Here is a 72,089-nt window from a genome sequence, read left to right as displayed (position 1 = left end):
CTACTGTTCCCTTGGCCTGAGATGCCCTCCTCCTGCCCTCTCTACCTACTGAAATCTTATTTGAATGTCACCCCTTCAAGGAAGTCTTTCCAGATTATCTCAGTAGGAATTTTCTTTTAATTCTTCAGTTTAATAAGCAATATCATGGTTGCCTAGTAAACGCCAGGTACTACTAAGGTTCTATGGATAGAGATAAGTAAGATAGAGTTGCTGTCCTGACAGAACTCAGTTTACTTTTGGATTCTAAAAAACAGACTCAGATGATTGCTTAATGGTTGCAGACTTTCTGTTTGGGGTGATGAAAACGTTTTGGAGACAGATTGTGGGGATGGTTGCACAACAGTGTGAGTGTACAGCTGACCCTTGAACGACATGGGTTTGAATTGTGTGGATCCATTTACATGGGGATTTTTTACAACCAAACACAGACCGAAAATACAGTATTTGTGGGATGTGAAACCCGAGTATAAGGAGGGCCAACTTTTCATAGATGCAGGTTCTGCAGGGCTGAATGCAAAGGACTTGAGTATTTGCACAGTTTGGTTTACACGAAGGGGTGGGGGGTCCTGGAACCAATCCTTCCACTGAATTGTACATTTCAAAGTGGTTAAACTGGCAGATTCTGTGTTACATATATTTTATTACACACCGGCAAATCAGACTCAGAAACCCAAACCACTCACACGGTATCAAATACAAAGACAGAAGGAGGCCAGGGTGCTGGGGTGCACAGAAGGGTCATCCAGATGTCCCAGGCGTTGGATCCTGGCTCTGCTGCTAGTTGAGTGTACTGTGAAGCAGACACTCAGAGGCAGTGAGGACCAAAAGGAGTAGATTTGGAGAGCAAGGGCAGAGGAAGCTGTTGGACCGCAAAGCAGATAAAATAGACGACGTCTCTGTCAGACTAAAGGGGAGCTCTGAAGGAAAGCACCCATTCAAGGAATCCTACTTTGGATGGAGATGCCTAGGGCTTGCTCAGTCCTTGGCTGGGACATACCAGGAAGAACAGAAAGAAGAGGCCAGAAAGAAGAAGAACTGGAAGCTGTCAACTCACTACCTCCTCACACCTGGGCAAGCCATCCTTTCTTGCAGGCTCATAAATATGGCTCACCTCTGTCTGCCACAGCTGCTATTATCTATGTGATCTTGTGGCATTTGAGCTTTCTGGGCTCCAGTTTTTTCATTTGCAAACTAAGTATTATAATAATAATAGCAACTTCCTCTGGTTATTGAGACAATGAATGAACAGTGCTTAGAATAGCGTCTGGTTAATAGTAGGTGCTCATTGACTGTTGGCTACTAAATCAATATTGATGCACTCATATAGAATGTACATTATGAAATAAACACAAAAACGAATGACAAATGATCCAATACAATCAGTATAAACAGAAGTTCTGATATCTTCTGGACCTCAATTGATTGTCTTTGGTATTCCATTTTTGGACATCTGGTTTGGGCAAGAAATGACAGTGACTGCAGCTAAGGTAGTGGCTGAGATCTAGGAAGATGTGAACAGATTCAAAAGGCATTTTAAAAATGTAGGACTTGCAATGGAGCAGTCATGGGGTGTGTGACTCCTAGGTTTCCGGCTTGATCGGCTGTGTGGAGGGTGCTGTCAGTGCCATGGGAAAGACCAGATGAGAAAGGGCAGAACGGGGCCAGTCAAGGCTTTCATCTGAACCCACAAAGCCTGAGATATCCATGAGGCAGGCTGCGGAGAAGCCAAGGAGGCAGCTGGTCGTGAGAACTCAGAGATGCGATCTGGGTGGAAAACACAAGTTTGGGGGTTACTATTAAATAAGGATGGTGTTTAAATCCATGAGGATGGACAAGAACACTGGAGAGAGAAGAGAACCAGTTTCCTCCTTCCCTCTCACCTTCCAAATCCAAGCAAGGCCTGGCTCTACCTCCCTGTCTTTTGACCACCCCGCTCTCACCCAGACGATGACACCAGCCCCCCTGGTCGACTGTCCTGCTCCCTCTCTCCTGCCCTCTCTTCTTCTAATCCATCCTCCAAAATGCCCACAAATCATTTTTCCAAAACCCTAATGTGATCGTGTCAATTCAATGCCTACCTCTTTAAAATCCTTCAATGGCTCAGGATAAATCACAACTTTCTCGGTGAGAGCTTTTTCTTGGCTAGGCCTTTCGTGTTCAGCCTCCAGCTTGCCTTTCTACTGATTCCTACACGATCTCTAGTGCGCACTTCCCAGGAAAGTCATATCAAAGTGTTTGCAAGTCCTCAGTGCTCCCTGCTCTCTCATCTTTTCCCACCTCAGTGTCTTTGAGGAAACCTCAGGACTCCTTCATGGCCTGTAAGGCCCTGTCTGGACTGGCCCCTGATACTACTCCATCCTCTTTGCCTACCTCTCTTCCCCTCCTGCCCTGCTCAAACCAAGGACCTCCTGGATGCCCTTTTCTTTTAAGATTTTAAGAGCAGTTTTTGGTTCACAGCAAATTTGAGAGGAAAGTACAGAGCTTGCCACCACATGTGTACAATCTTCTCCATTATCAACATCCCCCACTAGAGTGGTACATTTCTTACAATTGATAAACCTGCATTGACACATCATTCTCACCCCAAATCTGTAGTTTACATTAGAGTTCATTCTTGTTGTTCATTTTATAGCCTTGCACAAATGCATAGTGACAAGTATGATGTATCCACCGGTATAGTATCATATGGAATATTTTCAATGCCCTAAGAATCCTCTGTGCTCCAGCATCCTGGCTGTTTCTTGAACTTGCCGAAGAAATTCCAGACTCAAGGCTTTTTCACTTGTTGTTTCCTCTGCCTTGCATGCTGTTCCTTTCAATGGTCACACGTCTCGGGCTCTCATTTCGAATGGATTGCCACTTAAATCTCACCACGTCAGAGTCCTCCCCTCTCCAGTCTGTGCAACATAGCCTCTCGCCCCTTTCTCACCTTCTGCCCCTACAGCCTCTCTCTAGCTCCTTACTCAATGTTATATTTTCTTTATTGTGCTTATCCCTATCTGATATTATAGTACATATAGTACATATTTATTCTGTTGTTTGCTTACTATCTCTCTCCTCCTACTAGAATATAAATGCACAAAGGCAGAGATCTCTGTTTTGTTCACTGCTATATCCCCACTGCTTAAATCAGTTTCTGTACTTGTTAGGTGCCCAATAAATATTAGTTAAATGAATGAATGCATGAATGAACACAGGAATGCATGCCGTCATTGCTGACTGTCCTTTTCCACCTGGTTGACTCCTACTCATTCTAAAGACTCGGGTCAGGCACCAACTCCTCCAGCAAGTCCTCCCCGACTCTCCACCCAGGCTGGGCTGAGGACCCTTTGCTCTTCATCTGGGCTCTCTCAGCCACATGGGCTTGCCTCTGTTGCAGCACTTCTTACCTTGCACTGAGATTCCACTCCAACCTCTAAGCTTCTTTTTTGAGACAGAGTCTTGCTCTGTCACCCAGGCTAGAGTGCAGTGGAATCATCATAGTTCACTGCAACCTCAAACTCCCAACCTCAAGTGATCCTCCTGCCTCAGCCTCCTGAGTAGCTGGGATTACAGGCATGTACTACCACGCGTGGCTAATTTTTTCCATTTTTGGTAGAGATGGGGTCTTGCTCTTGCTCAGGCTGGTCTTGAATGCCTGAGCTCAAGCTATCCTCCCATCTTGGTCTCTCAGAGTGCTAGGATTACAGGCATGAGCCACCACTCCTAGCCCCAATCTCGAAGCTTCTTGAGGGCAGAAAAATCTTCTTTATCTCTCTCTCCAGCCCCTGGCAGAAAGTAAGGGCTCAGTAAATGCTTGTGAGATGAGTGAAAGAATGAATAAATGAAAGAATTATAGGAGAATTTAAAATTTGCAAACTCTGATGTGCAAAATGACACAATTTTTCTTGGGCAATAACTGACCGATTTTGTTGTTGTATCCTCATTCTCACTGTTGGGGAAAATATCCTTAAACTTGCCAATTAATGGCAACTCAGTTCGTTTTGGATTCATGGAGTCACTTTCTACCTAACTCAGTCATGCTGGGGTTGATCATTGATTTAAACTCAAGCCCTTTATCTATACTGTTTCTCATGCAAAGGACTCCTTTCCTTCCTTTCCAAGATGGCGTCTGGGTGCAGGTATCAGTTTCTGCATCTCCATGGTCATGCAGGTGGCAGGGAAGAGACTAGAGAATGGGGAGGGACCCCTGGTCCAAGAGTTCCCTTAGTTCTCTGTGAGTTCCAGGGGCCTGGCAGGTTTAGCTTGCTCCCTGGGCACTCTGAGTGGATGTCTACTGAGAAGTTCATAACTCCCGTGGTCTTCTGTGTATCGTCCATCCATCCATGGCCCCTGATGCCAAAGGAGTCATACCTCCCTGCTTTACCCTCCAGTAGCAAGGTCGCTGCTTTCTCTGGCTTCAAGCTCCTGTCCTCAACCCCATAGCTTCCAGGAATGTTCTGTTTCTCCACCCAAAGCTAGTGTGCAGCCTCAGTGCCATGACTCCTAAGCATCTCCTTACTTTGTCCATGCTGGTTGGACATGGTGCCATGCTGAACCTGAGACTTGGAGTTTTTCAGAGCTAGATGCTGAGAAGCAAGGATAGACTGTTCGGCACCGTGATCCCCAAACCTTGCTCACAACGCAGCTCCTGCTTCAGAGAGTTCAGCCCCCAGGTTGGGGTTCCTTCTTCCTCTGCCTCCACTGCCCTAAACTCTAGTGCCGGAACTGTGTTCTGTTCCTCATCTCTGTATGGACAGATGTCCCTTTGTTTCTTATCTTTCTTCTTGGGTACTTTCTAGACTTGTATGTCCTAGGTGGTTGCCTCTCTTATGCTTGGGCAATAAGTAGCGTGTGGTGCAGGAACGCTGAAGATTCGAGAGGAAAGAAACTACACTGGAGGTAGTCTATTTGGATGACCGAAGGGCATATGGATGAATGGATGGGTATTAGATGACTTGTCCCGTATCATTAGGTCCTCATGCAGAGCTTCCAGGACTCCAAGCCAGATCTTCTAGCCACTCTTTCCATTGGGTCTTTTGGATAGAAAATCCAGTTCCCCAACTTTCCCAAATGCCATTCACTTTGGAAAGCTTTCTCAGAGGGTAATTATATGCCTTGAGAACTCTGAGCTGCTCAGATGTGAGGACACACTTTCCAAGGTGTGTAGAGCAGTAATTTTCCTCATGGGTTTCCCAATGCCCAGTGTTCTGTAGAGCCAGATAATTAAAGGCCATATCACAATTATGGAAAATGACAAGGCAGTCGTTTGATCAGATTTTCAATGTGGAATTCTAGTTTGTTCTCTACATTTGTGCCCAAAAGTTCTGGGAGAAGAATTCAGTCTCATGGCCTTTAAAGTGGAGTTTGTGGCTGGGCATGGTGCCTCATGCCTATAATCCCAGCCCTTTGGGAGGCTGAGGCAGGAGAATCACTTGAGGCCAGGAGTCCAAGACTAGCCTGGACAACATAGTGAGACCTCATAACTACTGGAAAGAGAAATTAGCTGAGCATGGTGGTGTGTGCCTGTAGTCCCAGCTACTTGGGAGGCTGAGGCAGGAGGATCACTTGAACCCAGGAGTTCAAGGTCACAGTGAGCTATGATTGTACCACTGCAATCCAGCCAGGGCAACAGAGCATGACCTTGTCACTTAAAAAATAAGTGGCATTTGTTTTTATATTTAAGTCAATTCCCTCTCCCCTGAAATCCTAATGGCTAAAGCTAAACCCCCAAGCAACACTTGGATGTCTACTCAGCATTTCAAACTTAACATGTCCAAAATGAAGCCCGGATTTCCACCTCATCCCTCTTCCTTCCCTCATCTTCTCTATCTGGCAATACATCCTTCCAAATTTTGGAATTGACTCTCCTCTTTTTCTCATACCTCACATTCACGCCATCGGCAAGTCCCATGACTTGTATCTCTGTAATATCTTCAGAACATGACTTTCTCATCACCTCCACAGCTACCACCTTTTTCCACACCACCATCATCTTTGCCTGGACTATTTCCAAAGCCTCTAACTGGTTCCTCTGCTCCCACCCTTGTTTACTGAATTAGTTAGTGTGTGTTTAGTTTAGTTACTCTAACAGAGACCCAAATAAACAGTGGCTTACACAGACAGGAATTTATTTCTCACTCATGTAGCAACCTGGGTGGAAGCAGTCCAGGGCCGGTGTGTCGGGCTCCCTGTTCCACTCCCCGGGGTGTTTCCCTTGCTCACGTGACCCGTATTGCTCACCACTGAGCAGACATTCTGACCAGCAGGAAGGAAGATAGGGGAAAAAGAGGGCATACTCCTTTCCTTTAACTGCCTGGCCCACCATTTCCATTTCTCTGCCATTGATCAGAATTTAGGCCAATAGCCACACCCAGCTACCTGGGAGGCTGGGAAATGTAGGCTGCTTCTGGGCAGGCAGGAGTCCAGCTAAAAATCATGGCTCTGTTGCCACAGAAAAAGAGTTGAAAGGATACTGGGGTTTCTGACATACACACCCCCCTATGTTTTCCCTAAAGCAAAGTGAATGTCATAGAGCAGAGATCAGGAAATGCCACTTAGCAAATGACACAATGGCACTCTGGATAAATATTTGTTTAGTGCCCCATTTAACAAATTCCAAGTCACAAGAGTCAGGCCCGGAATTATAGTCTGTACTCGCTGGAAGAGACCTTAGAAAATATTTAGCACATGGTTTTCAAAGTCATTTCAGGCCAAAAAAAAAAAAAAATTCTTGTACATATATTTAGACAAAGTCTCATGGGGAAACCTACTATGTAAAATGGATAGAAATTCGGCTGCTCTTTTTGAAATCAGGGGCAACATAGGGATCCATTTGCTTTCTCTTTTCCTACCTTAACCTAAACCCAGAGCAGATTTGGAGTGATGTTCCCAGAGCTTTTTGGATCACAGTTTGAAAACAACTGATTGCAGCACGACATCTTCGTTTTCCTCATGGGGAAACTGAGGCCCAGGGAACAACAAGAATTGCTGTTTACGGAGCTCAGTGCCTCACACACTTGAACTCACTTTCCCAAAGAGGGGATCCCAGCCAGCGGAGGAAAGCCTGTCCCCACCGCTGGCCACCGTCCCAGGGGCACCAGGCTATGCACACACCAGAGGGGGATCCCAGCAGATGCATTCTTGCAATAACTTCATGCCCACTTTAAAAACAATATGCACTATACCCACGTTTCAGCACCTCCAAACTGGCAGTGAGGTTTCCTCTTGGGGGGGGGAGGCGAAGGGAGGGGAGAATTGGGAGCAGCCCTTCACTTGAACTAAACCAGCGCTGAAAACTTGGGCAAGTCTCTCATTCACTTTGCTAATGATAACGGTGTCTGCCTTGAGGTTTGCTGTAAAGATCCGAAGGAGACGGGTCTGCAGAAACAATAGAGAGATGTAAAGGATTGTTTCTGCCCAGTGGACTGCAGAGTTTGCCGCACTCTCGCACTCTCGTTCCCTCGAGGGGCTCGCCAGCCGCCAGCCAGGGGTGGAGACCGTGCAAGAAGAGAGCCAGGAATCCCAGGGGCCTGGCTGAGAACGGAGGGGTTAGTGCAAACGGTGCGGCAGTCCCAGTGCTAAGGCGGTGAGGACAGGGACACACCCTCCCGGGGTGGGAAGAGCCACCTGGGCGTTCCAGGGAACTTCCAGAAAATGTAGACATCGGGTAGGACAGGGCTCTAGCCATGGGATCTTGCTAAAACGCAGATTCTGGCCCAGAGGCCTGGGGAGGAGGCTGAGACTCCTCATTTTTTTAAACAACCTTCCTGGCGCTGCTGAAGCTGCTGCTCCTGGTAACCCTGCAGGTAAGGAGAGAGTAGAGAAAGAGACCCCCTCGGAGCGGGGCAGACCCGTCTGAATTCCAGCCTCTCCTCCACCTGCCAGCCGTGCGCCTCAGGCAGCGGCAGGCCCGACTGGGCATAATGCTGTCTGTCAACTCTGCACCCACACTGCCGACACCCAGAACCCGCCTGTCCCCCGCGTGAGACAGGAGCGGCGCGGCTGGCGTGCAAGAGCCACCTGCAGAGTGCGGGGGAGCGATGACTCTCCTGCTTTTTATCCCTCCGCGATCCCCCTCCGTTCCGCCCACGGCCTGCCTGGTTTTGTTCGTTTCGCCGGCTCCGCTTCCCCTCTCTGAACAACAGAGGTAAGAGTCGCCTTTCAGGTTTGGGGAGAGGATTAGCGCCGCGCTCGGGAGTGCTCGGAAGCGACCAGACCCCGCCCCTCCCCCAGCCTGGGCCTGCCCGTCGCTGCCTGTCCCGGGCCCCCAGGGTCACCCCTAGGACCCTCGGCACCGCGTGCAGGCTCAGACACGGGCGAGGCTCGGGAGAGCAGCCTCCCTGGCCAAAACCAATCCCCGGCTAGGAGCCAGCCCCCGAAGGAACGAGACGGTCTGTCTGGCTTCCTGCCTGGGACCTGAGCGGTCCCCTCACCCAATCCTCTAACCTGGACAAACGCTCTGCTGCGGGGAAGCTCAGTCGCCTGTTCCCCGGCCCCTCGGCAGGTGAGAACCGGGAGGTCCCCCCCACCACCCCCGGTCTCAGACTCCCACAGCTGACCGGCGACAGGATCCCAACCGGACTTTGGAGATGCTATCTCTGTTCTAGAAATGCCAGTACAAGTATGTCCTGCGGTTTGGGGCAGTTTGCTAGTTTGCTTACAGGTTTTACCTGAGTCAGGACTGGTAAGACAGAATGATAAGGCAGGCAAAGGGGAAATGGTTGAAAACCAAGGCTTTAAAGGACAGACCCTGGGTTGAATCGCGGGCCTGAGCTGTGTCACGCTGGCCAAATCACCCCATCTCCAAAATGGAATGAAAACCATCACCTCCCTTATAGGGTTGTGGCGAGGACTAAAACGTGTTAATGTACTTATTCCCGTGCCTAGCACGCAAAAAGCACTTAAATAAATCTAACACATAATAAGCACTTAAATAAATCTTAGCTATAATTATTATTTCTTCCCTTAATCCCTGATTTGGTATTAATCATAATTATTAACAATACAACTGAATCTCGGCTCTACCACGTCCTTAATTTGTAAAATCCAGCCTCTAGAGAAGGAGGGCCTTGCACCCGACACAACACTGAAGTTGAAAATGAGTAAGATGTTTCTGGTTTTGTGCATGTTTGAAAATTTCCATTAAAATATTTTAGAAAGGAAAAGTATGCCTTTTGGAAAAAAGTTTTTTAAATAAATAAAATTGAATTTTTAAAAACAATGAGACTGTACTATTAACTAAAAGTTGTTGAACATTAAGTACTCTGGCCAAGATGCCATTATGGGAGCCCCTCCCCAGTGGGAGAAGGGTATCAAAATAGCATAGTTTAGAAGCAACTCTTAGAAAAAATAAAGTCATTTCATGTTTATCCCCAATTATTTGAGACTCCCCATGAACCAGTAACAGACTGAGTTTCTATTCTATGAGAAATAAAGAAGCAAAGAAAAAACATGAATATAAATCTAAAATAAGATGTCAGAAAGAGGTACAAAACCTCAGTATCCACAAGAAATGCAACTGATTTAAATCCCCTATTAAAAGAAGTAACCCTTGGCACAGTGACCATTCCCACTTTCTTAAAATGCTTTCTTTTCTTGGCTCCAGCTGCCCAACCTCTCCTGGTTTTCTCCCACCTCACTAGCCACTCCTTCTCATTCCTTCTGGATGCTTCTCTTCTTCCGGTTCTCTGATTATTTCAGTCCCCCATGGCTCAATCCTCTCATATCTTCCCACATCCCATTCATACTGCTCTCCAACAGCATGGCTTTAAATAACATCTGAAAACTCCAAATTCACATCTCCAGACTGCAGCTATTCTTTGAGCTTCAGACTTATTTATTCAACATCTGACTTGATATCTTCACTTGGTTATCTAATAAGCCTATAAAAATCGATGGAAATAGAACTCATGAAAGTTTGCACCCTGCTCCCATTTTTCCCAAGTCTTCCCCACCGAGTAGATGGCACCACGTTTTCTCAATTGCTCAGGCCAAAAGCCCTGTGATCATCCTTAATATCTCTTTTTCTCACACGATCTTGGCTCAATCCTACCCTTGAAACTCCTCTCCTATGATTCCTCCCCTTGCTTAGCCCATTCAGGGTGCATTGGTCTCCGTTTGCTATTCCTGGAACACACCAAGGTTGTGTATACCTCAGGGCCTTTGCACTTATTTTCCCCCTCCTCTGCTTAGAATGGTGTTCTGCCTGATCTCCACATAGCTCTCCCCCTCACCTCTTCAGATTCCTACTAGAATAGTCCTCCTCAGAGGGCTCTTGCCTGACTCCCCTAAATAAAATAGAGCCCTGCCCCATGCCACTCTCTATTCCTTTACCCAACTTTATTTCTCTTAATAGCACTTTCCACTACCTCAAATTATATTTCATATGTATTTGTTAGCCAGTTTTCCAGTCATCCCCCCGACTACAACATAAGTTTCATTAAGGCAGGGACATTGTCTTGTTCACTACCACATCCCCAGTCACTAGAAAGATGCCTGGCACACAAAGGATACTTTATTAAGTGATTTTCAGATGAATGAATGAATGAATGGATGACTATATTCATGAATGAAAGGAGGCAGACCTGTTAATTGCCAGAGAAATAGTCCAGGCGAGAAATAATGAGGGATGGAACTAGATGTGATGGTTAATTTTATGTGACAACTTGGCTGGGGCCACAGTGCCTGGAAATTTGGTTAAACATTATTCTGGTTGGTTCTGTGAGGGGTTTTTGAATGGGATTTACAATTACATTGGAAGACTTTGAGTAAAGCAGATTGGCCTCCATAATTTGGGAGAGCCTCATTCAACAGTTGAAGTCCTAAATAGAATGAAAGACTGACCTCCCCAAAGCAAGAGAAAATTCTGCCAGCAGATAGCCTTTGGACACGATCTGAAATATTGACGTTTCTTTGAGTCTTCAGTGTGCTGGTTCACCATGCAGGTTTTGGACTTTCCAGCCACCATAATCATGTAAGTCAATTCCTTCACTAACTCTCTCACTATGTATACACACATCCTATTGGTTTTGTTTCTCCAGAGAACCCTGGCTAATACATTAGGTCAGTGTCGTGGGGATGGGGAAGTGAGGGAAAATATGAGAAATTAAGAAGACCTGGGAGGAATCCTCAAATCAAGGTATCTGGCTTGGGAGACTGGGTGCTTGTTGGTGCCCTGCACCAAGACAAAAACTGGGTTTCCCCAGCAGCTGCCTTGCAGGCAGTTGGGTTCATTCATTTGCTGTTTATATTAATATATTCATGTGGTCTGATCACCTGTTCCATATATAAAGTTCCTGAGACTCAGGGAGATGTCAGGATTTTCACAGATTGCACAGCAAGTTGCTTCCATTTGAGAGTTCATTTATTTATTTTTTTCATTACATCTCTGCTGGGGAATCCAGTTTTCTTGATTTTGCTATTGCCCATAATGACTGAGAAGGTTTTTAAATGCTTCAGCATGTGATGGTCAGAGGTGAGAAACTGCCCAGAGGTCCTCTATTGCTGGTTGTGACCCTTCTTTGTTACTGTCCAAAGACTGAACTCTGGCCATCCCGGTGGAAACGAGGCCACTCTTTCTCACTCAGGCTTTGCTCGTGCTGCCTGGGCTGTTTCTTCCCCAGCAGCCAATGGGCTAGTGAGGCTATGGGTGTGTTATGATGTGGATCTAAGTAACGATGGCCCAGAACTTGGGAAAAGCAAAAGGTGATTAAATCATTATTATTAGTCCTTCTTCAGAAGCACAAGGAAAGTGATCCTATCTCATTGGGAAGTGTGGGCTGCACCAGGTAGATTGTCAAAAGTGATGAGGCAAGCCCTACGCAGAACAGATCTTTAACAAGTGAAAATTCAAACATTTCTTTAATATGCAGTTTATGAAGTGTTTTAAAATATACCTTGCATTGGAGCCTTGGAGCTACACTTTGAGGCAGATATTTTTATTACTTCAAATTTACCAAAAAAGAAGCTGAGGATCAGAGTTATTAAGTGATTTTCCCAAATACCATACTTAGTAATTTATGGAGCAGAATTCAAACCCATGTCTTCTGGTTTCCAATCTTGGGCACTTTCCTCTAGGCCAGTCTGTTCCAAAGAGCAGAGCTGAGCTAGCTAAATAGGAATGAATCACTTGAGTTTGTTAAAAATACAGATTTCTGGGCTCCATTTCCAAAAGGTTCTGATTCAATAGGCTTTGAAGCCCCCAAATCTATATGATTATAAAACACACTACGAAATCTCCTGTGCAGCCAGGATATTAATTAAGGCCCTGCTGTGCTGGATGTGAAATAGGCTGGTTATAAGAGCTATAGCAAGGGACAAAATTGTAGGGATCAAAATTGACAGTTTCTACCCTTATGGAACTTAGGCGAGATAAACATATATAATAATCATAAAAATAGATATTTCAAAATTGAAAAACATAGGGAAGGAGTAAAAGGGAATGATTAGAAATTTAAAATATCTGATTTAGACAGCAGCAACAGGGAAATTCCTTTAAAAAATGACATTTAAGCAGAGACCTGAAAAGATGAGACCAGCTAGCTAGACCAGGGGGGAGGCTGGGACTGTTCAAGGCAGAGAGAAGAGTGTGTGCCATGGCCCAGGGTGGAGAGAATGTAGCGTGTTTCAGAAATTGGAAGAAGTCGTATGTTGCTGAATGCTGATGACCAGAGAGGATGAGACAAAGCAATTACGGTAGGTGGAGACCAGGAGACCCAGAACCTATGGACCGTGGTAAGAGATTTAGATTTTTAAGTACAACAGGAAGCCAACTGAGGATTTTATGTAGGAAAATGTCAGTGAGATTTGCATTTTATAAAGATCTGCATGAAGAACCAGGAAGGGAAGAGGAGGAATAAAGAATTCACGGAGGATAGTTAGGTGGTTATAGCAGAAATCCTGGTGGGAGACGGTGGTTTAGGCGAGTGTGGTTAAAGCAGAGGTAAAAGGAAGTAGATGGGCTTAAGTATTTTGCTGTGAGAATGGACATGGTTTGGGCAATAAGTGAGGAGCTGTTATCAAAAAGGGTCCTGGGTTTCTGTCTTGAGTAATTGGAGTACTTGAGTGAGTTGAGTCACTTGTTGAGCTGGGTCAATGTGGAGAAGGAGCTTATGTGGGGACATAAAAAGAATAAGAGTGTAGTTTCCGACATACCAAGTTTGAGATGTCTATTTGACATTCAAGTGGATGTGTCAGATCTTGGCTGGAGATGAAATTTTTGGAATTTTCAGCATAGAGGGGGCATTCATGGCCATAGAAGTGGATGAGATCACTTGGGAAGAGAGTGCATTTTGACAACAGGAGAGCCATGACAGAGCTCTGAGGAATGGGACTGACACAGGAGGCCAACAGGGAGCCTCCCCCCACCCCCCGCCCCAACTGGGGTGCCATTGCTTCTTGATCTACAAGAGGCCATTGTAAAGAAAACTGTGATAGCATTTGTCACCCTATGGTTAAGTGTCTGTGTATTTGTCTTAATTTCTCAATAGACCATAAGTTCTTCAAGGGTGAAGGATGGGATCATAGCTCATTTATCCTAGAAACCATAACACCTGGCACACTGGGCACCTAAAATGAACCATACTCTCTATTAAGAGCTTTACAGTCATCATATAATGATCCAAAATTATATTATCCTTATTTTACAGAAGAGGTAACTTAAACTCAGAGACATTAAATTATTTGACTTAGTTCACATAGCTAATAAATGGCAAGGTCACATCAAAGTCTATCAGATTGAGAAACATGATCTTCAAAGTCCAGTGGATGAAAAAAATTGACAATATTCTGTGATAATTGTTGCTATGGTTTAATGTGTTCCCCAAAAGTTCATGTGTTGGAAACTTAATCCCCTGTGCAATAGTGTTGGGAGGGGGGCCTAAAAGAGGTGATTTATTGGGTCACGAGAGCAGAGCCCCCATGAATAGATTAATGATTAATGTTGCTATTGTGGGAGTGGGTTAGTAATTGCAAGACTGGATTTTCATAAAGGAAGTCCAGCACCTGGTGCCTTTCTCTCTGTTTTGCGCCTCACTTTCACCTTCTGCCCTTCCACCATGGGATGACCCTTGCCAGATGCTGGTGCCATGCTCTTGGGCTTCTCAGCCTCCAGAACTGTGAGCTAAATAAATTTCTGTTCATCATAAATTACTCAGTCTCAGATATCTTGTTATAGCAACAGAAAATAGACTAAGACAGGAAATTGGTACCAAGAAGTGGTTGTTGCTACATAAATACCTGAAAATGTAGAAGCAGCTTTGGTAATGGGTAGAGGATGGAAGAATTTGGAAGGGCAGCCTGTATTGCTGCAAATGGAGCATTAAGAATGATTCTGGTGAGGGTTCAGAAGAAGAGAAGACTACAGAAAGTCTGAATCTTCTTGGAGATTACTTAAGTGGTTATGACCAAAATGTTGATAGAAATACAAACAGTAAAGGCCATTCTGATGAGGTCTCAGATGGAGCTGGTATTGGAACAAGGTATGGAAACTGGAGCAAAGGCCATCTTTGTTATAAAGTAGCAAAGAACTTAGCTGAAATCTGTCCATGCCCAAAGGCTTTCTGGAAGGTGGAATTTTAAGAGTGAAAAACTAGGTTATCTGGCAGAAGAAATATCTAAGCAGTAAAGCATTCAGGCTACTGCCTGGCTACTTTTAACCACTTATAGGAAGATGCTAGAGGAAAGGAAAGACTTAAAGACAATTTATAATTAAAAGGAAAGAACGGAAGAATTTGGAAAATTTGCAGCTTGGCCATATAAAGAATAAAAAAGCATGTGAAGGGCCTGGCATGGTGGCTCACGCCTGTAATCCTAGCACTCTGGGAGGCCAAGGCAGGAGGATTGCTCAAGGTCAGGAGTTTGAGACCAGCCTGAGCAAGAGCGAGACCCCATCTCTACTAAAAATAGAAAGAAATGATTTGGACAGCTAAAAATATATATAGAAAAAAAATTAGCTGGGCATGGTGTCACATGCCTGTAGTCCCAGCTACTCGGGAGGCTGAGGCAGGAGGATTGCTTTAGCCCAGGAGTTTGAGGTTGCTGTGAGCTAGGCTGATGCTATGGCACTCTAGCCTAGGTGACAGAGTGAGACACTGACTCAAAAAAAATTAAAAAAAAAAGCATGTAAGGGTGTGGACAAACAACCATTTGCTAAAGAAATTAGCATGAATAGAAAGAAGCCAGGTGCTATTCATCAAGACAATGGGAAAAAGACCCAGAAGGCATGTTAGAGATCTTCAAGGCTTCCTCTCTCATTGCAGGCCCAGAGCTCTAGGAAGGCAGAATGGTTTTGGAGGACCAGCCCAGGGTACCCTTCATGGGCTTGCTGCCAGGACCACCTTGGGTCTTTGCTTCCTGCATCCTGGCACAGCACTCCTTGGCCATTCCAACCATGGCTCAAGCAACTAACTTCAGGGGCAGCTTGACCTGCAGCTCTGAAAGGTGCAAGTGGCAAATCTTGTCAGTGTCCACATGGTGTTAGGTCTGCCGGCATGCAGAATGCAAGAGTTATGGGAGCATGGCTACCTCCACCTAGATTTCAAAGGATGTCACAAGTTTTGAAATTTGGCCAGGCATGGTGGTAGTTCACACCTGTAATCCCAGCACTTGGGGAGGCCAAGGTGGGAGGATCACTTGAGGCCAGGAGTTGAGATCAACCTGGGCAACATAGCAAGACCCTGTTTCTACAAAAAATAATTTAAAAAACTTAGCTGGGAGTGGTGATCCATGCCTGTAGTCCTAGGTACTTGGGAGGCCAAGGCAAGAAAATCGCTTGAGCCTGGAAGTGGACATCTTCCTGCCACTTTTAGGGTGATTTTGCAAGCCAGTGGGACCGTGGAGGTATGAGTTTTCTGTATAACTGCCTTCTAAGGTCCATTCATTTATTGTTGACAAGGGCTGAATGCTTGACTTGCTGATCCCTGGGTGGTCACAGCCACAGGTTCCCAGTGTCCAGAAGCAGCAGAAGCAGCAGTGGTCACTACAGCCGTGGTATTAATAAATTTTTAATTCCAGCAGGCTCTAGTGGTGGACTCAGAAGTTCTAGTTCCCTCAGACTGTAAGAATCACCTGGTGGTCCTTCCTGGTGACCTTAATTGAAACCCAGACCTGTACCTTTTCCCAGTGTTTTTGTAAGCATCCAATTTTTTGTAATCAAATCCCCTCCTGCATGAAATACCTATAGTAGTTTCTGTTTCCCACATTGAAACTCTACTGAGATGATATCTAAGTAAGAATACTAACGATATCACTAACCATGATAATAACCATGATAAAAGCAACAAAAAGGGTAGCTAACGCCTAAAAAATGCCTGTTCTAAATTAGCCGGGCATGGTGGCACATGCCTGTAGTCCCAGCTACTTGGGAGGCTGAGGCAGTAGGATCGCTTGAGCCCAGGAGTTTGAGGTTGCTGTGAGCTGGGCTGACGCCCCGGCACTCACTCTAGCCTGGGCAACAGAGCGAGGCTCTGTCTCAAAAAAAAAAAAAAAAAAAAAAAAAAATGCCTGTTCTATTCCAGACATTGTTCTAACTGTTTTGAATGTATTATCTCATTTAATCCTTGCAACAACCTTACAAGTTAGGTACTATTAGTAACCCCATTTACATATTAAGAAACTGAGGCCCAGGAAGATTTCTTAAGGTCACACACCCAGCAGTAGCAGAGGCAGATTAAGCCTGGGCGGTCCTGATACTGACACCAGAGAATAACAGTGGCCAGGAAGCGTGTTTCTTACAAGTCTTCTCTGTTTCTTTCACCAGGCCCAGGACTCCCTGCCCCTCACCATCTTTGGTGAATGCCATCTTTGGCATTCTAAAAGTGCTTTATTACTCACTAGTAGAGAACCGATCAGATCTGATGATAGAAAATACAATCCCATTTTTAGGGCTTAGATCCAGTCTCTTCTCAGAATCTATATTGCAAAACCGCTCTGCAAGCTCTAGACAGGGTCCTCCCCAAATCAGGTCTATATGGGGCAACAGGAAAATGTGTCTATTGACATTAGGAAGAAATCATCAGGCTTTTAAGTGCTCCAGAAAGCTCCGGAAAGGCCAGATCTGGGCTTAACCTTGGGAGTCAGATCCCTTTGAGGGTAAATCCGGATGGCTCAATTGTCTCAGGTGAAACGTGTTTCTTTCTCCTACTCCTGAATCATTACCCCAAGTCTTCAGGGGTGAAGATGACCTTGGCTGTTTTAACCACCTTTATTGATCACAAATGTAGCTGGATAAAGCAGGACTTTGGTTCTGCATGGATGGGTGTCTCAAGAAACTTGAGAGGGCATATCAGAAAGGATTGGCGGCAGGCCACAGGGAAAGGTTTGGGTTGGGGCAGCGAATAGCACATGGACTTGCAGAGGGTCTGGTAGGTAGGTGCTAGAATTGGGATTTAAGGTGTGATCTTCAGCTACTCGGGAGGCTGAGGCAGAAGGATTGCTTGAGCCCAGGAGTTTGAGGTTGCTGTGAGCTAGGCTGATGCCACGGCACTCTAGCCCGGGCAACAGAGCGAGACTCTGTTTCAAAAAAAATAAAAAATAAAAAAATTAAGGTGGGGTCTTATCCACGGGATGGTTATTAGGATTGAGGTGTCAGTCAGAGAGGAATCTGGCTGGGCTGGCTGGATGCTAAATGTCCAGAGCCTAAGATGTCCTATGTCTCACTCCTTCCCCACTAAAGTCAAAACTAATCCCAGAATTTAGGGAATGGCTGAGTCTGAGGAGGTGGGGAGAAGGTGTCAAGGGGCTCCAGGTTTCAAGGTCAGCGGGCACCTGGGACATTGGATCAGGCCTTGATTACACTGCATACCCACTTGGTCCCTCTGGAAAATCACTCTGAAAATCCTATGGGCAAATCTTGAAGATGAATCCCTTCCCATAAGAATGGAGCCACTTCACCATCTGGCTGGTCACCATTTGCCTGTTTCTGGTGTCTGACTCAGTATTTCTGCCAGTGACACCTGTCCTACCATCTCTTGGAGTCACGCCAGACCCCAGCCTGGCCCTCGAACCTGCCTGCAGGCAATCTCCAGGGTCTTTCTAATTGACCGCCAAGATCTCTGCCTGTCGCCTCATTGTTTTTTTCTGATTATAAAAATAACGTATGCTAATCAAAGGGAATTTAGAAAATACAGAAAAGGATGATGGAGTTGGGTTAGAGATGAAGGACTGGACATGCACAGTGAATCCCCATGCCCCTCAAAGCATCACTCATGCACAGCAAGGTGGGGCGGGCTCTGCTTTGAGAGATGTGACAATGACAGGTCAACATGTGAGGTGAGGTCTGACTCAGCAGGCCCTCTCCGTGGGGACATCAAGAAGTAACTGCGACTTCCCCCATGGAAACCCCCAAGGCTCAGGAATCTGTAGCACCAGGGACATCTGGAGTTGGGGATGAGGATGGGGCCGGAAGACGAGGACTGGCACAGAGTGAGTTAAGAGCAGCCTCCCCCTCCCTGCCTTCCTCCTGCCCCCGCAACAGCAGTGGCTGCCTGGTTAGTCTCTGGAGGGGGAAGCAGAACCTTTCTGGACTGCGGGAAAATGGGAGAATTAAGTGAAAGTTTACATGCTCAATTTTGAGATCTCTCTGCATTTTCTCTTACTCCACTTCCCAGGGGTCTGGAAGCCAAACTTAAAACCTCTGAATCAGCCCCGAGGGCCACTGGGCCTCAGTACATCACCTCCCTACACCCAGCCGGGCTCTGCACTCTCTCTCTCTCCCCCTCTCTCCAGACATAATCAAATACCATTAAATTCACCATTTTGAAGTGTTTTTTATGTATGTTCAGTGATTTTTAGTAGATTCACAAGGTTGGACCACCGTCACATCAGCACTATCTACTTCCAGAACAGCTTCATCACCCTAAAAGGAAACCCTATGTCCCTTAGCAGACACCTTCCCTTCCCTCCTGCCTGTCCTAGACCCCAGCAATGCCTGATCTGCTTTCTCTTTCTATGGATTTGCCTGTTCTGGACATTGGCTATAAATGGAATCATGCAATATGTTGCCTTTTGTGTCTGCTTCCTCGCCGAGCATAATGTTTTCCAGGTTCACCCACGGTCTAGCGTGTGTCAGCGCTTCTTTCCTTTCTGTGGCTGAATAATATCCTGTTGTGTGGACAGACCACATTTTGTTTATCCACTCGTCCGTTGTTAGCCAACTGGGTTGTTTTTACTTTTTGGCTATTACCTGTTTTATATGCTTGGTTTTTTGCAAGATTTCCTTTAAACAGAGATTTCTAGCTAAATAAAAGCCTGAACGCTACCAGTTTAGGGGAACCCTTTCATTTTAGGATTTAAAGAAGTCAGTTTTTGGCCAGGCACAGTGGCTCACGCCTGTAATCCTAGCACTCTGGGAGGCCGAGGCGGGTGGATCGCTTGAGGTCAGGAGTTTGAGACCAGTCTGAGCACGAGCGAGACCCCATCTCTACTAAAAATAGAAAGAAATTATCTGGCCAACTAAAAATATATATAGAAAAAATTAGCTGGGCATGGTGGCACATGCCTGTAGTCCCAGCTACTTGGGAGGCTGAGGCAGGAGGATTGCTTGAGCCCAGGAGTTTGAGGTTGCTCTGAGCTAGGATGACGCCACGCCACTCACTAGCCGGGGCGACAAAGCGAGACTCTGTCTCAAAAAAAAAAAAAAAAGAAGTCAGTTTTTGATTGCCTGAATATCTTTTCAAGAGGAAGGAACACAAATACACCCCTTTCCAAAAAGGCATCTGACACCCTCGGAAACCTGGCCCCACTACGGCACCCTGCTCCATGCCTTGGCTCCTAGCAGCACACGGTGCAGACCAGCCTCGTGGGACTCTTCCCTTCTCTGCCCGGCGCTGCCGCTCCCTAGTGCCTTCCACCTCCAGTGCCTGTTCTCCCTTCCCTGCTGTCCAAATCCTGCTCTCCGTTTTACCAAGAAAGCTTTTGACCAGAAATCCAGGGCTCCTACTGCATGGTCCTGCCTGTCTGCAAGACCAAAAGTAACTGCATGCTACATGGAGCCCTGCACAACCCACAGCTAGGTCTCGTGTCACAGACCAGGATGAGGGGCTGTCACACACCTAAGCCATGCATGGAGCATGGTGGAATTTTTTTCTTTTCCTTCTGCAGCAATGAAAAAAGCCCCAGCCCTTCCGAGGCCTGTTTTCTTGTGTTGTTATTTTGGTTTTGCTGGTGGTTCTCCTTCCTAAGAGGGTGACTCTATTCTGGGGCCAGAAAGTCAGGTCTGCCCAGAATGTGGCTTACTGTCCTCCACTGGCCCCGGGCAGGGCAGCGGGGCTGCGTAGACCCTGTGGGTGCAAAGGAAGTGACGTTCTCGGGGATCTTTCCAAGTGGAGAAAGGGCCTGGGTATCCACAGGAGGTGATGCACTGAGGGTGATGCACCTTGTCCCCGTCCCCATGTGCCTGGCGGAGAAGCAGCACTTACCGGAGAATGCAAAGTTCTTCCCACAGCCTGCCCTCAAATCACCAAGGCATCTTTTTCATCTTAAAACGGATGCTACCTCATTGCCTGGTTTTTCGTGTTGGGTTGCTTTCTCTATGTATAAACCCTGCAGAGAAGAACACAAGGTGCCGCGTGAAAACATTCGAGCAGCCTCCACCCCCTCCAACCCAGCTCGCAGTGATAAAAATAGGATGTAAAGCCTCATAATTATCCAAGTTTTGTTGCACTTTTGATAGGAAAATGCAATTACGTTTATAGTGTTATAATCTCACCTGCCTTTGTGTTTTTGAGGAAATTGCATGAGAATACATCTTGTGGAGCGAGCAGCCCTTGCTAATCAGTTGATTCATGTCTCCTGAAGCGTTCATTGCACTTAAGCTAATGAGCCGATGCTGCTTCTCCGGGGCTCTCAGCTCCCACCCTGACTCTGGGGCTCGTTTTTCAGAACAAACAGTCCTGCCTCGGTTCTTTTCTACTCCTCGTAGAAGGAAACAGGAAAATCTAGCGTCTGAGTGTAATAGAATTGATTTGTCCCCCCAAAGGTCTGTCTCCCGTTCTTTCTTTTTGTTTCTGTTCACTCATTCAATTATTTATTCATTCATCAAACTGGTTTTAAGTGCCTTCTTGTTCTATGCTAAGTATTATATTAGGCACTGGGGATACAAAGTTTGAAAAGGCAGTATCTGCGCCCTTCAGAAGCTCACAGTCTAGCGGGGGCAGCAGCAAAATAAAGAGACAAGTAGAAGCCAGTGTGGGGCCACGAGAGAGGTGAGAACAGCATGTTAGAGGGGCCCCTTTGGAAGGATCAAACCCCGTCTTGAGTGAGGAATGGAGATTCAAGGTAGGCTTCTAGGTGGAAGCGATGTTTGAGCTGAATTTTGATGAAGGTTGTATAGAAAGAAGAAAATGATGGGACCAGGGTGGTGTGTGGCCCAAGCATGGGGAGAGGCATGTGCAAGCCTGCAAGGCTGGAGCTGCCTATGTTTGGACTCGTTAAATAGTTCAGAATGACTGGGACAGCGAACACAGGCATGCACGTGTCCGTGAGTATCAGAAGGTGGAGAGGGTGGCAAGAAGTGAGACTAGACAGGTGGAGAAGGCCACATCCTAAGAGTCTTCTCTGCTTCCCTGTTGGAAGTGGTGTGGAAAGCTCTGTAAGCCGTCAAAACGTTTTAAGCAGAGAAGCGACATGCTCAGATTCGTATTTCGTGAAAAACAAAGGAAAACAAAACAGAAAAACCCTCTGGCTGCATGTAGAGGATGGAGGAGGACCAACTAGAGGCAGGGAGTGTAATTATTTTTGAAAATACAAGAGGTTCTTATGAATTAATTGCCCTCAGACTTGGCTGTAATGGGGGAAAACAGAGAACCATGTCTGAGCAAAACTTCTATGTGTAAGGTCCGTTGCTTCTCTCGTCTGGGTAACAGACAACCTCTGGGCCTCGTTTGCCATGTCTGGGTAAAGTGTGGCACGGGGTCCGTGTGTGCAGGATGTCTCTGGTTGCTCGGGGAAGGCAGGGTTGCCAGGAGGAGCGATCCAGGAGCACTGCCCAGGGAATGGGGACACCTGGACTTCCCAATCTGGCCTTGACTGGGTCTGTGACTTGGACAAGTCACTTCCTATCTGTGGGTGTCAGTTCTCCCATCTAAAAGTGAGGAGATTGAACTAATTGTCCTTTAGGTTTCTTTTAGCTCTGAAATCAAGAACAATACTTAGCGAGCTGGCTTTAGAGTCCTATGAATCTGTTTGACTTCTGTATCTGCCACTTCTGGCTGCATGACCTTGGGTAAGTTCCTTAAACACTCGCATGCTAAGTTTAAAACAAGGGTAATAAAACTCTTCTTACAAGGTTGTTGTGGCAATTTAATGCGATACTGTATGTAAAACGTTTAACACTGTATCTATGTATAAATGGATGGATGCTACTATTATAAAATGCCTTCAACAATGAAGATGGCTAAGCTGGAGAGACCATGAAATAAAGAAACTCGCCCCTAGATCACACAGTGTCAAGGAACTAGACAAGTGATTATATTATGCTGTTTACGAATTCAGCCTCATGTACAATCTTTTCTGACTCTTAGGCCAACCGCCGTCACAGGGCTGAGGTGGTGATGCTGATACACTGTGACAGATCGCCCTCTAGTGGTCTTGACATTAACATTTTCATTAAGATCATTGAACCAACGTGGCTGTGTGGATGTATAAGCAAACATTGAGGATTTGGGGGCTCGTTAATCTTAGATAAAGCTAATAAAGCTCATCTTAGATAAAATTGGTAAAGTTCCATTAATTATATCAGTTCTAATAGTAATTCCTTAGTCAACTTTTCCATAAAAGTCATGTTCTGGACATTTATAAGAAAAATCTTACAGTTCTAAGAGAAAATTACATTTTAAATTAAAGCATAAATTATGTTGAACATTTGAATTACACATAAAATATTCAGAGTAGTTCTTTATGCTATGAAATCAAAAATGATTTGGAATAACTCAAAAGGATGGTGCAGTAGCACTTGGGTTGGGTTGTAGAACTGGGGTCTTTCCGGAGGTGACCTTGCTACAAACTCAGCTGTGTGACTTTGGGCAAGTGTCATTTCTGTGGACTTGTTTCTTATTAAAATATAGAACTGTTAGCCTGAACATCTCTAAGGTCATTTCCAACTCTAACAGTCTTTGAATTAAGGGGTATAAGTTAGCCATTTTCTTTCAATATTAGTGCTCTGGCTTCAAAGAAATTTGATGTCAACTTTCCTTCGTGAACTTGTGGTCTCAAGCACAGTAGTTTAAAGGCCATTTAAAGGTGAGTTCATAATATTTTATAAAATCAGCCCATCTGTAGCAGAGGCAGCTAGTCACTAGCAAACACTCAGGCTCCCCTCCATAGTGTAGAATTTTGTGGAAAAGTCCAATCAGGACTCCACTTAGCAGCCCCCTTTCCATCTGATTGGGACAACATGACTAGGGCTTACCAAAGGAATAGAAGCAAAAATGCTATTATTTCCAAGCTGAAGTATTTCTAAAGTAGTTAAGTATCAGGTTTGTGATCCTCCATCTTCCTCTTTCTCTTTGTTCTCTAATGGATGAGACTTACGAGAAAGGAACCGGAGTACCTGAATCGCCTATTGAAGATAAGCCCTCCAATCAGTAATACCTGCATTGGCTTTAGTGTGAGTGAAAGTTCTGAAAACGATGGAGTGGTTTGTTAGCTAATCGGAGGCATTGCATAAAACCAAACTGATCTCTCAATGAGGGGGTGAGGAGGGAGGGAGGGAGGGAGGTGGCGGGAGCAGGGGTAGAAAGAGAGAGAAAAACAGAGAAACCAAAGTAGAGGAAAAATTAGTCCAGTCATTGTTTATGTTTTGTGATTAGGAAAACAGTTTTGTTCTGGAAAAGGTCTTGTCAAAAGATTTTGTTATGTTCGGTTACACAGAAGGAGTCTGATGTATACAATCTCCTAGTTAGTTATCAGTGGGTATAGAGGGCACGATTACTGCCAAGTTATATCAGGTGTATTGGAACAAAAACAGAAAGCTCAATAATCACTGATCGATAACAGAAGAGTTAATGTGCTTTCTGAAACTTTCCAATCCTTCTGCATTCTAGGGTGACCTTGTTAAGGGGGTGGATGGGAGGGGAATCATTGATTATATCCAGGGACAGGTATTAGACTTATGAATTGATCTTATTTTTAATAGGAGGAAAAAGATGAAAGACAAACCAAGTGTTCTATTACTATTTAGCCATCTCAAATTGCTGACACTATTTTAAGCTAGCATTATATGGGAAGATAATTGAGAATCGGTGATATAGAAAAACATCTGCAAGAATAAGAAAAACGATTACAGTACAAATAGGATTACAGGGCAATGCTGGCCTTGAAGCTATAGGCTGAATACAATGCTGGCCACAATCAGAACTTAAGCAAATCGGCAAGAATCCATAACAACTCTGTAGGGGAATGTATTTCCAATGAAGTAAATGCCTCACGGATTTCATTGTACTTTCCCACCTAAATTATCATTTAGGTGCCCGAATTCAAACTGGTTCCATATACAAGATGAACATACCTGTACTAAGAAAAATCAACTTATAGGAATTAAAAACTTCTCTGGAGATCCTAATAAAACTTAAAGGGTATATAGGTCTTGATCTAGCAATTAAACTTCTAGTAATCTATTCTGAGAAGTATGAACGGTGTGCAAAAAAATTATTTTTAATAGAAAAATGGAAACAACCTAAAGTTCAACTGAAAACTGATCAAATCAATTAAGGCAAACCTGCATTGCAGAATGCTATTTACTCTTGAAAAAAATGAATAGATCTTTATGCACTAACATGGAAAGATGTCCTCAATGACAGAATTATAGAAGTTGAAGATAAATAGTATAGTTCTGTTGTTTTTTTAACTTATAAATTTTGTATATGCTAGAAAAAAGATTGGAAAGGTAAAGATTACTGACAATACTGATTTTAAGGTGAGATTTTTTACTTTATATCTTCTGTAAGAGTCTTAGTTGACTGAATGTGTTGCTTTTATAATTAACATCTTCATATACTCAATCCTCTGACCAAAACTCCTACCATTCTCTAAATATTTCTCATTCCTTACCTCCAGACCCATGCTAAGGTCACTTCTCTGTGGAACATCTTCCCCAAATGCCATTTAACCAAATCCTGCCAGGTGGCCTCTTCCAAGAAATTGATGTCACTGCTTACATTCCAGATAATTTTCTCATTTGTCTAACCATCCACTACCCTCAAAGCTTACCTAGGCATTTATAATCAATTCCAGACTGTATCTTAGTGTCTTAGCTATTCGTGTTGGATTTTATGTTTCCCCATTTATTTTACAATTTTCTTCTTGTGGGAAGAAACCAAGATTTACTCTTTTTGTTCCCTACAGCTGTGGTCCCCAGACCCCGGGCCTGGGACCAGTACCACTCCGTGGCGTTAGCAATCAGGCTGCACAGCAGGAGGTGGACGGGCGAGCCAGCAAAGCAAAGCTTCATCAGTATTGACAGCCACTCCCCATCGCTGGCATCACGACCTGAGCTCAGCTTCCTGTCAGATTAGCGGGGGCATTAGATTCTCATAGTAGCACAAGCCCTACTGGTAAATTGCACACTCCAGGGAACTAGGTTTGCTTGAATCATCCCCATCCTGAAACCATTCCCACCACCGCCCCCCAGAAAAATTGTCTTCCGTGAAACTGGTCCCTTGTGCCAAAAAGGTTGGGGACCACTGCCCTACAGTGCTCAACATAACAGATGCTCAACAAATGTTTGCTGAATTAATGCGGCAGTTTTATTTTTTGCAATTCAATGTGTATATTAGTAACAACTTAGAAAGAATCCCAATGATCATTTTATTTTCAAATTTTTATTTATATGGAAACTTCAGCATGTTTTACCTTAATTTTTACAAGATAAAAATCCCAAAGCTTAAAATCAGATATTTTATAATATGTCACAATTAACTATGGGGGAGAGTTCAATTATTTTTGAGGAAAATCTTTCATAATTCTAAAAACAGATATTTACAATATTCTTTAATATAGTTATATACAACATAGCATATTTAAATGTTACAAAAATGTTGAAATCGTTGTATTTTATTACAGAACATTCCAAAATTCAAACTAATGAAGAAAGTCTACAAACACTGATAACATTTGGGAAAAAGCAGCAAGTTTATCGATAACCATGCAATATGTCTAGTAAACTTACACATAACACATAATTTACATGTCAAATCCACAAAGATATATGACTGCTCTATTTAAATCATGCTAGAATCTAAATACTATTTTATAATTCATGGGTTTAGACAAGTATTTTGTGGTAATCTATGAAACAGGAATACAAACTATGAAAACATTTAACAGACTTAATTCTTAAGAGACTATACTTACTAGCAAACGTCAAAGATAGCAAATCAGGCATTTTTTCCCTGAAATTAAAGTTCTTACGAATACATTCATAAACACCAAAGGGAGAAAATAAAAACAACCCATGTATTATAAATTAATTTTACCTTCTCAAACTTAGTTCAATATAGAGCCCTTGGCATGATCACAGCTTCTCTGGGATATTTTTATTTTCTCCTGATTTAGTGAGGAAAACATATTTATTCCTTCTCCTGTTCCAGAAAGGATTTAAGGTGGATTAAAAGATAAAATTCAGAAAATACCGGAAAGCACAATTACACGTTAAATTAAAAGAAAAAAAAAAATAAAGAAAACAGAGGTTGGGGGAACAGCAAACATAAAAACCATTTAAGAAAAGGTCAGGAAATAATATCCTGAAGTATATTACATTTTTCTCCCACAGTGATTTTCTGGAAATACTGAAAAATATATTAATCTGTAAGAAAACTATTAAAGTACTGGTAAACTGTAGATGCACATCAAATTTGTTAAATTTTTTATTAACCCTGATGAAGTAGATGATTATAAAAATGAGTGTGCTTTACTTTGTGCTTGGGTAAAAAGTTTTCTTAAATACTACGATGTGTGGCTCTAGATTTAGTCTCTAGCTATTTATTGGTAGAGGAGAGTATAGGTGAAAAAAAATAAAATTTGGGAACTCCAAATTAATTTCTACTGAGAATTCTATTAATATCAACTGGTGCCTCTTGCTGACTTTCAGCTTAGTGGCTTCAATTCAGGTGGTCAGGTGTGATATGGCTCTTCTGCTGGCATAGGACAGAGCATCAATCCTAGGCCATCCTGACTGTGTCAGTTCCTCCAGGTCCTCTGGCTCAACCTGTCAGACTCAGCAGGAGAAATAGGAAGAAGGTAAACTAAAGAGCACAAGGCCTGCTCAGGCTAGCATGTGGAGACCAGAGTCTCCTCCGCTGCCCAGAGAGCTGCACAGGCTGACTACGCATACCGTCTGCATGTCACGGACCTCACCCCACTCCTGGGGACGGGGCAGGGGAAGTTATGGAGAGGCTGAAGGCAGCATTTACCAGTTTCAGGGTAATATGTATGAATGGATGTCTTCATCTCTATTCTATAGGCCCAGCTTTCAATAAATGATAGGATGAATGATCCTGTACCTATATCCTGAGAGGTAAGAAGTAGAGGGATTGAGGATAAAGGAAGAGGTTTGAGGGAAATGTGGAGCAAAGAAAGGCAGTAGGATGTTCCCCTTTGAAGTGTGGCATAAGTATTAAAACTATTAATTAAGGACCAGGACAAAACTATCCATGTGAAGATGAAAATTAACCACTGCCTCCTATCTTTCTGGGGGGAGGAATGGTCCCAAGCAATTCTCCTGAGTTTTGGTCAGGTCAGGAAGGAATGAAGTTCATGTCTATAGATCTGTGACAGTGGGAACTGCAGTGCTCTTGGAAGGAATGGCAAAGGATACCCTAGGGTTTATGGTAGTGGGGGCAGGAAAGAGAAGTGACTGCTGTTTTTCCTGTGGTACCCTTTGGAATACAGGCAGGGCCAACTTATCCATTAGGCACAGTGCCTGAGGCCCACAGTATATTTTAGAGACCCACACAAATGTTTTAATTTCTTTTATCCTCATAAGAAAAAGGTGAACTTTCAGACTGAACAAAAACATTTTAATCTAAAATATTAATAAATTCATTTTATACAAACGCAATTGTAAAATGTAGTTTTAAATTTTGTATGGAATTAGGGGTTCCAAGAAGGCAAAAAGTACCTAGGGCCCATGAAAATCCTAATGCAGCTCTAAATACAGAGTCAAATCAATTATAGGAAAGGAAAGTGAGGGTCATTTCAAAAGGAATTGAAGGAGAATCATTCAAAGCTAAAATAATGGAAGGGGAAAGAGTGTGATCTTACAGATCTTGTTTCACTGATTTTTTTTCTGTTTTTTTTTTTTTTTCTTTTTTTTTTTGAGACAGAGTCTTGCTTTGTTGCCCTGGGTAGAGTATGGTGGCATCATCATAACTCACTGCAACTTCAAACTCCTGGGCTCAAGCAATCCTCCTGCCTCAGCCTCCCAAGTAGCTACAACCACAGGTATGCACCGCGATGCCCTGGCTAATTTTTCTATTTTTAGTAGAGACAGGGTATCACTCTTGCTCAGGCTGGTCTGAAACTCCTGGCCTCAAGCCATCCTCCCACCTCCCAGAGTGCTAGGATTACAGGCATGAGCCACCATGCCCGGCCCTGATTTTTCTGTTTTTGAGTGTTACTTTGGAATTAGATTTTTAAAGAAAGCTAAGTCTAATATTATGGAAGTACTAGTGTCAATTTCCACTAGACAACCCAGAAAGAAAAAATTTAAGCTCATTATTTTATAGCTATTGTGCAAAAAATACGAACAGAATCAGGATGAAAAGACTTGGATGTTTTCAAGTCCTTTCTCCATTTTCTGTAAACATTATTACAGGTAGGTTTTCCTTTGAGACTCTGCCTCCTGAACTTCCTGTATTATACCCCCACTCAGTTCAAAATTTCCTCTGTGCTTCTCCAAGGCCCTGGCTCCAATGCCCTCAGTAGCCTAAGATTGGCAGTGCCAGGAATGTGGGTACTACAGGTGCAAAAATATTTTAAGAATATGACAAAAGAAAAGGAAAGCAAGAAGAATGAATGGGGCAGGAGGGGAAAAAATAAATTTTAATGTATTAAAATTATACTGTAAAAATAAATGGGAAAGGATTTATAGTAATACATTAACCGTAGTTTTATAGATAGTAAGATTGAGATATTTGTACTTTATACTTCTCTATATTTTTAAATATATCTTATAAGATAAATGTACTCTACAGTCAGAAAAAAATAGTAAACATTTTAAAAATTGTGCTCTCAAGGCTCTACACTGAGAATTATCATTTTTGACTTTCTCACAGTATGGCTTAGGTTAGCAAATATGGTTAGCCATTGACATGCAGGAAGACCCAGAATTGAGAACAGAACTTTTAACAATTTCATGACTTTCCATCACCCAAATTCATCAATATTATAGGGAAATGTCAATCAAGAAAGCTAATAAACACTACTTTCTAGCATCTGTTTCCCAATTCACAATGAAGAAATAGGTCAAAAGGAAGAAGAGTACAAAGGAATGAATTACTGCTTTTCACAGAATCACAGACCTGAGCTTGGAAAGTAATACTAAGTCATAAAATTTACACCCTTGAATTACTACTTTAAAAAAATTAAATCTCTGATTTATTCAAGCTTTATTGTAATTTGCCTCTTTCTCCTAATAGTAAGTAGTGGGAAAAAAAAAATACAGTTCAAGGATTATGATTACCCATGTTCCAGTTAAACGAGGTTTTATCACAGAACACTGATGTAAATGGACATATAGTTGAAGCTAATTATTTTATGTATGTGAAATCCATAAAAAACATTTCAGATATCTGAGAAAATGGCCTATCTTGTAGTATTGTGGCTATAAAATAAAATGGAAACAAATTATCTATGACTAAAAACTGGTAATTTGATTCTCTCCTTTAGGTCTCTCCTCTGTTTTTAAGATTTTCTCCTCATGCCTCCTGGCCCCCTATAGCATATTGTTAGATTTACTAATGAGTAGTTCTCAGCCATATTGATTTTATCTCGTGATCACCCATCCATATCTCATTTGCAACCATAAACAAATCTCATCAGAACATACGGAGAGAGTGGAAGTGCTTGTTTTTTTCCATTACATTTTTATTTAAAAAAAATTTTTTTTTAGAGACAGAGTCTCGTTCTGTTGCCCAGGCTGGAGTGCAGTAACACAATCATAGCTCACTATAACCTTGAACTACTGGGCTTAAGCGATTCTCCTGCCTCAGCCTCCTGAGTAGTTGGGACTACAGGCATGTACCACCATGCCTGGCTAATTTTTAAAAAAATTTTTTGTAGAGATGGGGTCTCTCTATGTTGTGTAGGCTGTTCTCCAACTCCTGGCCTCAACCTCCCAAAGTGTTGGGGATTACAGGCATGAGCCACTGCACCTGGCCAGAAGTGCTTCTAAATGAGATATGAATACTAAAGTGGAACATAAATGGCTAGTTCAGAGAAGAAATAAGACTTAGAGACATATTCTACTTGTCAAGCTGAATACAAAAGTAAAGCAGACCACCCTCCCAAGATTCACAGCATTGCTTAATAAAGGACTGGAACACTGCGGTGGACCCTGGTTTACAGAACACTCTGATAATATGAAAACAAGACCACATGTCTTCCTTTTCACAAGATTTACACGTGGCAAAGCCTGGATTTTGTAAACTAGAGAAAAAAATACCAAAGCTGTGCCACTGTTCACTAAATTACAATAATTTCAAGGTTCTAACTTTGAAAGCAGGATCTATTATGTCAAGATTAAAATGTCTCACTTTAAAATAATCACATTAACAATTCCTTTGTACAGTTTTCTTCAGGCACTCCATTCACTTGCTTGCTTTTATAATTAGAAAGGAATAAATTTTCTATTTGAGTCAGGAATTCTTCAGCAATGAAGCAATTGGTCACTTTGCTCAGAGTTTTCCTCAGACACTCCAAAAGCTAGTTGAAAAGAAAAGTTCTATATTTAAGTACATAAAAAGCATAATAAGGTTTGCATTACCATCACTACTTCATCCCTTTCCAAACCTCACATTTCCTAATACTCAAGCAAAACACACTCTCCCTAAACATGGTTGAAGATTAACTTGTTCAATAATCATACAACTGGAATGTAGGAAACCACTGTTGAGGAACACAGTTTAGTTCTTTTATCATTTTACATAAGACAAAACTGAGATTATATATATGATGCTTTCTACTTTGGGCAAATTTGTGACTTTATGCCTTTTTTAAGTAGTTACATTTACAGAGCAAAATAATACTATATATACAAAAAAATCTACATACATACAAATACAGGACTCTACCATTTCAAAATTAGCATGCCAAGAGTCTTTTCTTAGAAATGTGCATATAATCTTTTCAACAGCACACATAAAAAAGTGGATGTGACAGAAAGGAGTAAAAAATATTAAAAAGAAACCTAATATGTTTAAACTTTCTATTCCTAAATTGCTACAAGACAAATGTTGCCAGTCTACTAGTCTTAACTCATTACAGAAGCAAAAATAAAAGTGAAATAAAAGAATTCAAAACTCTTATTTTCTACTAGAAAGTTAAATAAAATGACCATTTAAATTTAATTGTTAGATTTATACTATCATTCTTAAAAATGATTAATTGTTAAGGTTGAGATGGAAACATGGTACTTTTGAATAAAATGAGAAAAATGTTCTCTATTGTGTATAATAATAATCTGCTAAGAAATTTATCTGCCAACACTGACAAATTTATTCTAAAATAGTATTTTTTCTATGTGCAAGCGTGGGCAACAAACACATTACTAATTATCTCCTAGAAATTAATTTTAGAAAGGAAAAAGCAATAAAAGAAATATACAGAAAATTATTCACAAAGCATTAGGCACCATGGGAAAACACATCAAGATGAATAGCTTTAGCATCTGTGAACAATGGATCCAATTAAAATGAAGGCAGCTTACTTTCTGCAAACAAGTCAGGTCAGAATCCCGGCGAAAGATTTTATCCATGGGGACCCTGCTGTAGGAAGAAATATGAAAACAAACTGATGAAACAAACTAATCAGTTTTGTAATAAACTATCACTGATGCCATACATCACAATTTTATATTTAATTTGGGTTTTCTCAGAAACATAATTTAATGAGAAACACTGCAGATGTGCAACCATCTCAAACTCAGCACATACCTATGGGACAGCCTGTATTTTTCTATTATCCATCTTGTCTTTTCAAACACTAATTCCCACCGAGGTTCTTCTAACATCTGCTGTACTTCAAATTTGTAAGGTAAGCCTAGAAAACCATAAAAAAAGCACATTTTCATCAACTATTTCTTAAATCTCCAATCTCCTTTTAATCATACTTAAAATTCCCTTCAGCGTTTTTACAACTACAACTTGGCAGACCAGCTGAAGAGCACTTTAAACGTAGTGGGTATTCATTAAATATTTATTGCCTGACTGTATTTGGTCTACCAAGCGTATTAATGCCAAGCTATTAATAATAATAAAGAAAAGTAAAAGTGCCATTTGTATGAGAATTCTAAGCAAGGCACTGAGAGGTAGGATGATCATATATTTGCCACCCAAACCAAGAGACTTGTTCAGAGAAAGGAAGCAATATTAATAATTATGCCAGAACCACAGGCTTAAATTGAGACTGTCATAGGCAAACCAAGACATATTATAATACCATCCTCCTAGTGATAAGGTTTTTTTGGGGGGGGTTTTGCTTTTTTTAATAAAACACAGGTTATTAAGCTTACAACAATGCCATAAGGTAGGCATAATTATTCCTATTTTACAGATGAGAAAACTGAAGCTGAGACAGGTTAAATAATGTGCTCAGGTTGGCAAAGTGGCAGAGTTTGGATGTTAAATACTGGCAGGTCTGCCTGACTTCTGAGCCCATACTCATTCCACCTTCCTAGAGGGGCTAATCTAAGACTCGACAGGGAATAAGACTAACTGGGAAGGTGGCAACTGCACTTGAGTCAAAGCTATCACGCTAAACTCTGAAGGAAAGGAGCCCAAGGAGTAGGCATCATACATATAGCTGGAAAGGAAAAAAAAAAAACCAAACAATCAGCCACTTTAACAATTTCTCACATAACCTTCAAGATCTCCAGGTAAATGTATCTACAGTGTATTAAAAGAAAAGCTCAGCTGATTCATTACCAAAGGCCAATCATAATAACATAATGTGTGCCAGGCTTTAGGTGCTTTACATATGTGAAATCACTTATTAATAAATGAAGTAGCTACCACTATTGTCCTCATTTTTTTTGTATTATGGCCCCGAGTCACAGAATGGTTAGCCTGTTAGTGATCATAATAGAAGAGGTAGAGGCAGGATTTGAACCTAGGCAGTCTGGTTTGAGAGTTTGTCCTCTTAACTTTTTACAATCAGGTTTTTGCCATACTAAGCGTTTTCAAGTAAAAAAATGCCAGCAAATCAGAAGGCAAAGGGGAAAAAAAAAGGGGGGGGGGAGGGAACCATAAGTATCTTTCCTCACAATGAAACAAAGCATAGGTTAGTTATCAAGCTCTAAAAAGGCATTTTTTTTTTCATGTTTTCAGGTGTTTGGGAGGGAAGGAGACAGCAATCCTGATGATGACTGATCTTTTTCATTTCATTTCTCAATTCTCCTCTCCTCCAAAAACTTACGAAGAGTGACACATTATGTAGTACAAGGGACACTAAGCAAACTCCTTTTGGTGATAAAAATCACTTACTTGACATGTTTTGATTACCTATGAAGCACAGATACTGGCTCTAATCGTAACTACGTATTGAAACCTATTATTTGCTAAACACTTTACACACATTACTGACAGTCCCTGTAACTACCACCCTGTAAGCAAGGTATTTAGTAATTTTTTCTCATTTTACAGATGTAGCAAAGGAGAATGAAAGAGTAATCTGCCCAAGGTAATAACCAATAAATGTTACAACTAGGATCTGAATCCAATTGAGTGACTCCTACTCTTAATGAAAGTTGAAAATAGAAACAAAGCAAAGAAAATAATGCATTTGCAGTCTGTGCTGATGAAAAACACAGAAAAACACACACAAACTACATACAGTTCTCTTTGGTATGATTAAGAATACTTCTCTAAGTTAAAAAAAGGCAATAAAGTCAGTAAAAGTTTCCTTTTATACAGAATATTTTTATCCACTAAAATATCAGAAGAAAATTAATCATTAAGTGTACTTCCTGCCTGTACAGAAAACACTTAACTATTAGAGATATTTTAAATATAGGACCTGAATTAAAAATACTGTAGTACAAGGTACACCATGGCTTCTAATAAACCTTAATTCTTGTACCAGAGGATTTCTATGAGGAGCAAAGGACTAAAGGATTGAGATCTGATACACAGTGTTAACAGCAGACAGTCATTTATAAGGCAGCTCTGTTCAACAGAGTTTTCTGCAATGACGGTAACACAGAATACCTTGTGCTGCTGTCCAATGGTAGCTCACATGAGCATCGTGTACGGTTCCCTCCAATCCTTTCAAGTGGTTCTTTCCCCTGCCTGAGCTAGTTTCTTCACATGCATGTGCTGGTATATATTTTGCTAAATACTCGAGGGGTAACTTCTACTTATCTCCAGAGTTCGCTCTCTATTACTCAGCTTTCTGTTCTCTGGGGCTCTGTTCTGTAAATTTAGCTGCCTCCGTCTTCTTAGTCTCTTCACCTCCATCACCTCAGAAAGTCTGCCAAGCTTTGGGTGACTTCATCCTCCTGTGTCTTACCTGGAAACTCCCTTCAGTCAGTAAGCTAGGGAAATTTTGGCTCACGTCCTTCATTTCCCATCTCTTGGCGATCACATCCCTTTGCTGCCTGATGCTGTGTCCTAAATACCATTATTTTATATATATTTCATCCAGTGTTTTGGTTGTTTCAGACAGGTCCTTATTACTTCATTTTGGCCAGAAGTAGAATTCCAAAAACTACATTTCAAATTTCATGTAATTCTAGTGAATTTAAACTTAAAGTCAAATCAGAGTAGAGGCTCACTACCAAAATCTAGCAGACTGTGAGATTAAGAAATGATTTAAAGTAAGAACAAGTTAATTGTGATTCTTCATTTTACAAAATTATACAATGTCAAAGAATAATGTATATTATGTGCTATAGTCAAAATGTACATTCTGGACTAAAGCTAATGCCAGTTTTATCCATTCAATAAAAACCCACAGAGTGTTAGCCACTTCCTAGATGCAAGGCAATTGATTAGGTGATACTGAGGACACAAAGACAACTAAGACCAAAACATAGTTCCTGCTCTTCAGGTGCTCAGTTTAACACAACTTGCTAAGTAGACAAATTACATTAAATGACAAAAGCAACTATGAAAGCAGAAAAACAACATTGCAAATGCACAAAGAATTGAGCAACTAATAACAAATACCATCCGGGTAGTGCTGGAAGTCTTTACCAAATAGAAGGCATCCAAGTGAGATCATTAAGAATGAAGAAAAATCATTTATTAAACAAACATTCATTTAGTACCTACTTTATACCAGACCTTGTGCTAGAAATAGGATAGAAAAACAAATATAATATAGTATCTACCTACAAAGAGCTCATGCATCTAATGGGCAAGAGTACAATGTGGTAACTGCAGTAACAGTGTCCAGAAGAGTACCTGAACTATAACAGTGGTAGTAAGGATAGAGAGGAGAGAATAAATATCCTGGAGATGCTTACTGTTTCTTCCAATCATTTCCTTTCTATCCACCTCCCTTCCTTTTCCTAGATGGATATACTAATTCCCTATCCAGCCAGAAATGATTGGACCACAAGTGGACATAAACCTCAGAACAACCAAGTCAGATGATGGGCTACGCCAACCTAATTCTTTCTTGAAGTAGAATGGGAACTAAGAGATACAAAAATAGAGTTAATTAATAATGATCTTAAACTGGGAGGTGATGGAGAGCTGGTGGTCTTTTTTTTTTCATTTGTATCCCATCACAGAGAAAGCCAGTTTGCATTTATAAAAAATTTTCATGAGAAAAGAGACTGTTCTGTTTATTGCAGTGCCTAGCATACACACTGCTTGGCCCTAACTTTTCTCCATGTTTTAATTCTTTTGCCCAGTGGCCATGATAACACAGTGGAGACCTGAATATAGCAGGATATTATGAAAGGGAAGAGGGTGGCTGTACTAGGTGACACCCAAACAGAAATTCCTTAGTTGAGGGTATAAACTTTTCCATTAAATACTTGTGAATAGTTGTAAATTCTCTGATTTGTAAAACTCAAAGAAATGAGGGCAGAAATAGGATGAAGTTATTTTTGTTGAAAACTTACGATAGGAGCCATCTGGGCTAATTTCCTCACTTATAACCAGGCAGGTAATCTGAGAATACGGTAAGGGATTGTTTCGATTATAGGGACTAACAATCATTCCAATGAACTTTGCACCTCCTCTGGAGAAGTAACTCTACAATTACAAGAAAAGTATAATTAGTTTCAACTATATAAATTTAAAAGTCAGTATTTATCCATACTAACATTTTAGACATCTAATGGGGGAAAGTGAAACAAAAAGGTACATTAAAAACTTCACATCCTAACAACAACTAAAGGAAATGCCTTCTATACTCATTTCACACTGTAAATTTTTCAGGCCAATATGTGTTCAACCCAATGACCTGTAAAAAAACAATCACGTGGCCTGCAAAACCTACATTTGCCGTGAATATATTTACTAATCATATTCACTGTCCTATAGCTGTAATACTTATCAAACGGTAATAATGTACAAATAGCTGCCTATAGCAAAAACATTCACGTATCAAACATAAAATCAGAGAATAAAAGAAAACTTTTTTTCAGAGATGAAAAATATATTCTGTTTCTAATTATTTCAGTTATCCCTAGTCCTTTTCCTGGTCTTTCCCATCAATTTTTAAAGGCTCTGAGAGTATTTAAAAATAGAGTTAGTTAATAATGACCTTAAACGAGGCCATTACTCTTGCAATCAGAAAAAAAGGCAAGTTCTTTCAAAACCCCACATATAAAGAATATTAGAAATTCAATACTAAAAATGTTAAAAGTTTATTTAATAGAAAGCAATGGGGGTGTGGTAGATGTGCAATCACTTACAGAATATACACACATAATACCTATAAACATACCTGATATTTGGCTTGTGTATCAATATCTCGTAAGGAAGGATTAGGGTCAAACGCAGGATGAGAATGATACCATCCAATAACACTGTAGCCTCTAACAGCCAAGGTTTCTGAGGCCTGTGTTTGTGATACAGGATCCATTTCGCACTGTAGCCCTGTACTCAGACTGTTACATGGTTCTGCTGCACAGACCTAAGATGGATTGATTCTCATATGATTATACCAAAATCTTGTTAATTCTATTATTTTAATGTTTCAATTCTTTCATACATAGAAACAGAAATTTTTTAAGGCCAAGACTTTTATTTGACTACATCGTAGGCAGCCTGTAACTTGCAAATGACTTATATTCCAAAAGTATGATTGTATGCTAGGAACTCAGCATGCCTTTTTCTACCCAAACACAGTCATAATAATTGTTAGTTTTCCAGGTCAGCTCACATACCTGTTTTTTCAATGACTTCTATTACTTATGACAATAACTGCAACAGAATGATGTATACTAACTTTCAACTACAAGTGTTAGTACATAGTTCTGGCCTCTTAGGAGGTATTGCTTTTTGTTGGTAAAGGTAATGAGGAGCCAAGGCCTGGCAGTGTTCTCTCTTGGTGGTAAAAAGAAACAGGTGCTCAGTATATGGAATTTTAAGTCACTTCTGGGAATTTATAGCTTGCTACATTTGCATATTCTCACACGTATCATAAGGAAAGTCTATATTTTAATTATACTCATTGAATTTTATAAAAATATTTGGTATGAAAGCAGGACTAAATAATAATTAAAACATTTTTTTTAAAAGAGAGAACTTAACTTACTTCAACTATTTTATCAACTTCTGAGTATCTTCCTCCTAACAGACCAATCACTTCTGCCATAGAAACATGAGCATGCTAAAAGAAATACAAGACACACTTAGCCCAAATGCACAAACTCACCTGACAAAAAACCAAAATAAAACTCACTTATTATACGAGAGTCATTTACAAGTATGGTAATTATGCTTTTCTAAAATTAAGTAGCACACGAGAAAAATTACATGCTAAGATTTCAGGTCTATCTTCACTGCTGGCTGAGAAGCTTTCAACCGAACACTACAACACTCCCAGACTCTACCTTTTCACTCACAAACTGAAAACACCATTTGCTCTCCCTGTTCAAGAGAGGTATAAGGATAAAAAGTAAAAATCACTGAGTCCCTCTACAGGAAAACATCACAAAGGAACACAAAACTGTTGGAGGTATGGGAAATTGAGTGCAAACAAGGAATCTCCTAATTACAGGACTTGGGCTTTGTTTCGGTGATCTAAAAGGCAGCAGACACAAGATATTAGGAAATGAAAATAAGGTTAATGATGATAAACAGTCTGCAAAAACTCACATTAATTTATTTTCTCTAAAATATGGAAACATGCAATTGTTTGGCTTTTCTCCAAAAGAAAAGATTTATTTTTAGATTCCTTGTAAAAGAGGATAGTTAAGATCCAAAATACCCGTCTTCCATACTCTGTCTTATGCCTGCAATAAAAATACACAAAAATAAAAATCAGAATAACTAAGTAAACACAATAGATTATCCTTACCAAATCCATTATTAAAAGTGCTTCTGAAGCCACTTTCACCTGAAATGGCTCCTGAAATATAAAAAAAAAAAAGTGGGGGAGCATAAAAATAGAGATTTTATTCTCCCCAAATGAAATGTCCACCCTTTTCTCCTTTAACTACCCCACCAAACTGTTAGCACTAATCAAGGCTCAGAGCAAACTGGACTTTTAAAAATTACCATTCAAAACCCCAGTAGGGAGAAAGTCTCTCATTTTCCATCTGTATCACTCATCTGACCCTTAATATTCCTGGCCTCATCCAACCTTTTCACATATATATATCTTGCACATATAGAGATAAATGTTTCCTGTCTGACAGCAATGGGCACTTTTTATGGTCATTCATTAATACATAAATAGTACCTGCTTTTCTTCACTGAAAAAATTACAAGGTATCAGCTGGAAGGGATCAAATGAGCTAAAAAAGAAAAAAAAATCATTTTTAATATAATCTCAGTAAGATTAAGAAAATAACATTTATTCACAAATTTGAAAACATGTATCAATAACCTAAACCCAAATTCTGTTTGAATGAGAAAAACATTAAACTAAGATAACTTCTTAGGACATTCCATCAACCCTTTCAAATGAAGCACTGTTTTTACAAAACAAAACAAACTAGGAACTGAGAGAAAGTTATTCTGTTGTCTTAATTTCCTTTAACATCCAAAGAGAAACCACCAAATACATGTTCCACACCTGAGGTCCCCAACCCCCAGCCCACAGACCAGGTACGACTTTGTGGCCAGTCAGGAACCAGGTCAAACAGCACAAGGTGAGCAGTGGTGAGTCAGTGAAGTTTCATCTATATTTACAGCTGTTCCCCATCACTTGCATCACATCACTGCCTGAGCTCCGCCTCTGCCCTGCCCCCACCTTCCGTGGAAAAATTGTCTTTCATGAAACTGGTCCCTGCTGCCAAAAAAATTGGGGACCACTGATCTACACTAAAAGCGGGTTCCAAAAAGTTCAATGAAAATGTAACTAATTCCCTGACATAAGACCTGAAAGAAAGTTCAAGAAAGATGGAAGTTTTTCAAAAACACTTCTATAAGTACAATAATGTGCCCACTAGAGTAGGGACTCAATAAATATTTTTTTGAATGAATGAATGACAAACAGTTCTGCTAAAGAAATTAATGTATTAGAAAGTCCTGTGATAAACTCTTACTTTAAAATGAAAAAGTAAAAAGAGATGAAAAGGAGAAAACCTAAGCAAGGCTAGATAAAAAAGCATGTGTAAATCTGAGAGAAGGCCGGGAGCGGTGGCTCATGCCTGTAATCCTAGCACTCTGGGAGGCCGAGGCAGGTGGATTGTTTGAGCTCAGGAGTTCGAGACCAGCCTGAGCAAGAGCAAGACCTCATCTCTACTAAAAATAGAAAGAAATTATATGGACAGCTAAAAATATACATAGAAAAATTAGCCGGGCATGGTGGCGCACGCCTGTAGTCCCAGCTACTCGGGAGGCTGAGGCAGGAGGATTGCTTGAGCCCAGGAGTTTGAGGTTGCTGTGAGCGAGGCTGATGCCATGGCACTCTAGCCTGGGCAACAGAATGAGACTCTGTCTCAAAAAAAAAAAAAAAAAAAATCTGAGAGAAAAGTTCAAAAGTCTTTGACCAGTAAAGAATCAAAGCTTGAGAAATATATTAAGAACAATAAAAAGGTTTTGTTAGGCTATGTTCAGGGAAAGAAAAGCACATAGGAATATGTTCATGTTAACACAACTGGAAAAGAGCAGGATAATTCAGTTCCCATTCAACCAAAGAGACTGTTAGCTCTGAGAGAACAGATATTTTGTTTTGCTTAACACTGTATCCCAAGAATATTGCCTGACATATATTAAATATAGATGTTCAAAAATATTTGTTAAATAAAGAAGACCTATAAAGTAGAAAGTACTTAATCAACACAACTAAAAAGAAACTAAAGGCCCAGATAGATGAGAAAATAAATAGCAGAACATCCCAGAGGATTTAAGAACCATGAACTGCTGTCAATGTTTACTGAGGAGCTACAGAGAATGGGAAATTAAAGGACTAGAAATAGGCAATTATTGGGCTTACTAACAATTAGTACCAATCAAACAGAGAATCAAGTTATTTCATGAGATTACCTGTCCATGTCTAAAGTTGAATGACCACCAAATGACCAACATGTTGTAAATATGTTGTATCCTATGTTCACTGAATCTGAACAAATTTAAAACGTTTATTCAAGGATTACAAATTGATAATCAGTGAAATAAAAAATTTCAAAAAATTTAGTAGTATTTTTTTAACTTAATATGAACAATATAACGTAGCTATGGGGTGTTTTTTCCATACACTTTCTGGCCATGTGATAAGTTGGAAAAAAATCATACTTATAAACATAACACTATACCTTTTTGTTGGTCTTGACACTTTTAAAGATTTAACAGGTCTGCATTTTTCCTCTTCTCTTCTTTTTGCCAACTCCTCAGCAGAGAGATGCTAAAACAAAATACCAAAGAACCTATCAACTATTGAGAGGCAGAATTAATAAAAATAGTGCTTTAAACCAAATTTAGGGGCAAGTGAGAACAAGACAAACTAAACTGATACAGATGTGTTTTCTTTTTGCTACTAATAGAAATGCTGAATATTTTTAAAAAATTGTTTCAAAAGATAGACTTATCCATTTCAATCAATGGTACCAGCCATCCAGACTTGAAAACCTCAGAATCACCAGTCTTTTCTCTTTATTTCCCATTTCTACTCACCAAAGTCTACTGTGTTAAGTTTTCTTTTACAACTGAGAGACATTACAAAGTAATGATTACGAATACAGATTCTGGAGATGGAAGGCCTAGTTTTGCTATTTACTAGCTGGGTGACCCTAGGCAAGTTCTAAAGCTTTCATGTTTTAGTTGCCTCATCTTTAGAAATAATAATAAAAACAGTAATAACAATGCCATGTTGTTATTGTGAAGATTAAATGGGTTAGTGTTTACAAAATACTAACAATAGTGTCTGACATATAGTAAGCCCTTATAAGTGTTTATAAAACAAAGTAAATCTCTATTCATTCCATTTCTACTAACAACCCTACATTCTAGCTCAAATGAACTATGCATCTCTTTCAGAATATACCTAGCATTTTCCCATGTTTGCACCTTTGCTTATGCCACTTCCTCAGCCTGGAATGCTTTCATCTACTTTTCGAGATTCTTCTACTGATCCTTCAGATCAAACACCACATCTTCCAGGCCAGGCGTGGTGGATCATGCCTCTAATCTTAGCACTTTGGGAGGCAGAGGCAGGAGGATCACTTGACCTCAGGAGTTCAAGACCAGCCTGAGCAAGAGCAAGACCCTGTCTCTACTAAAAGTAGAAAAAAATTAATCCCAGCTACTCAGGAGGCTGAGGGAGGAGGAGCGCTTGAGCCCAGGAGTTTCAAGTAGCAGTGAGCTACAGGGTGCAGGGCTCTGTCTCAAAAAACAAACAAACAAACAAACAAAAAACAAAAAACAAAAATCCACACAAAAAAACCAATCATCACATGTTCTATGAAACCTTCCCTGATCAAACCCTTTGGGAGGGGCCTTATTAATTCCTGGGACCAACCTTATGGAATTTACCATAGGTTTTTTTTTTTTTTTTTTTGAGACAGAGTCTCACTTTGTTGCCCGGGCTAGAGTGAGTGCTGTGGCGTCAGCCTAGCTCACAGCAACCTCAAACTCCTGGGCTCAAGCGATCCTTCTGCCTCAGCCTCCCGAGTAGCTGGGACTACAGGCATGTGCCACCATGCCCGGCTAATTTTTTCTATACATATTTTTAGTTGTCCAGATAATTTTTATTTCTATTTTTAGTAGAGACAAGGTCTCGCTCAGGCCAATCTCGAACTCCTGACCTCAAGCGATCCACCCGCCTCGGCCTCCCAGAGTGCTAGGATTACAGGCGTGAGCCACCGCGCCTGGCCTAGGTTTTGTTTTTCCTACTAGAAATATAAGTCCTTTATGGGAAGGAACCATGAATTAGTATTAATAATTATTATGCTTAGAATAGTGCTCAAGTGTGAGGTTGGGGGCAGGAAATGGGAAGGATGAGAGATCGACAACTAACATTTATTGAGCATGCAAGGCTTATTGAGTACTTAGGACCTTTATATAATTTATCTCATTTACTTCTTACAATAATCCTTTAAGGCAGGTATTATTATCCACATTTCATAAATTAAAAAACATGAAATTCAGTAAGATTAAGTAATCGCTCCAGATAACAAAGCCAGTATGTGCACATTCCCACATTCCTCCTTTCTAGTACACTGGTTGTTCACAAACAAATTTGTATATTTAGAACACGGATGTGCATGTGTGTGTATACACACACACACACAAACATATTCACTGTCTATGTTTCCTCTTAGGCCCATAGTTTTTAATAGTAGAAATAACATTTCAATATTTGTAATTCAATTTATGTCTAGTGCTTAGAATAATTATTTTGTCTATCAGAACATCATTCAATAAATGTTTAAGAAAATGAATTGAATATATCAATTTCTTGGCACCCTGGCAGATATTCTTGAGCTAGAGACAAGAATGTGGAGACGGAATCAAAGTTTGGAAACGAGTTAAACTCCTAGTTAACTATACCACCAATGCCTTCCGTTAACGTATGAAACAAGTGTAATATATATGACATTAAGATGTACAAAAATATATTTACAAAACAGTTTTCATGGACGAGCCATTTGAAAAGTCAAAGTTACCTCAAACGTTTGTCCTTCCAAGTCCCTTGCATCACACCAGTTTCCCCAGGGGTCTCGGACCCTACGTCTCCTTGTGCGCTGTTATAAGATTAAAGTAAAGCAAAAGATAACAAGATTAACATGAAGAAATCACAGCACATTAACACATAAACAAAAATGATGGCCAGGCGCCTGTAATCCTAGCACTCTGAGAGGCCAAGGGAAGAGGACCACTTGAGGTTAGGAGTTTGAGACCAGCCTGAACAAGAGCAAGGCCCTGCCTCTATAAAAAAAAGAAAAATTAGCTGGGTGTGGTGGCAGATACTTGTAGTCCCAGCTATTTGGGAGGCTGAGGCAGGATCGCTTGAGCCCAGGAGTTTGAGGCTATAGTGAATAATGATGATGCCACTGCACTCTCGCTGGGGAGACAGGGCAAGACTGTCTTCAAAAAAAAAAAAAAAAGATAAAAAAGACAATTATTTAAGAATCAGTGTATCTATTTAAACAGTATAATCTCTGATCAGCAATGTCTAACTAAATTTTATTAATTTATGTTCAATAGTTTAGCACTCCACTTAGAAATAAATCAGTGATGTTGACCTAAGGGCAGGGGCACTGGCAGCAGGTGGACAGGGTGCTAGGTGGTGGCAGCGGAAGGCCATTCAAAAAATAAAAATCAGTGATCATTTTATGTATTTTACTAGCATTTCTTCTTAAATTTACATTTCCTTTTATCATTTAGGAGCTAAAACACTAGGACAAAAATATTTTTAAGACCAAAAAGAATTACCAAGAAAATGGCTTCCCTTTCAACCACCTATAGAAAATTTATAAGAATACACAGGAAGAGATAGATATAATATTGAAAACTAGAAGCAAAATAATCACATCTCAGCTTCAGAAAGGAGATAGCCTAGTTAATATAAACTATGAAAAATTACAAAGTTAGTTGACTATATTACTAATATCCAGTTTTGTAAACCTCAATACTAAGGCCTTTAAAATGGACTAGTTGCCAAAGGACAGTGTTTGACTAGCAGCATCTCCAGCAACTCTACTTGAAAACATCCTTTCTTAAAGGTAGTAAATCTAGGTAGAAACAATTTACAGTCTAAACACTCTGAGAAAATTAGCTACTCGATCATCTAGACCTTCTTTTCATTTATCTTACCTATTACTAATTTATTAGCAAAATGAACAAGATCATATTACAAAACTCTGCCTTATAGGAGAACTGTTGGATCGTTTATTTTTTAAATAACTTTTATGAATTTTAAAATATTATAAAACTCATTAACTCCAAGAATTAAAAAAATAAGAGCTAAGAGCTAGTTATTCTAAAAAGCTGATTCTTAAGGTAAGAATTTTAAAAGAATAAACAAAAATAACTAAAAGAAAAGAGAACCGAACTGTATAGTATTAAAAGACACATTAAATTTATAAATCAAAACCAAGCAGCCCAAGACCACTTCAGCAAAATATTATGCTTCCGTAAGTTTGCCAGTGAATTCCAAGGGTTTTTTAGTTTGTGTTCCTGACAAATCAACATGAAATTGAATGGAAGCCAGAAAAGTGAATGGCTACAGTGAAATCCAAGAGAAAACATGTTTTCCACTAAATGGGCCATTTGTTAAACAGCTAAAGAGAAGTAGGTATGCTTCACTAAACAGGGTAAGAAGTAATATGGACAGATCATTGAGTGAGAGAGATGAGAGCTTACCATAGACTGCAGACGCTGGGCAAGTTGGTATGCTTCCACTGCATCTTTTCTGTCTCTGATTCGTACTTTATCAACTGGTTGTGGCCTATTATATACAGCCTGTTCTATTGGAATTCAGGAAACACGGGGGAAAACAAAACAAAACAAAACAAAAACCCACCACATCTATTATTTTGAGAACCTCCTTTGTTAAATAGGCAGACACATCTACACTGACCATAGCTGAGCTTCTATGACTCTTATCTTATTCCACAATCATATATTTGATATGCTACTCAGCAGTTCTCAAATAAAATATAATTATTACAAGAAAATTATCAATAAAATGGAATATTTAGGAAATGGGTAATTTGTTTAATTTCCGATTAAATGACTACTAGGTCTACTTTGCTAATTTTGGCAGTCTAATATAGAAAACATGACTTCATTTTTCTTTTAGTGGTAGAGGAAGCTAAAATGCCTTAGTTTTCCTGAAAAACTAGTCTCAATGTACATGGCCTTGGGGCAAACGAAGGCACTGAAATGAAAGACAGACCCCCCCCACCCCCCCGCAGATTGTAAATTTTATCTATTTCTACATAAAACAAAATCATATCTGATTAAAATTTTCTGGCTAGCTGTCTCACTTTCATAATAGACAAAGAATACAAAATATACTCTTTTAAACCATGGGTTTACAAGGTTCTAATTATCTTATTTTGTAACTATGAACGGCTATTAGCTTTCTTTAAAAAGTCTGTGTCATGTTAATTCAATAAAAGGGTAGAATACATTTTAAAATATGCATATTCATCAACTTTAAATCTGAAAAAAGAAACTGGGGTAAAAGAAATTTTCTTCCATGAAAAATATTTTGGCGTTTTTATTACATTTAACTGTAGAGGCTCATAAATTATTTCTTTTATTTAAACACTGCTAGACAGCATTTCTTGCATGAATACAGTATTTGCAAAGTAAATGGGCTATTATTAGAGTTTTCACAAAATAATTTTACCTGTCAAAGAATTATATTCTTAAACTATTTCTATTACCTAAAATTACACCCTGAATTTTCATTGTAGGTCAAAGGGAAACACAGTTTAATCAACAGAAATCTGTTTGACAGCAAAATCTTAATTAACACATTTATTCCATAATATTATAGCATGTTTCTGAATTCTATATACCTAAATCTACTTGAATTCTAACCATCATAGAAATGAACAGGTGCTATAAGGATAGAAAAGGTCAAGTAAAAGATGTTGTTGAGTTTTTATTTTTACCACATCCAAAGTTGATTGCTCCTATCAATTCAAGGTATGTATGAATCCGTCCGATACAATTAACATCCCCACAGTTCTTCAGGCCAGGGCGTACTGAGGTCTTATTTAAGTATTTCGGTTTGCATATCTCCCTAATTAAGAGATGGATGTACAATTATTTTGGATAAATAAAAACACGAAAAAAGATTTCTGGGGATAACTTTTAGTATTTGAAATATCTTAAAATTTTACTCCCTTTCAATGTGTAAATGTGGCGTAAACACAATACTAATACATAATACCCAAGTGTACTTTTTTCTGTAATATTTAAAAATAATATAAGCATAGTGTAATTTTTACTAGTATTATTTCTTCCCCAGTGTTAAATTCAATAGATTCCAGTTATTCCAGAACCTTGAAGTTAGAAGTTTATTTACATATAAGTCCAAATTGAATCGTTAAATAAAAAGGGTACTTTGATAATACATTGAAAGGATTTAGTATGAGACTTTTCCAATTTTAAATATATTACTTAGGTTTATCTACTCTTAATTGAACAGGTATCTTTTAATTATTAGCTATCTTGTAAATGCTTAAAAGTTTTATATTTGTTTTTAATCATATGCCAATAAATATTAAGTGCTTACTCTCAGTGGAAAACAGAAAGACATTATAGGGGATTCCAAAGGAATCAAGAAACTTCCCAAAACTATGAAAGAAATAAAAGGCTTATATAATAAAACACATATTTACTGAATATACTTAATGTACCATGCTAGATAGCACCATATAAAATTTAAGACTAATAGAGAACTTAGTAGAAACAAATTACTGAGTGCTTACGCCAAATGCTGTACTGTGAGTTGCACATTCTCAATCGTCACAATTCTAGAAGGTAGATTTTATTATTCCCATTTTAGAAATGAGGAAACAAGAGGGTCAGAGTGATTAAAGCACTTCTTTGTGCTTACAGAATGAGGATTCAAGAATAGATATTATAAACTATGTATTCAGCTATATCATATAACCTGGGTATTTCTTATTCAATCATTATTTTATTCCACAAATATTTGTGTCCTATGCACCAAGCATTATTCTAGGCACTAGGGATATAGAGATGAATAATGTAAAGTTCCTGACAATGAACAATACATATTACGTTGTTGGGTAACAACAGTGCTAGGAAGACAAAGTCAAAAAAATAAGGGCATAAAGTGAGACAAACAGCCACAGACCATTTTAGATAGATAGGCTGCTTGAAACAGAAGGTAAAAAAAAAAGTAATTTGTGATGTGAGAGGGTATCATAACTTCCACAGAAAACTTGAGATTTCAGTATGCCTTGAAAGAAAAGGAAACAAATTGCAAAAATGAAGGTAAGAAAGAAGGAAAGAGAATGGCTATCAAAAACTACAGGGAGTCTGAAAAACTGAATTGACTTAACTGAAGATTAACTGAGTAACTGAAGATTACTCAAATCAAAACAGAACTCAATAATCTAGCACAGTGCTGAACAAACGGTAAGAACTCTAAAAAATGTCTGTTCATGAAACAGTGATGATTCATATGTTCAATCTTTTTCCTCTAACAAAAAGAGTGCCTATATTCCAAGTATTGTTCTAAGCACTAGAGATTTAACAACAAACAAGACAAAAGGCTGTATCAAATGTCGCCCTCCCAGAGAGGCCTCCCTGGACCACCTGACCAAAGAGGCACCAGCACCCCCACCCCACGCACTGAGGACAGTTCTGCGACCATTCTGTCGACCAGCTTATTTATGTTTGCTGTATGTTCCTTCCCAGTGCCTGGAGCTGTGCCCCACACTCAAGACAAATGAGAATGAATGAATAAAGGAGGCTGAGGCTGAGACGTGGGTTGTAAAGCCTTGTCAGCCCTGTTAAGGGAAGGGGACAGTGAGGTGGGAAAACTGCCTTGGCCAGAGTGCCTGGACTGGTCTGCAGAAACTCTCTCCACCTCCCTGGGCCTCAGTGCCCTCCTCTGTAAAGTTGGAGTGGGGGCTGCCCTCATGTTGCCTGCATTATCATGGGGGTTGAAGGGAGAGAAGACAATACACAGATACAAATGTAATATATATATTTTTTCCAGCCCAGGGTCTGACCCCCCAAAATGTAAACTTTTCTATGAATAAAATACAATACAGGGTAAGAGAAGACAGAATCAGAGGGAGGATATATGTGAGGTATTTTAGATACGATGGTCAGAGAAGCCTCTAATTGGTCAGAGAAACCTCTAATTTCCTTAGTAGATGTGAATGAGACAAGGAAGCAAGACTTGCCAAAATATTGGGGTAGGGAGGGGGAGGGAAGAGCATTCAAGGAAGAGTGAAAAGTCAGGGACAAGGCCCTGAATTGGAAGTGTGAAAATAACAAGACTGGAGACTCTGAAATCATCTTCACCCAGTATGGACTGAAACAAGTTTCTTGCCCTCTGTGAAGCTCATTTTTCTCATCTATAAAATGAAGACAAACCCCGTCCCCCCAAAAAACCCCCCCAAAATAGGACAAGGTTGTCTAGATGATTGGAAATGATTTAAATACAGCACATGGTATGTGGTAGGCATTCAATAATGGTACTACTTACTTTTAATAAAAATATTCCCTTAAACAGGGAGTCAATTGTATCTGCTTTTATGAAAAGGATATTTTATCTATGAACAAATGTGGCAGGCCTTTTTTTATTTTAAAACTTTAACTGTTCCTTCTATTTTTTTTTAACACCACCTCCAGTGGTGTTGAATCACTCTCTCTTCTATTTCTGAAGAGAATAGATTTGAGTTCCTGTTCAAACATTTCTTTCCGTTTTGACACAGTGCTGCTAAATCACCACATTGAAACAGCAATACCTAACTAGTTTCATGAACCAAGGCAAATGATTTAGGAAATACTGCCATACAATTTATAGTACCTATATAAATTATTCTGTCTCATTTAGAATCCAAAATTCAAAGTAACAAATACAATTGATTAAAGTAACATTAAGTATACGCTGACCATTCATACAGACATTTTGTGTTATTATTTCAAGATCCTTCAACTTTGGCCATTCCTCCTCTTATTTCCAAAAACAAAAGTAGACAGCGACAGAGATTGAATTTAATTAGTATTTTTAAATAGCATGGATTAGGCAACATGGAGTATCAAAAAGAGTGATTTATAGACTCAAGACTTGGACTGAAGTCCTTCATGTGTCAGTGGCTGGTTGTATAATCAAAGCCAGGTCCCTAAACCTCTCCTGATCTCAGAATCATTTTCTACCAAATAGAGATAATACCACCTTCCTATTTCACAAGATTGTTGTAAGGAATTAAATGAGATAATACAGGAAAGCTTTCTGAAAACTGTAAAGCACTATGTAAATATCAGGAGCTGTTCCTTTTAAGTATTCTTTACTATGCCACCCTGACCCAGAAGGTACACTCCAGGGAACTGGGAAACTCTCTATAAAGATGGTCCTACATAATTAAATAGCTTCTGAAACAGTAATAGCAATTATGAATGTTTAATGTGGCTTAATAAAGTTATTAAGAAAAAATTCAAGTTACTTTCAGAATATTTAGGCAAGTAAGGTAGGAAATTTTTTGGTTTGTTCCCTACCTCCAATAAATAATTCAAATAAAAGGTACTGACAATTTAGAGGATAAACTTCGCATATTAGAAATTCCTGCACCATGATGAAGCTGGATGAAATAAATATTAGCACATTATGCCACAAGTTCAAAGTTGAAAACATTTAAGATAGCTATTTAGGAGAAGAGTTTCTGCAATCTAGCCACATTTTATGGTGTTATTCCTCTGTCACCAAATTTTTTTCTTTGTACTCAAAGTATACCATAAACCTGAAAGAAATTTTCCCTTTTCTCGTGCAGTAGTGTACTCTATTTATATCTTCCTAATGTTGTCCTGAGAAATTGTTTCACAAAGCAATTATCTATCCTTTTTTTCCCAGGCCCAAACCCTCTAATGGACAGATGGGTTATGATAGTTATAGACGACAATGTTTACCACAGCTTTCAAAAAAGTTTCACTACGAGAAATTTTAAATCATGCCTGCTGAAATGATAATATATGTGAAAGCTCTCTTGATTCACTAGCAAAATTCTAAATTCTGCGTAGGCCTCATTAAAATACTTCAGAGAATCAGGTTTTTAAAACAGCATCTAAAATATAATTCTTTCTTACCATTGATCCAAAATGTAATTTCTGATTTTCAAATAGCGTTCTGGTGTTTTAGCTTGGCGTCCCTCAAAAAACTCAGGAATTGCTTGTTTTTCTTCTTCTTGAATGATATTTCTATCTATTTCTACTTCTTGTTCTGGTGGCTTAAGCTCTTCTTCCTCATGGCTTTCCTCCACCAATTGGCAAGAAGAATGAAAAAGCATCTCATTATCACTCAAATCTTTCTGAATTTCACAAGGCTCTGGAGAAGGCAATTGCCTGGCATCATCTATTATTCCACTTTCGTCATGCTTGTTACAGTTTTTAATCAGTTTATTACATTTCTGATCATTTAATTCAACTGATTGTTTGTCACTGTTGTTCTGTTTTTCAGTCCACAATGTAATTTCTGAGTTTGAAAGTTTTTCATCTTGCTTTACATTCTGAAGACAGTGCCTGGAAGATTTAGAAAACGGAGCTTCCTGGCTGTCAGAAGCAACAAATTCTCCTTGATTGGTTCCATGTATTTTATTATTAGGAATGTCCAACAAGAGATCACTGCTAGAATTCTTCTGGGGTGTTTGAGAAGACAAATCATCCACTTCATCTGTGATGTCTACTTCCTCATCATCAGATAATTTTTCAATTTTTACAGCATTCAAGTTGGGATCAGCACGTCCCCTTAAAAATAATGGTGTCCATGCCTTTGTCCCTTTATCTTCATTTTTAACCTGGGGATTACTGCTGTTCTTCTGATTTGGTGCTTCTTTCTCTGGACCCCATTTTACCTTATTAAAAATCAGAATAAAACCCCAATATTAAGATTTTAAAATTTAATCACTGACACAAAAAATAAAATAAATACAATGTTATTAAACTGAGTACATGTTAACGGTATATTACACCTTTAATATGCTTTTTCTTAAAGGGGTTTACAACTGCATTTTAAATGTAAAGGATCACCATTTTAAATTTCTATAAATAAATAAGTCATTCATGGCCTGGTGATTTTTATTACTCAAATAAGCATGACCTATATATAACTACTACTTATTTTTCAATGTTAAAAATAGAGATCTGGCTCAGATCAAGCACAGAGAATAAACCAATAACTATCAGAGTAAGATATTCTGTAAGATATTGAAATATTTATAAAGGCTTATTTCTCAGAATGTCTGATGCCTCAGCTGATCATTTCTTATAACGCTAAAATAAGTCTTAACTTGAGGATAACTTCACTTAATAAACTAAAACCATTTTTCATTTAAATACAGGGATAATAGAAACAAATTATTTTTATACAGGTTCATTTAATACAGCTCCAACATTATAGAACTTATATTTTAAGCCATGAAATTATCTTCCATATCTGCTATTATAGACATCAGTATCTGGCAATGTGACAAGGAAAAGATAATCAAAGTCAATGACCAAATATAACTTGAAATGAAATCTTTATATACAAAGTTTTTGAAAAGTCTTATAAATAACTGACATACCAAAGGGATATGACAGCTCTTGGAAAGAGATTATTTATAGAACCTGTACCACAATAGAATCCCAGGACCATACATTTGAGGTTAACTGGCTTACTATGTAGAGAATGAAAGGGTAGCAGAAGGGAAAAAGAATTTGGAAATACAGCCTGAAATAGCCTTTAATAATCTTGCTATTTATTTAAAGTCTCCTGCTTTTAATCTTAAAAAATGCAGATGAAATTTTGTATTAGATTTCATAATATACTAATGTCTGTTATAATCTTAAAAATGTATCCTTCTACCCCAGGTCTTTGAGTAAAACTGATACTCCAAGATACACCATATGTTCCAGTTTGATAAGCACAGGAATAACTATAACCAAGTTAAGCTTTATTCTATTCCTTAATACCTCATCCTTGGTGAGCTGCCTTGAAAATGCTTTGGTTTGGTTAAAAGAGAGAGACGAAGATTGATGTATGATGAATTCATTCCATTAGTTACCACCTATGGCCAGCTAACACTAAGACAAATCTTGTATATGGGTTAAGGTCCATTATTATATTAAAAGAAAACACAAAATTTCATCTAAGATACTTCCAAATTTTATATAGTTGTTTCTAGAGCTTAAACAGAACATATATAAAAATTCTAAATATCAATACTACATGGTTGAATACAGTACAAATTACTTGAAAGATTAAGGAACTAGACCATAACTACACTTTTCTTAATACTGCAATTTATCAAAATTTCAGACAATTCTTCATAACAATTGTAAAAATTTCACTGCTATTAAACATGATAGCATTTATGTCCCCTAAGCTCTAGTAATTCTTAGAAGTTTCTATCATGCAAATGTTTTAAAAAGAAAAGATATTTTCCAGAGGAAACAATGAGACCTCTAAGATTTTCTCTTTGGAATATAAAATATGCTTTATAGGATGTTTTTGAGTAATTAATATTTTGTCCTTCTATTTAACTTTATGATATTAAGTGCAATAACATGATACCCATTTAATAGCAACACTCAAAACACTGAAGATATGCTCTGAGATTTTGGAAGATAAACCATCTGCATAGTACTACTCAGGTATAAAATAGTTTCATTATAAAACTTTAATACCAGACTTAAAGAAATATTTCTGCTCTAATTTTATTTACCCTAAATATTAGCATTATTAACTATGATATTTATACTGTGCTTACCTTATTTTTAAAATACTGTCTGGCATAACTCTTCACTTGTAAAACAGTGCGACTTCCAATTAGCTTTGCAATTTTGGTCCACCTTCGGCCAAATTTAGCCTACGTTATCAAAATGGAAAAAAAATGCTTTTGATTAACTTACTTATGAATATTCTAAGCAAGTGCCACATTAAAAAAAAACTCAAAAATCCTCCATCTTTACTTATTTTCTAAAGAACACAATGAAGCCTCGTATATAGACTATGCTCTTAAAATCAAAGCCCGTATTCTTCTTTTGGAATCTAGACTACCAAAAACCGATTGAAGTGATTTTATAAATACTTTAAAAAAATAGCTATCTAAATGAAGATCTATCACTTCTATTATCTAACTATATGAATTCACATTGCACATTATGATGTTCCAAATCTAAGATAACTTTTTCAAAGAAATAAGTGCCTGAAAGGGAGGTAGGTTACATTTTCCATTTATATGATCAACTGAACATGTTCCACACTAATTTCAAAATATATATAGTTTTTACCAAGATTCCGTATTTTGCAATATTCATTACGTGTCTCATAGCAAAGACTTTTGCTCTATACAGATGTCACAGTGAAATGACCTAAAAGATTGAATCACAAATGAGGCTGACCTGCAGCTAATGCCTCCCGACACCCCTCTGGCATCAAAGGCAGTGCACCTCCTAACACTGAAGCTGTGGAGGGAAAAAACTGAGAATTTCAGGGAACTCCTGTGTGTTCTAAAGTACAGAAAGGAACACACATAATTTGAAAGCTAAAAGGAATTTTTAAGTATCAAGTCTATCATTTAATACATAAATACTTTTTATAATATCCTCAAGAGACTCTGTACTACCCAAGGTAGTTCAACAATTCCAATTTTTTAGAATTCTTAAAACTATGAAAAACAAAAAACTAGCCACAACTGAAGTAAGCTGGCCCCACCCAGGGTCAGATTTAGAGGCCAGGTAGTCATGACTTATGGTAGCAAATCATCTTCAAATATCTGACTCAAATGATAAACCTTAATTTATATACTTATTTCTGATATTCATTAGAAAATCTGATATATGGACAATTTCTTAAAACTCAAAGTACTCCTGGGAAAATTATTATTACACAAATTATTTAACATATTGACTGCCACACTAGAAAAAAATTTTTTTTCATTGGAACCATGATGTTTTACTACGAAACTAGAATGAAAACTTGGAAAGCAAAATGATCCTAATTTAATGAAAAATTTATTATAATTTTATATTGTTTTCTGTGCATGAGTTACATGCAACTTGAAAAATAATTCTTTCGGCTCCCTAGGTGAAGAGACATGTGAGTTACATATACCTCATGAGGCCCGAGGCTCAAAACTACAGTGAGTTAAATACCTCACATGGCAGTTCATGTGTTAAGATTGCTCTTAGCACCAATTTGAGATCAACTTACAGAAGAAACTAGTTATCTCTACTGCAGGATAAAGACAAATAAGTAACTGGTAGTATGGAGCACTTCTGGAGAAAGGAGAGATCTGGATAAAGTGTGATTAATTGGATAGGAGGGGCTTGGGCACTAAGAAAATTGAGGAGGGGACACTAACAAGAGGAGCAAAGAAGGTAGGCACGGTGGTGCATGCCTCTAGTCCCAGCTACTCAGGGGGCTGAAGCAGGAGGATTCCTTGAGCCCAGGAGCTCAAGTTCAGCCTGGGCAACATAGTGAGACCCATCTCTCAAAAAATAATAAATAAATCAAGGAGCAAAAAAACACATTTTACCAATTTCAAAATAGAGCAAAGGGACGGTCGTATGCTTAAGAAAGGAAAGGAAAAAAAAATCTTCCTTCATCATTCAGTACCACACAATGCCCTTCAAGCCTGAGAGAATTCAGTCTGTAAATAAATTGTATCAATGGGGTAGAAGGGCTGGGAATACAACAAATAATTCCATGCTTTTTGTATGGAAAAACATTCAAAGTTTAATGTTTTCTTACTGTATATAGATTTCTACATAGCTTTATATAAATAAACAAATATATATCTGCTTATATATGGACAAAATATCTCTGGAAGGAAACACAAAGAAGCCATGACACTGGTTACCTCAGGCAAAGAGAACTGAAGGCAGAGAAGAGGGTGAGAAAAACACCTAACACCCTATAACTTTAGGAACCTTTTGAATTTTGAACCATGCAAATGTAATCCCCATAACTAACACCAGTATCAACAATAACAACCTAAAAATGAACCTTAAGTTCATAACTCATTTGCATATGTATGCATATGCATATCTGGTCTGGGGCAAAACACCAAAGTTGTCAGCAATCTTAAATAAATGACTGATTAATTAAAGTTGGATTATATAAATGATAATCATGCAACAGACTGAAATACGAATATACAAAACATCACCAGTACGGGAAAATACCTTGAAGAGATAAAACCTCAAGAGAGTTTATATATTTAGATAAGAACATCATAGAGTATACAGATGTCATAGTCTTGACTAACTAGAAAAATACAAAAACATTTCATTTCTCATCCTCTGTAGAAATGTTAACAATGATATTTCAATTAGCATTCATAAATCTTACATAAATACAAATATTCTATAATGTATAAATATACATAATTTCAAAATTAATTAGAATACTGGGTAATATGCACCTTAAAGGAAAAGATATAACCTAATTTTGACAGTAAAAAAAAAATTCTGAATATTTTGTTAAAAGTTTCTTCATATTAAGGAGTATTTTCAGAATTAGAAACTGGCATATGTGTTTTTTCCATTACATAACTTATGGACATTTAAACAGATCTCAGTACAATAGACATCCACCCAAAAGAAATGTTTCTGGTCTTCATTTACATCCTCTGAAATATTTAGACTGTGTATACAATGCCAAATATCTGAATAAAAACTCAGCTGATCACCCAGACAGTTTCAAATATACGGTTTTTGTTTTGTTTTGAGAAAAAACAGACTACTAAATAATTTTGTCTCTTAATACAGGTAGTTGGTGTCATGTATACAGACATAGCTCAATTTCTTGGACTTTATTTATTAATACCAAAAAGTGTGAAAATTATAGACTCAAATCTATTTTAGTATTTTAGTACCTTAAATATAAGTTAAAAGGAATTCTCTTATACTACACTACAAACATCATTACAGAAAAACTAAAGGTGTTATGATTGTAATTAAAAAGAAAATTCTGGTCTCTATAAATTAATTTAACCTTATAACTCTATCAATATTTGCTTCTAGAATCATTTTACTATAAATTAAAAATTGCTCTATTTACCAGCCCTTGTTCAAACAGCTCTTTTTCTTCTATCGTCCACTTTATTGAGTAACTGGCTGGTTTTGTAGGAGAGTGTACCCTGAGGGGAAAAAAAGGAATTGCAAAAAAATTTCTGAAATGGAACATTCCATATTTATGTAGCTAAAGGTTATAGATAGCCATGGGCTAAATTCAATACTTTGAGTCTAAGACTTAAAAAAACAAAGAACAAAAAAAGAAGAAGGCTACAGCCTCTACCTGGGGGAGAAATTTACCCTGTCACGTGTCTCTAGCTCAGGATGATAGGAGCCCCAAAAGACATAATCCTTGGGTCTGAATGAGGGTAACACTAAAAGACATCAAAGGAAGTCAATGTGATAGTAAACAAATAGGCTGCCTTAGACTGGATACAAAGCAGCAGGCATTAATACATTCCCAAATCCTGAAAGGCACGTAAGAGTTTCAACTGGTTCCAGAATTATCTTTTTGGTTCTTTCATGCAAATCCACGTAAAAAGCCAGAAAAGAACTCAAGAAACTAAAGCATTATATTTATTGCTTTTAAAATTCATTATCTCAAGAAATTAAAAACAGTGATGAAGCTCACTAATTTAAGCAAGCCATTAATCCTTCCATTAACTTCATTTTATTGTTTATTCAGCAAAATACAAAAACAAAGGCTACTCAGTGCTTAAGCTCTCAGGCAATTGCAAATATGTAAATCTACTCTTTAAGAGATCATAAACTTTCAAGTTTATAAATGCTAAATAAAGTCAAAATTTTTTTAATTATAGCAAAAGGATATTTTTAAATAGTTAATTTCTCTAGATAATTTTTGAAAGCCACAAACTTAAAGGAAAACTTTTTTGAAAATAACTGAAAATTAACTGACAGAGCAATAGAAATCAGTCAATTCCCAACAGATAGCAACTTAATATTTTTCTCATAAATCCCTAGGAAACCATCTTTTCCATAATCTGATGGAATTGCCTACGTAGGGCCATAAAAGAAATTCTGGCAAGTAAATATCATAAAATTATAAGCATTCCAACATCCATACCAAAAAACTTTGTTTTTATATTTACTGTGTTTTTGTATAACGCAAGGTCAAGAGGGATTTTCCACAGGCCAACTATAATTTAAAAAAAAATTCTCCCATAATTTTTAACTAATCATAAGGGTTTTAAAAATATAAAACGTAAGTACATACATGAGTTTTGCTGTTTTCTGCAGACTGCACCACATGAAAAAAGAAAATAAGGAAGCGTGTGAAGTTTCTAAAAATACAATCCAGACTTTTGAAAGTATTATAAATTGATGTTACCTCTTCATGTATTTTTTATCATCTTCCTTTTGATCAAGCCAGAATTTTTCCGGTAGTGATTTTTTAGATAAATAATACCTATGTAATGATTAAGGAAACTTTAAGCAATATTAAAGTCATATAATTTTTATGCAACTTATACAAAGTAGGCACTCATGAAAGTCATACTTGAATTCAAGTTAAACCAATTCTTCTCAAAGCCCTTTCCAGGTCTGCAAAAATTAAACATGCTTACACCTCACAGTGTTATGTGGATTAATTGCATGTGAAATCAAATAACACAGTGCTTGCACAAAGTGTGTGCTACATAAATGCTAGTTTCCCTTACCTTCCCTACTAAAAGTGGCTAACAGAAGACCTAGCCTCACATATGAAGAATGTAATAAATGAATCTGATTGGTCATCCAAGATAATTTAGGAGTATTTGTTTCCTTATTTCTAAGGTAATAGAGAAGAGTTCAGAGATCTTCTATAGCCTAATAAAGATGGCAAGCAGATCAAATTGACCAGGGAGCCTCCGTTTCAAAAGATCATAAAACTAGCTTAATGAAATACTGTTACATTAGTCTGAGATATTCTTCATTTAACAAATATGTACTGACTGTATATTGTATGTCAGGTACTACACTAGGTACTAGGTGCTGAGGACAAAGATATAAGCAGATATTATTCCTATCCTTTAAATGCTTAGATATAACTTTCACTTTCACTGTCATTATTTGTTTCCATGTGTAGAAGCAAACCAGTCACTACTTAAGCGTACATTCATCTAGAACTGCACAGTGGCCACTAACCACTTATGCCTCTTGAAACATGGTTTGCATGAACTGAAATGTACTATACGTATAAAACACACTGGATTCAAAGACTTAGTATAAAACACAGTATGTAAAATATTAATGTTTTATATCAATTAAATATTAAAATGATACTTAAGAAAATGGGATTAACCTATGATAATTAAAGGTACAGAAACATGCTAAAATCAACATAACAAATCCATGAAATGCAATGCAAGAGTTAAAAATAAACCACTACTTATTAGACCATTATTAATAATCTTTATAAATCCTAAAATCAGAAGTTCAAGCCTCTCACATATAAGAAAACTGAGCCATAGATAAGGATGTACATCTTTTGAAGAAAAAAAATCTTCATTCTAAAGTATCTGTTTTGTGCTTTTTACTTAGATTCCTCCCACATAACACCTGTAAATCAGAAACTGAGAAGAACTTTTACATGTTCTAATTCTGTGTCCCTGGACAAATTAACATCTCTGGATTTCAGCTTATATAACTTTGAAAATGGAAGCTTGGAGTTAAGGTTCTAAATATTCAGATATCCTAAAGAGTTGGCTGACAAAAGATACTCAAAAATATTGAGTCAGATCTCAGACTTAATAGTAAAACAGAACATGAGGAATAAAATGCTGCTTTTTGCACAGATAGATAACATGATAGTATATAATAGCATTCTGGGGCTGAATAAAACCAATCTAGTAAACAGTGGCCTTTTGTAATTTTTGCATTTATAGATTTTTAACCCTGAAACCTTTACTTTCCTCATAATCACTAAAGGATACTCTTCTTCCAACAACATTTTCTCGATGACAGCTCTGTTCTCTTCACTGATGGTGGTATCCAGAGTCCAAGGCTATTAAAAAAGAGAATATATTTTTCTTTTTACTTACTGCTTTTTGAAATTAGCTTCTAAGTTTTGTTAAATAAACAGAAATATGACTACAAATAATAACAGGTATCATTTACTAAGCACATATACATATCTTTGATTCTCAAGATAACACTGAAATAGGCATTAATGATAAGAAAAACCCCCATCCATTACTTGGCACAGCAGCCACCTGAGACCCCTACCACTCACTGAAGACCCGCATCAGCATAATACTAACCAGCACCTGGCCCATCAACTAACCTATTACCTGGCACATCAGCATTAACACTAAACCTATTAGCTGGTGCATCAACATAATACTAACCTATTATCTGACACATCAACTAACCTATGGCATTAGCCACCTGAGAGCCCACCCCTCAGGCCACCCCAACTTAATAAAAGTGGGAAAAATTGGGTAGACGGGGCTCAGAATTTGGTGGCGAGACCCCTCTGAGCCCGCCGGCGAATAAACCTTGATTCTCCAACTCTCTGTGTGCTGCTCTATTTGTCCTTGGGACCACACGCTGTAACACTTGCTGTAACATTAATACTTTATAGATGCATTGACAGCACTGCAAGCATTATAAGTGGAAGAACAGAAACTTTACACTCAAGTTTGTTGGATTCCAAGGCTTATGCTCTTACCCATGATGCAGTAATAATGGCCATCATGTACATGAAACTATTTATTAGGCATCTGACATTCTGCTAGACACTCAACCTAATTTCTAAAACTTACCACCATTCTTTTTTCCCCTCAGTCACAATCTCCATGAATGATCATACACATTTTCAACTCTCAAAGTTAAAAATGTTCAGCTCATATCTCTTCTCTAAGCTCTAGACCATTATATCCAACTGCCCACTCAAGATTTCTACATGCATATTTAATTGGCTTCTCAAACTTAACATATTCAAAATAGAACTTATCATCACATATGTCCACCTGCTTCTCCCTGTCTTCCCAACTTTATCAAAGGCACTAGTAGTCATTAAATTCTTCCATCTAGAAATCCAAGAATTATTGTGGATTCTTCACTTTTACCTCAATCCCCATATCCAATATACCAGTTCTACCTGCAAAATAGAACTCAAATCTGTCCACTCTATCTCTTCTGCTACCCCCTCAGGCCAAGACCTCATCAACAAATCTTGCTTCCATTACCGAAAATGTTTCCAAACTGGTTCCTCTGATTCTACTCTTGCTTCCCCACAATCTTATTTTTACCACAGCACCCAAAATGAATTTACTTACCTGTATAAAATCTGTACAAAATATTTCAATGATGTCCCAGGTTGCTTATATTATAATAAAATTTAAATCCTTTAGCATAATCTGACCCCCAAGCCCTGTATGACAGGGCTCCAGCCTGCCTCTCTCCAACCTTGTCACGCGCTGTCACTCCTCCCTTTCCCACCACATTCTAGACATTGGCCTTCAACCAGTGTTGAAGCTTTTGCACATGCAGTTCCTTCTGCTTAGAATCTTTTTTCTCAACTCTTCAGGTATGTACCCTTTCTTTCCATTACTTTTCAATGTAAATCTCACCTCCTCAGAGTCTCCCCAACAACTTTATCTAAAGTAGGCTCCCTGCCACCTCAGTCAGCATCTTGCTTATTTCTCTCATAATCTGTAGTCTGTCTTCTTATCACATGACTCCTTTTTAGACTATGAGCTCCTTAAGAGCAGGATCACGTCTATCTTCATTAGAGTTATATTCTCCAAATCTCACCTAGTGACTGGCATACAATAAGTACTCAATAAATAACTGACAAATGAAGAAATGAACCCTGTAATAATCCCCATTTTTTTTTTTAGATGAAGAAACTGAGCCTTACAAATTTGAGAAGACGTAAAGTAAGGATTTGTACCTAAATCTAGCTGGCTCAAAAGTTCTTTCTCAATAGGCCATTTTTCAAAGTGAAAAGAAGAAAGAGGTTTCTATTTTTAAGATAAGAAAGATATTTCAAGACATTATAAAATCAAGATATTATACCTGTGATTTTTGAGAACTGGCACTAAGTTTAAAAAAAAAGGCACTCTGGGCAATAACTAACAGCTTAACACACCTGATATTTTCATAAAATACTTACAATAAAGCCATTTTCAGCTCTCCATGAGGAATCAAGATAGTGATCTTGTTGTAAAACTGATGGTATATTTTCATCACTTCTGAAATAATTAAGAAAATGAGAATGTAAGTGATATCATACCAGTTAATAGATTAGTGGCAGGTCATAAGTATTAAGCAAATATTTAGTGCCCTTCATCCCTTAACAGATTTAAATTTAACATTATATTTAACAATGCCTCTTTAGCCTATGAAATACACAGTGGCTTTAAACTATCCTAGCCCCATTGCTAAATAACAAGTCTGACTATTCACTTCTTTTGTTTCTAAAGAATAAACAATTTCATGAGGAAAAAAATATCCCAAAGCAGCAACCACAACATGCTCTGTGACCATGAACCAACACTTTAGTTTCTGCTGATAGGTACCCAATGTGTACACAGAAATTCAACTTCGCAATGAAATCTTTTAGCTATATAAAATCATAAAAAAAAACCATCAACAGCACCACCCTCAAAATGAAAAAAATAAAACTAGATGGAAGAACACAAACAAAAAATATTCAAAGAAGGAAAGTACAGTGAAAAGACAAGAAAAAAAGTGATGTTTTAATAACAACTCATATAATCACAAAAATTAATTTGGGTTATTTGGGGGCTTTTTTATATCCGTGGGGGATCAAACTTTGTTAATTCGCCCACTCTTTTCATCGAAATACTAAGAATTCTTTAAAGTTACATTGTTTACCTCACATTTGAAAAGGCTGAGGAATTAAGTTTTGGGGGACCCAATCTGTGATATAATTAAATTTAATATTTTTGCTTTTGTATGTCTTGAAGTTATGGCTTCCTAGTTAAGTTACTGACTTTTTCCAGACTTAGTCTAATGGTAAGAATTTTGTTTCTCTAAGACTGCAAAAATCTATCAACACATTTGAATCTTTAATTAGTTGTACAATGGTTATAATAAATTGTGGAGCTAATGAGCAATTCTCTACAATAAACTAAAGTAGTAATTTCTCTCAATTGTTGATGGCAAATAGGCTTAAACTCAAATATCAACTCTGATGTGGAAGAGGCTGCTAGGAGGAATAAATAAAGGATTCTGAGGCTCGTATCAGCAAAAGGAAACCTTTACTCAAATAACTAGGTCTGTCAAAAGTTCAGGAGGTAGGACTACTATCATTTCAAGTTCATTGCAGAAATCTTTTCACATAGTACTCCCTAACGAGGATTAGCAAATCTGAGCCTGCCCTTTTTTTTTTCACAACACACATTCAGTCTGTTGCCAATTCTGTTGTTTCTTCTTTCTTCAAATCCAGTCCTTCCACTATATCCATACCACCAAGGTCCTGTAGTTTCAGACCTTGTAATTTTCCTGTTATAAGAGATAAAGCTGACAAACCATTCACCTTCCCTCCTTTATCTTTCTCCATTTACCTCCATCTGACATATATATAGTTTACTGTCTGTCTCATCCAACAAGAATGTTAGTCCAGGAGAGCAGGAACTTCGTTTTGATAACTGCTGTATACCCAGGGTTTGGCATGCAGAAGGTACACAGTCAATACTTGTTGAATAATTAAATGAACAAGGGAGATGAGGCATGGATTACACAGGTTTCTAGTAGTTAAGGAATGAGGATTTTATCATAAAAACAACTGGGGAGTGAAGGGAATAACATGATCAGATTTGAAAAGACTACTCTAACTTCAGAAAAACAGAAGGAGAAACAAGGGAGCAAGGAGCAGCTAAGAGGGAGCAATTATAAAAATACCAGAGAAGGGTGACAGTAACTTAAACCTAGGGAACAAGCAGTGTGAACAGGAAGAAGCGAATACAATTAAGAAGATATATAGACACAATCAACAGGCCCTTAATAACTGATAGGATGGGGGAGTGGAAGGAGGGAGGAAAGGAAAAGGCACGAAGTTTAGGTCCGTGTTTTGGATGACTGGATGGATGCTGGTGCCATTTATTGAATTAGGAGACACTGGAGAGGCAAGTGGGGAACGTTTATATAAACTGAGATTAAGGTGCTTATGGGGCATCAGGGTGCAGATAGAGTCAGAAAATTGGATAAAAGGATCTGAAGCTCAGGAGAGAGATTTGATTTGAGTTGGTAACAGATTTGGGCAACATCAACATGTATTCGGTCAAATTTAGGAAACTGCCATTTCCTAGGCACGTCAAAAATCGTCAAATAGTGGCAAAATTTCACATAGTTCAACCTAATAGATACAAATTGAAGTTTTGAGAGATGGTATTATCAGGGACTGTGTGGTTAGTGATTAGAAGTCCTATGATAAAACCCCTTCCAACACCATGACTAAGAACAGGCAGAAGAAAAGGAGGATGATAAGGAATGGTAGAAGTAGAGGGAAGCCAAAAAGTTTCAAAGCCATCTTCTAACTTTGGCATCTAGCACTCAGCAAATTTAAAAAGTGTTTTAAATTAATCCTCAAGAGTTCAACAGATGCTATCATCAAGTTTAACTACACACTTCAGGGGCTACCCATTTACAATAAATTCCATATGAATGGAGACCAACACCACGGGGCACCATGTACCAGAATATAATGTTAATGAGGCTCCTTGGAGTAGTATAAGACGATGGTTCTGACCACCAGGAATCAATAACCTTTGTAATCCTGTTTGTATGAGACTAAGATTACCACAAGTGCTCAAGTGAAATAGGAAGAAAGAGAAAAGAAAAAGACAAAGGGAGGAAAAATTAAACACAATCAGAAAAATTAAGATAAACCTATGGGAGAGGCATACAGCCAATGTCCTCAGATGATCTTTATTTAGTATTTCCAAGGCCAGCTCATTTCTTTCTGGACTGCAGATAAGTTTCCCTGCCCACATATCTCATAGACATATTGCGAAAATTAAATTAAATCAAGCATGCAAAAGCACTTGGTCAAGATTTAAAAAAACTACATGAATGTGAACGATTATTGTTATTGAAGGCTCCCTACTCATCTACATAGCTTTGGACTGTTTTGTCTAAAGATTTGAGGGAGAATAACTGTATGAATTTAACTACCTCTCACATTTTTATAGTGCTTTAGTGTTCACTAGACACTTTTAAGTACCCTATCTTAGTGCCTCATAGGCAGGACTGGTAATCTCCCCAGTTTACAGAGGCCCTGATATTATGTTGAATTACATGAAATCGACACTTTATAGATAAAAAATGGTCTAATATTGGCAATTTCATATGGTTCAACCTAACAGTTCTAATGAAGGTGTTCACAGTTAAAACAACATAGTTGGCTGCACTTATAACTCAGGCTGATTCCTGGCCACTCTAGGCCTCTAACATGACTAAAAGGAGACTAGCTTCTTACTCAGAAAGCAAGGAGTCAAAGGAAGTTCTGTTTCAAACCTGTTCTGCAGGAATCGTATTAAATAAATTGTAATCTGTCATTGGATCCTCACAGTACCATCCCTGAGGGTAACGGGATGGTAAAGAACACAACATTTACAGAGCACAGACGTATGGTAAAGCACATCCCGTAATTATTTCATTTGATCTTCACAAACTTACGACTCTCAGTTTACACGTGAGCGGTCTGAAGCTCCGACTAGTTAAGTGTCTTGTCCAAGGTCACACTGCTAGTAACTGGTAGGAACAGCAAATGCAGAAGGAAAACCAGAACTGTCCAACTCTAAAATCTGGCACCTCTCCTTTAAGTCAAGCTGCCACTCAGGAAGTTTTTCACAACTACCCCTACGTAAAAGAAGGGATGAAACGACTCGCCCAAGGTCATGCGGCTTACAGGCGATGTAACAAGGGTCCCTGAGCTCAGGTCGTGTCCGTAGCTACCCGTGTTCTAGTTATGGTCAGGGAGATTCTGAGGTGGAGGGAATGGAAGTTGGAATCTAATTGCTAGAGCAAGTGCAATGTGCTACGCGAAATTAGCGCCTTCACAGCATCCGGGTAGAAGGTGAAAGCGATCTTCAGTACCTGAGCCCCAGGTACCCGCCCGCTGGCCTCAGGACAAGCCGGCCGGCGGCAGCGCGGCGCCTCCCAGGCCAACAAGAGACTCTGGCCCAGCGGATAGACTTCCGCTCGCTTGACCCTAGCCGGACCTGTGACCTTTCCAAAGACCTCTCCTCGCATCCGCGGCCCCTCCCGCCCCGGCGAGACCCAGTCTTTTAAGCCTCACCCTAACTGTACCGCCGCGGCCACCACGTCCCCTTCGATATCCACATCCGCCTCTTCAGCCGCCATGATGGGACCTGACCCCATCCGTCTTCCCGCGAGATCACGCGAGAGGTGGTGGGCCCGGGGCGGGGCCAACTACGTCATGGGGCGGGGTTGCAGCCTTGTCCGGCCCCTCCCGTGCCGGGAGGCGGAGCTTCCAGAGGAAAGGCGTCCCCAGAGCCCAGGGGCTTGGTCCAGTCGCATTTGTTGACAGACACGGACCTTGGGAAGTGGCCTGGGACTGAGGTTTTGAGAGCTTACGTTCTTGGACAAATTCTTTGGCACCTCACTGCTATCATTTGTAAAATGGGGAGAGCAGAAAATATTTTTCTGGACTGATGAAAAAGTCAAGCCAGACCTGCTTCGAGAACTGTGAAGGCGGCAACCAAATGGGCCCCTCACTTGCTGCTGGTTATTTAAGAGTCTCTCTCCCTCTCTCCCTCCCTCCCTCCCTCTCTCCCTCTCTCGTTTTTTAAAGAAAAAGGTGTCGTTCAGCACTTACGTGAAGTCGTTCAGCATTTTACTTAAGTGCTAAACGACTTTAAAAAAATTTTTTCAACAAATATTTAAGAATATAACTTAATGATTGTGTAATTTATTTTGTAGAGACCTTTATAATTTAAAGGTCACTCTTATGACCATTAATCCTTATAATCACCTGTGAGATAGACAGAGGTGGTGTCATCAATTATACTTTACAGATGAGGAAACTGAGGCTCAGAAAGCTGAAATGACTGCCCCAGCACAGACTGCCCAAGGCAGATGTGGATATCAAAGGGGATGTGGTGGCAACAGTGTCAGGGCTAGGGTGAGGTGTAGAGACCCCAGTCTCCCAGGGGCAGGAAGGGGCCCAGATGCAAGGAGAGGGCCCTTATCCGGCAAGGGACAAGGGACAGCAGTCTATCCTTTGGGGCCAGGATCTCTTGCCGGAGACCTTGGGCTTCAAAGACAGAGCTAGGAACAGAATGCAGGCCTTGTTGACTCTACTGAGTGATCGCCATGCACAAAGCACATCATTAGGAAATGCAGAGGATAAACACCATTTCTGTCAATGAATTTATGGCTTCTCAGGAAAGTCGGTATTGCTCTTATACATTCCTCTACCTTAGCATCTATCACTCACATCATTGTAATGGTTTATTCACTTGTCTGCCTCCCCCACTGAACTGTGAATTCCTTAAGGACAAAGACTTTGTCTGCTAGTTCTTACACCACAAAAACATTCAGTATGGTGTCTGACATGTAGTAGGTGCTCAGTAAATATTGAACAGATGAATGAATGAATCAATCAATTAATAAAATGAGCTCACTTCCCATACTATTCTCAATTTGTCCTAACTCGCTTTTGCCTGTTCTCAGGTCATAAGATGAACTGCACTATAAATGTGATGGCAGAAGATGGAGAGAAAGATTTGTTAAGAAGAAACTGAACACTTGTGAGGGGCCCATTCTCAGGCTACCCTGGGGATACTGCTTCTGTTGTCAAAAGGCTTATGTAATGACCAGTCCCAATGGTAACAGCATGAGTAGGCATTTGAAGGTGTCTGGTGAATTTAATTTAGAGCAGGGTTACAGTTTTTAAAAAACATATCCATGGACTAGGTAGTCAAAAGAAATGTAGACTGCATATGCCTTTCACTGATCCTTACCTAGCAGGCAGGGATAGGGACCCTGGCAGGACTGTCTGGGTATACATTACATCAAATGAGAATGGTGCCTCCTAGAGCATAATGCAGAATGCCATGGGAACATCATCTATGGCAACACTGAAGCAAAGGCTTTTCTGGTCCAGTGCCAGGTATCAGTAGGCGTTAAAGTACGCGTAGAAGGAAGAAAAGGTCTGCGCAGAATTCAGATGTGCTCCAAGTCATCTCAAGGCCTCCCTCAACAGAGACACTAGTTTAAAGCCTGTCTATACATGCTCTGGACTAGTCGACTTTATGTGAAACTAGCTCCATAAGGATCTAGGCCTAAACCCACCCACAGGATGGTACTATAACTTCAAATGCAGGTGAACTCCAGAGACCTGGTCTGCTATTTAAAATTCCCTATTCTAGAGGCCTGCAACTCTGGAACTTGTTGGAAGACCCATTTTCTCACCAAGTAGTTTGAAAGGACAATTCAGAATTTAGAATTAATGTTTCACAAATGCTTGTTGCATTCCTACTATGCTTGGTACTGAGGAAATGGTACTGAATAAAATTGATTCAATCTCTGCCTTCATAAAATTGATCGAACATGCAATTTCAAGAACATGTAGGCTGGGCGTGGTGGCTCACGCCTGTAATCCTAGCACTCTGGGAGGCCGAGGCGGGTGGATCGTTTGAGCTCAGGAGTTCGAGACCAGCCTGAGCAAGAGTCAGACCCCGTCTCTACTAAAAATAGAAAGAAATTAGCTGGACAACTAAAAATATATAAAGAAAAAATTAGCCAGGCACAGTGGCACATGCCTGTAGTCCCAGCTACTCGGGAGGCTGAGGCAGGAGGATTGCTTGAGCCCAGGAGTTTGAGGTTGCTGTGAGCTAGGCTGATGCCACAGCACTCTAGCCCAGGCAACAGAGTGAGACTCTGTCTCAAAAAGAAAAAAAAAAAAAAAGAACATGTAATAAGCTCCATGATCGAGCAGTTATAGGCTGTTGTGGGATCACAGAGGAGGGACACTTAACCCAGAATAAACCCTCTCTTGTACTGTACTTTTGAGGATGATATTGATCAGTCAAACTTTGAAAGCAATGCTCTAGACCCTGGGCAATACAAAACAGAAAACCCTACCTTTAACTTGAAGAAAGAACCAATGGAAAAAGATTAGAGGGAATAGTGCAATGCAGGTACTCACACAGAGCTGGGAATAGTGAGTGCCTGTTACCACTGGCCAGACTGAAAAACCTCATGATTCATGAAGCATCAGGTAGACAATCTGCACTTTATCTTAGCCAAAAGGCCAAGGAGCAATAGGGTAGACAATCTGAAGGGTATTGCCAAAGTAGTGGAGAATGATTAGCTCTGGGTAGAATACCACTCTGGTACTAACAAATCTTAAAGAAAAGACCTGAAAAGATCAAAACGTTCCCAAGTAACTTAACTGCTTCCACCCCAACCACAAAAAAGGCCAAGAATATTTATAGAAATACAAAAATATCCAGCATCCAAGGCATCCAATTACCCGGCAGGCAAAGAAGTGGGAAAATACCCATAATAAGGAAAAATAAATCCATTGAAACCCACCTAATACTGACATAGATGTTAGAATCACCACACTAGGACATTAAAACAGTTATTATGACTGTATTCTATATGTTCAAAAAGTTAAGTAGAGATATGGAAAGTATAAAAAGAATAAAATTGAACTTCTAGAGATGAAAACTACAATGCCTGAAGTGAAAATATACTGAATGGGATTAATGACAGATTAGATATCGCGGAAGAAAGGGTTTGTTAACTTGAACACATAACAAAAGAAACCATCCAAAATGAAACATACAGAGAAGTAAAAAAAAATTAAAAATAAACAGAGACACAGAGCTGTAGGGCAACTTCAAGCTTCCTAGTATATGTGAAATTGGAGTCTCTGAAAAGCAGGGAATGGGGTGGGAGTCAGAAAAAATATTCAAAGAAATAATGACTGAAAATCTTTCCAAATTTGAGGAAAGCTATGAACTCACAGATCCAAGAAACTCGAGGAACTCCAAGCAGAAGAAACACAGAGAAAACTATGCTAAACCCCATTATAATCAACTTACTCAAAACCAGTGATAAAGAGGAAATCTTACCAGAGGAAAGAGGCATGTTACCTACAGAGGGAAAAAGATAAGAACAACAGCAAATTTCTTCTTGAGAACAATGAAAGCAAAAAGAGGGCAAAGCAAAATCTTAAAGTACTGAGAGGAAAAAAAAATCAATCCATTTAGAATTTTATACTTGCTAAAATTGTCTTTCAAAAGTAAAGGCAGAATAAAGACTTTTTAATGATGTCAGAATCTGAAAGAATTCATTATCAACCTACCTATACTACAAGAAATGTTAAAGGACATCTTTCAGGCAGAAGGAAATGATATGAGATGGAAATCTGAATCTATGTAAAAGAATGAAGAAGAGAACAAGGAATGGTAACTATATGAGTACATATATGAGATTTTTTTTATTATTTAAATGTCTTTAAAAGAGAATACTGTTTAAACAAAAATAACAACAATGGAGTGTGAGATTTATAACATATATATGTATATATATAAGTAAAATACAGCAATAATGTAAAGTCCAGGAAGGAAGAAATGCCAGTACAATATTGTGAAGTTTGTATACTATACTAGAAGTGGTATAATATCACTGGAATATGCTGTTACCTTGGTATGTCAAAAATCTATAGTATGAACCCTAACACAATCACTAAAATAACAAAACAAAGTTTGAATGTTAACAATAAAAATGTGTTAATATATTACTTGTGTTACTTTTTTAAAAAAGAAATAAAATGGGAGAGGGATTACTAACTTGTTAAAGAACACAGAACTAGAAATTATTGGAGCAGGAATTTAAACCAAAGCCAGCTTCAAAGCTAATGTTATTTTTCTCATACCAGACTGTCTTTCTGATGTATGTAAACCGCACCCCCAACAATGTTTGCAGTTCTTGGGGCTGTAGAGAGTTGACCCTCAAGGACTTGTGAATAGAGACTATCAGTTTGTCTTCAGCATTAAATGGTGAAATCTCCTAATCAGAACAGAGATATCTAAGTAAACTTAAGGAGATGAAAGGACATTCAGGCCCAAAGGAATTCACACATCTAAGTTCACAGTGGTAAATGCTGTCATTGCCTTTCCAGGCAATGTCTAAGGAGAGCGAAGCTGGAGTGTTGCAGGTTCCTGGTTCCGGTTTGAAGGAAGATTCTAATATTTTCCATCCCATTAGCCAGATCACCTATACTACAACAAGATAAGCTTCATGAAAGGACAGAATGTGTTTTGTTTGTATATTTCTTTATTCCTGTAGCCCATAGCAATGCTGGCTGAATCACAGGCACTCAATAAATATTTTTTTGATAAATGGTTCAAAAGGCCATGACTAATGGCATGAAGCCATTACACTGGAAACAAGCCTACTGCTCCTTGTTCTGACTCCACACTTAGAAAGCAACCTTCAGATTTTGTGATTTATTTTCCCACAAAACAAGAGAATGGACAGTTCATACTGATGTGAGTTTTATAGATGTGGGAGTTAACAATTCTAAATGCAAGGAACAATTTGACAAGCTGGTGGCCGCATCAATCTTGAGAGCCTTTTTGGTAGTGTGAGTCAACCTCCTAGGCTCTGTCAGGACAAGCCAGTCTGCAGGCTTTTTTATATTTACAAAAGTTATTAGTGATACATAATATTTGTATATGTTTGTGGGATACATGTAATATCTTAGGGTATCCATCACCCACGTATTTATCATTTCTATATGTTGGGAACATTTCAAGCCCTCTCTTCTTCTATCTATTTTGAAATATATGATACATTATTATTAACTGTAATCACCATACTGTGCTATCCAACATTAGAACTTATGCCTTATATTGAACTATGTTTGTGCCCACTCCCCAATCTCTTGTCATCCCCTGCTCCTCCAATCTGTAGGCTTTTTCAATGTGCTCCAGGCAGCCTTCCCACTGTCATACCTCATCATATCATTTTTTACTAATTTTGTACAATGAACCAAGGGCAAAATGACCAAACCCAAGTAAGGTATCTTCATAATTTCATATTATATTAAAGGGAAAGTTTTTAGATGATCATACATTTATATTTTTTTCATCAAAATGTACTTTTTTATTCCTAGTCCCTTAAAAATGGAATTATATATCTCAAAATACATGCCACTTACATAGGAAAGAATATTTTTATGCATTATGGTACTCTGCTTTCCTGTAAACTGAATTAATGTCAAAGTAATTTTAAACTGGAAGGAGAAGAAGATGAGTTATGGACAGAAAGGGTGGGTCAAGGCTAATATGATCATCTGTCATACCCCAAATACTGTGTAAGGCAGAATCTCCTTTGGACCGCCCAAGAATCCTGCCAAGTAAGCATTATCACTTCCATTTTAGAGGTGAGGAAACCAAAATTCAGAGAGTTATTGTTCCACAGCTAATGAGTAATATCTTATTATATAGCTAATGAGCTGGGATTCTAACCCAAGTATTTCTGACCCTATACTTACTCTCTTATATTTTCATATTACAATGGAAAGAATAGGGTATTTTGCAATACTATGTGAGCTGTTATTTTCTCATTTGGTTTAAGAATAAATAACAAGTAGACAATTTTCTGATT

At 39.0% G+C, this 72,089-nt stretch overlaps 1 protein-coding gene across 3 annotated transcripts; it reads right to left on the bottom strand.

The window, feature by feature from the left end:
- Positions 1–30,288: 30,288 nt before the first annotated feature.
- MYSM1 (Myb like, SWIRM and MPN domains 1) lies at positions 30,289–65,838 on the bottom strand. Of its 3 annotated transcripts, none has more exons than XM_045547915.1 (20): positions 65,740–65,838; positions 61,588–61,666; positions 59,402–59,472; positions 57,820–57,897; positions 57,706–57,729; positions 56,518–56,596; positions 53,222–53,320; positions 50,562–51,325; positions 46,385–46,515; positions 45,123–45,226; positions 43,424–43,501; positions 41,075–41,163; positions 39,055–39,109; positions 38,671–38,721; positions 37,906–37,980; positions 37,093–37,281; positions 36,263–36,395; positions 32,127–32,232; positions 31,901–31,958; positions 30,289–30,897 (listed from the first exon to the last, which is right to left on the bottom strand). In XM_045547915.1, exons 1-20 carry the CDS (start codon positions 65,820–65,822, stop codon positions 30,739–30,741), a joined length of 2,505 nt encoding a protein of 834 aa, XP_045403871.1. In that variant the 5' UTR covers positions 65,823–65,838; the 3' UTR covers positions 30,289–30,738. The 3 variants fall into 3 exon arrangements, with proteins under 3 accessions (XP_045403871.1, XP_045403872.1, XP_045403873.1); XM_045547916.1 differs by having other exon boundaries at positions 31,901–31,955; XM_045547917.1 differs by lacking the exon at positions 38,671–38,721.
- Between the last annotated feature and the right edge of the window lie 6,251 nt (positions 65,839–72,089).

The sequence above is a fragment of the Lemur catta genome, chromosome 3, assembly GCF_020740605.2.
Source record: "Lemur catta isolate mLemCat1 chromosome 3, mLemCat1.pri, whole genome shotgun sequence".
Lineage (NCBI taxonomy): Eukaryota > Metazoa > Chordata > Mammalia > Primates > Lemuridae > Lemur > Lemur catta.
Note: the sequence above shows the minus strand (reverse complement) of the source record. Positions and strands in the feature narration are given on the sequence as shown.

What these genes read in the sequence shown, in the direction of transcription:
- MYSM1 (XM_045547915.1), bottom strand. Translation starts at nt 65,822, where the DNA reads ATGGGGTCAGGTCCCATCATGGCGGCTGAAGAGGCGGATGTGGATATC. An exon ending in AGCTGTTTGAACAAGGGCTG is followed by an intron (nt 53,321 to 56,517) that starts GTAAATAGAGCA and finishes TTGATAACGTAG; the next exon opens with GCTAAATTTGGCCGAAGGTG. An exon ending in TAGCCCAGATGGCTCCTATC is followed by an intron (nt 32,233 to 36,262) that starts GTAAGTTTTCAA and finishes ATGGTTTTCTAG; the next exon opens with GCTTACCTTACAAATTTGAA.